This window comes from Nicotiana tomentosiformis, chromosome 2 (assembly GCF_000390325.3).
Source record: "Nicotiana tomentosiformis chromosome 2, ASM39032v3, whole genome shotgun sequence".
NCBI classification, from domain to species: Eukaryota; Viridiplantae; Streptophyta; class Magnoliopsida; order Solanales; family Solanaceae; genus Nicotiana; species Nicotiana tomentosiformis.
Genome location: NC_090813.1, coordinates 54616817 through 54688905, shown reverse-complemented (window position 1 = coordinate 54688905; position 72089 = coordinate 54616817). Strand labels below are relative to the sequence as shown.

At 37.7% G+C, this 72089-nt stretch overlaps 3 protein-coding genes and 1 long non-coding RNA gene across 5 annotated transcripts; all 4 read left to right on the top strand.

The window, feature by feature from the left end:
- The first annotated feature begins 9296 nt into the window (after positions 1-9296).
- Positions 9297-10518, top strand: LOC104094524 (uncharacterized). The gene is made up of 2 exons (XM_009600480.4): positions 9297-9854; positions 10171-10518. Exons 1-2 carry the CDS (start codon positions 9336-9338, stop codon positions 10300-10302), a joined length of 651 nt encoding a protein of 216 aa, XP_009598775.1. The 5' UTR covers positions 9297-9335; the 3' UTR covers positions 10303-10518.
- Positions 10519-25759: 15241 nt separating this feature from the next.
- Positions 25760-32009, top strand: LOC104104884 (cytochrome c6, chloroplastic). 2 transcript variants are annotated; one of them, XM_033658371.2, is made up of 6 exons: positions 25760-25892; positions 26021-26159; positions 30514-30533; positions 30617-30648; positions 31499-31562; positions 31639-32009. In XM_033658371.2, exons 1-6 carry the CDS (start codon positions 25818-25820, stop codon positions 31777-31779), a joined length of 471 nt encoding a protein of 156 aa, XP_033514262.1. In that variant the 5' UTR covers positions 25760-25817; the 3' UTR covers positions 31780-32009. The 2 variants fall into 2 exon arrangements, with proteins under 2 accessions (XP_033514262.1, XP_009611368.1); XM_009613073.4 differs by having other exon boundaries at positions 30436-30533.
- A 6471-nt stretch (positions 32010-38480) lies between these two features.
- Positions 38481-41224, top strand: LOC104104879 (uncharacterized). Its single transcript, XR_688211.4, has 2 exons — positions 38481-40784; positions 40865-41224. It is a non-coding gene; the product is annotated as an uncharacterized lncRNA (long non-coding RNA).
- A 9521-nt stretch (positions 41225-50745) lies between these two features.
- On the top strand, positions 50746-54166 carry LOC138904828 (uncharacterized). Its single transcript, XM_070193330.1, has 3 exons — positions 50746-50840; positions 53294-53698; positions 54061-54166. Exons 1-3 carry the CDS (start codon positions 50746-50748, stop codon positions 54164-54166), a joined length of 606 nt encoding a protein of 201 aa, XP_070049431.1.
- Positions 54167-72089: the final 17923 nt, after the last annotated feature.

Below are 72089 nucleotides of genomic sequence, written 5' to 3'. Positions count from 1 at the left end.
GGGCAATACCTCCTAATGTGGTCAATGTTTCCACACTCATAACACACATCCTGATGTCGTGGCTGCTGAAGCTGAAGCTGACCCAAATGGGCCGGATAACCGATGTAGTAACTTTGGAGTGGTGATGCACTAATAGGAGCTGAATGTGCACTGAATACTGGCTGTCCAGAGTAAGGCATAATAGGACCGTGACTCCCTGAAGCAACGGGAGATACATAAAGTGCTGAATGAAACAGTCTGAGAGGATGACCCCTACCAAAATTACCCATGCCTCCAGACGAGGCACTATTGAAACCACCAAACTGATGAGGCCTCTTATCGGACCTCTGCCCTCTCTCCTATGCAAGAACCATCTCGATCCTCCTTGCGATATTAGCAGCCGCCTGAAAAGAAATCTCACTTCCGGTTTCCTTGGCCATCTGAAAGTCTGATAGGGTGAGTGAGTCCCCCAATAAACCTCCTCACTCACTCTCCCTCCGTAGGTAGTAAAAGAAGAGAATGACGGGCCAAATCCACAAAACGAGACTCATACTGAGTAACAGTCATATTGCCCTGCTGTAGACGCTCAAATTGCTTGCGGAATTCCTCTCTCAGCATGATAGGAATGAATTTCTCCAGGAATAGCTGAGAGAACTGCTCCCAGGTAAGTGCAGGCGATCCAACTAGTCTGGTTAATGTATAGTCTCTCCACCACCTCTTGGAGGAACCCGTCATCTGAAATATAGCAAAATCAACCCCATTAGTCTCAACTATACCCATGTTCCGCAGCACCTCATGGTAGCATTCAAGATAATCATGTAGGTCCTCAGAAGGTGTAATACTGAAGTGAACTGGAAAGAGCTTGGTAAACTTATCCAGTCTCAATAAGGCCTCAAAAGACATGGTGGGCCTATCACTGATCTGTGCCGCAACAACTGGCTGAACTACCCCAACTGGTGAGGCTGTTGGAACCTGATTCTGGGGAGCCATCTGCTCTAGAGCAGGAGTAGTGGAAGTTTGTGCTCCTCCCCCAGCCTATGATACGGCTTGTGCCACTGGAAATGTACCATTCTGGGCCACGCCCTCCATAAGACTTACCAAGCGGACTAGAGCGTCCTGAAGTACTAGAGTGGCTATGAATCCTTCCGGGACCTGAACTGATCCAACTAGTACATTCTAAACCGGAACCTCCTCCTGAAGGTCTACCTGAGGTTCTACAACAGGTGCAGCTGCTCGAGCTCTGGACTGAGCTCTACCTCGGCCTCTGCTTCGGCCTCTAGCACGACCTCGACCTCTACCCCTAGCCATAGTTGCCACCGGGGGTTCTGGTCCCTGTCCATCGGTAGAGGTATTAAGTGTTCTCACCATCTGCGAGAGAATAAGAATAGAATGGTTCAATCATCGATGATAGAATAAAATCGCATGACAGAATAAGAAAGAAGTGATATTGTTCCTAAACTTCATAGCCTCTGAGAGATAAGTACAGACGTCTCTGTACCGATCCTTCAGACTCTACTAAGCTTGCTCGTGACTCGTGAGACCTATGTAACCTAGTGCTCTGATACCAACTGTCACGACCCGAAATTCTCACCTTCGGACCGTGATAGCGCCTAACATTTCACTTGCTAGGAAAGCCAACGTTAGAATAATATTAACCAATTTTTAAACAATCTTTACATTATTCATAATCAAGGAACCAAAAGCGGATTCAAAGTTTGAAATATAGTGAAATAATCCATAAAAATAATAGTGTCTAAATACCATCCCAGAATTGGTGTCACAAGTGCACGAGCTTCTAGAATAATACAAATAAAGGTCTGAATAAAATAAAGCTGTCTGTAAATAAACACACAGCTAAAGTAAAATAGTCGGGGACTTCAGAACTGCGGACGCCATGCAGTTATACCTCAAATCTCCTCTGAGTAGCTGAAATCCGAGCAAGTCTATGGCACGCCACTGGGACAAACTCCGAAATCTGTACAAGAAGTGCATAGTGTAGTATCAGTACAACCGACCACATGTACTATCAAGTGCTGAGCCTAACCTCGACGAAGTAGTGACGAGGCTAAGGCGGGTCACTTACATTACTTGTATGCAATATTAGTAACAACAACAATAATAGAAATAAATCATGTAACTCATTTATAATAATTGAAGCCAACTCAGCAGTCATAACCAATTATCGTTTCCATCAATTCTGTTGCAGCGTGCAACCCGCTCTCATAATATATTCACATTCAATTCTGTTGCAACGTGCAACCCGCTCTCACAATATATTTCTTTAATCAAATCTATTGTATATTTATTTGAATCAAGTATATATATAGACTTATAAATAAGTCTGTTGCGGCGTGCAATCCGATCCCCCAATATTGACTTTTCAATAAGTCTATCGCGGCGTGCAATCCAATCCCCAATATTGACTTTTAATAAGTCTGTTGCGGCGTGCAACCCAATCCTCCAATATGGACTTTTTAATAAGTCTGTTGCGGCGTGCAACCCGATCCTCCAATATTGACTTTTAATAAGTCTGTTTGCGGCGTGCAACCCGATCCTCCAATATAGACTTTTTAACAAGTCTGTTGCAGCGTGCAACCCGATCCTCGAATATTGACTTTTAATAAGTCTGTTGCGGTGTGCAACCCGATCCTCCAATATATCCATTATAATCAATCCTGTTGTGGCGTACAACCCGCTCCTCCAACATATTTATTTACCAATTCTCATATAAGAATTTCTCCAATAAATGCAACAATTAATATAAAATTATAAGAAAACAAGCATACAATAATTATGATTTAATTACGAAACAACAAAGGCAAATAGCAAATTATTATAGAAATCAGAGAGAAAATATGCAGTTTAATATTTAATATGCTAAATGTCAAATAACAAGGCACATAATTCAAATATCATGTAACAATTAATGCCGGAATTCAAGAATTAATATTTGACAAAGAATAGGAAAGAAACAACTATTATAATAATTAATTCATGATTTAAAATAATTTATGATTTTTCAAGTAAGCAGGCAAACAATTAATTTGACGACGTATAGACACTCGTCACCTCGCCTATACGTCGCTCAGATGCAATTCACATAACAATTAATTTTAGGGTTCTAGCCCTTCAAATCAAGGTTAACCACGACACTTACCTCGCTTTACAAATTTCAACCAATTACTCAACCACAGCTTTTCCTTTTAAATTTGACTCTGAAAGCTTCAAATCTATTCGCAAACAATTCGATATATTCAACACTAATCATAGGAATTAATTCCATATGAATTTATAAATTTTCCGGATAAAAATTTAAAATTCATTAAAATATTCGACAGTGGGACCCACGTCTCAAATTCCAGAAAAACTCACGAAATCCAAACACCCGTTCCTATACGAGTTCAACTATATAAAAATTATCCAATTCTGATATCAAATGGACCTTCAAATCTTAATTTTTCATTTTTGGAAGATTTTATAAAAATCTGATTTTTCTTCCATAAATTCACGGATTCATGATATAAATGAGAATGAAATTATGAAACATAATCAATATAGGAGAAGGAACACTTACCCTAATATTTTTCCGTAAAAATCGCCCAAAAATCGCCTTACCCGAGCTCAAAAATTGGAAATGGTTGAAAATGGGTCGAAACCCCATTTCCAGAACTTAAGTCCTATTTTTTAGATTTTTATTCATCGCGGTCGTGGAAATTCGTTCGCGATCGCGTAGAACAACTTTGCCCAGATTCATTTTACTCTTCGCGATCGCGGGAATTGCTTTGCGATCACGAAGAACATTTTTGCACAGGCTGCCACTTTGCTCTACGCGAACGCGACATCACACATGCAAACACGAAGCATAACCTCGCAGACCTACGCGATCGCGTACCATTTCATGCGAACGCGAAGAACAAATTTGAGTACCCCAGCTTCTGCCTCATTTCATCTTCGCGAACGCGAGGACTCAATCGCGAATGCGAAGCTTTACACTTCGACCCTTCGCGAACGCGTGTCTTCGATCGCGAACGCGAAGCACAATTGTGCCAGTCCAACTTTTCTCTTCGCGATCGCAGGAATGGATTCGCGATCGCGAAAAACAAAACACCAGATGACAGCAGAAGCTAAAAACCAGATTTTTTTTCTAAGTTCAAAATTACCCCGTAGCCTATCCGAAACTCACCCGAGCCCTCGGGGTTCCAAACCAAACGTGCACACAAGTCCTAAAACATCATACGAACTTGCTAGCGCGATCAAATCGCCAAAATAACACCTAGAACTACGAATCGGACACCAAATCAAAGAAAATTTTCAAGAAAACTTTAAAACTTATATTTTTACAACCGGACGTCCGAATCACGTCAAATCAACTCCGATTCTTACCAAATTCGGCAAACAAGTCATAAATATTATAATGGACCTATACCGGGCTCCGAAACTAAAATACGGACTCGAGGTCAATAAATCCAACATCAGTAATTTCTTAGAAACCATTAAGCTTTCAAGCTTTTAATTTTTCATCAAAATTTCATATCTCGAGTTAGGGACTTTCGAATTCGATTCCGGGCATATGCCCAGGTCCCAAATCACGATACGGACCTACCGAAATTATCAAAATACCTATCCGGGTCTATTTGTTCAAAATATTGACTAAAGTCAACTTAATTGAGTTTTAAAGCTCTATTTCCCATTTTAATCTATTTTTCACATAAAAACTTTTCAGAAACTTTTACGGACTGCGCACGCAAGTTGAGAAATGATAAATGGTGCTTTTCGAGGTCTTAAAACACAGAATTACTTATTAATTTAAAGATGACATTTTGGATCCTCACAGCTATATTAATATATGCTATATTCATATGTTGTTGTTGCTAAAACTTTATATATATATATATATATATATATATATATATATATATATATATATATATATATATATATAATCGATTAAATCTTACTATAACACATTTAAAAACAAAGTGTATAGTATATATATATAAGCTATATTCGATTAAAACTTACTATAACACATTTAAGAACAAAGTGCATATTATCTATAAGATGTAGTGCTATATTAATACTTAGTGGTCGTTTGGTTGCAGGTATTAAGTGGGATATCCCAGTATAAAAATTGGGATTAAATTTATTCCATGTTTGGTTACTGGTATTAAAAAATACCGGTATAATTTTATACTAAATATTGGTATAAACTTATCCCACATTGGAGGTGGAATAACAATACCAGGATTATAATCCCTTGGATAAACATTTCGTAAAGACAAAATTACCCCTCCAAAAGCCTTTTCACTGCATCAGTACGTTTGTTTTAGCTTTAGTTTCTGCACTTATTTTAGTTTCAATTTCTGCATATTTTAATTTCAGTTTGTAGTTTTTAAGTTTCAGTTTCTGCACCTTTTTTTTTTTTGCACAGTTCTTGTATTTGTTTGCACTGTGTTTGAGTAATTTTTGCATAGTTCCTACACTTTTCTCAGTTTCTGCATAATTTCTGCATTCTTGGTGCACAGTTTCTGCATAATTTCTGTGTTTTTCTGCTATGTTTTTACATTTTTTTCCTACATTTTTCTGCACTCTTTCTGCATAGTTTCTGCAGTTTTCTGCGCAATTTCTGCTTAGTTTTTGCATTTTTCTGCATTGATTCTTACTCTTTTTCATAGCTTCAATATTTTTCTGCATATTTCGACACTATTTTAGCTTCAGTTTGTGCACTTCTTTTGCAACAGTGCAACAAGAATATAATTTTCTTACATCTTGGATGGTATGAAGTGACGTCTTTGATTTTGCCCAATTTTGTTAGTTGGGGTTTGGATTTTGATAAAGCTTTTTAGTGGAGTTGAGTATTTGAGTTTAGTATAATAAGAAAATATTATTGGGTAGAGTTTTTTGTTAAGAAAAACATTGTTTAAGTTTGTATTAGTCATGAAATATCTAAGGTTAAAATAGGAAATAGAATTTTATCAAAGTTTATCCAACTTTAAACCAAACACATGTTTTGGATTATATATATTATATCCCAGTTTTAATCCAATGAATCAAACAAAGTAATAGCACTAAGTAACCCAAGGGATTATTTATCCTAAGATTATAATCCCGGAATAATTCTATCTGCGAACCAAACGACCCCTTAAGTTATAGCAACAACAACATATGTATACATATTAATGCTATATTCATATGTTGTTGTTACTAAAACTTAAATATACTATATATATAGCACTACATCTTATAGAAGTATACACTTTGTTTTTAAATGTGTTATAGTAAGATTTAATCGATCGACTATATATATATATATATATATATACACACACACACATCTTATATATAGTTCTATAAGATGTAGAGCTATATTAATACTTAAGTTCTAGCAACAACAACATATATATGTATATATATTAATGGTATATTAACATATGCTATATTAATATATACTATATTCATATGTTGTTGTTGCTAAAACTTAAATAATATTAATATAGCACTACATCTTATAGAACACTACATCTCATAGAACTATACACTTTATTTTTAAATGTGTTATAGTAAGATTTAATCGAATATAATTGAATTTTCAATTGATCCTCTTATGAAGTATCCGAGAAAAGTACTAATAAGGTGATCGAGAATAAAACATTCAAAATTATGTGTGTGTGCGCGCTCATATGTGTGTGTGTGTGTGTGTAAATACAAAATTAATTAAATATTAAATATTACAATTTAGGATGTTAAATCAATTAAATATTATATATATATATATATATATATATATATATATATATATATATATATATATATACACACACATATATGGATAGGATATAGTGTCTATATAAAAGTAATTTAAAAAAACACATACACACACATCAATTAAGTATTAAATATTATTTATTTAAAAGCTATTTATACAAATTGATGAAAACCGACCGACTTCGGTCGGTAATTTCATAAAATTTATATTTTAATTATTTTAAAATTACATTTCTGACCGAACTCGGTCGGAAATATGTAATTAAAACTTATTTCGGTTGGTAATATATATATATATATATATATATATATATATATATATATATATATATTTGAAAATTTTTAATTAAAAATTATTTTTATAGATAATATGCAAGTATGGCTAGGCCTTGGTCAAATATTGACCAATTTTCGACCGAAATCGGTCGAAATTTGTAACTATTTATATAAATTGACAAAAACCGAACGACTTCGGTTGGAAATTTCATAAAATTTATATTTTAATTATTTTAAAATTGTGTTCCGATCGAACTAGGTCGGAAAAATTTAATCAAAGCTTATTTCGGTTGGCAAATTATATATATATAAATTTTTTAAAGAATAATTTCAAATATACCAACCGAAATCGGTTGGTATATTTGAAAATTTTTAATTAAAAATTATTTTTGTAGATAATATGCAAGTATGACTAGGTTTTGGTCAAATATTGATCAATTTCCACTCGAAATCGGTCGGCATTTTTATATATTTGTTGTGGGACCACTATTTCCGTTGTGAAAAATATTTTCTTTGATTTTTGCGACCAATTTACTTATTTTCTGACCGATTTTGGTCGATTTATTTTCCGACCGATTTCGATCGATATTCTGTGGACGGATTTTGCCAGTTTTCTAGCAGTGAATATGAGATTTGCCTAATGTCTAATTTCTTTCAAAAGCTTGTAAGCTTACAAGCATGTAAATCCTTTTCTTTTGACACGCTCTCATCAACCTGTCATGCACGTTATTTGCTTAACTTAGATAAGAATTAAATTCATACATTTAGAGTTAGACATGTTCGGTCAAATTAGGAATTTGTTATTGCATGCTAATGTAATGATGACATTTAATTTTTTTTATTGCTGCTTCTAATCTTTTCCATTACGCAAGAGAAAAATGTTTTTTCATTCTTCATATTTAAGGGTGTCAATGGATATTTAAAACCTATTAAACCGACGAACCGTATCGTATCGAACCGATTTTTAGGTTTTTTTTAATAAAATCGTAGATTTTTATATAAATCTATAACCCTACCGATAATTAGGGTGGGTTTTTTATTTTATGAAAATAAACCGAAAAAATACCGAACCGTACCAAATAAATTTATAATGTGAAAAATATATTTATATATTAAGTTTAAAATAATAAAGCATTAAATTTTTTCTTGGGCCTTAGAATTATGAAACAGTTACAAGCCAACAAGAAATTAAACTGAAAATCTTAATTCTCAAACCTATTATGCTACTCATATTGAAACTAAATTATTTTCAACATATTCACTAGCAAGACACAATGTATTGTGGCGATTATGAGTAATAAATTACAATGTATTGAATATGTTTCCTTTCGTATGATTTAGATTTATCTTTTTGAATATTTAATTGTTCTATAGACTTTATTCTTGAGTCCCAACTTGATTAATATCTTTACACTCGTGTGATTTATATTTTCATTATATTTGCTTAATTTCTTTTACGTTGTTGTAGAATAGTTGATGGATATATACTCTAACCATCTTTCATATTTTCTTAATTCATCACATTTTAAACTGTAAAAATGTCGAGAGAGTTTTGCTAAGTTTTATAAAAGTACTTATGTTATTGCATTCTACTTCTACTAGTAACTTTTATATGACATTTAAAAAAAATTATCGAAAATTAACCGAACCATACCGATACCGAAAAGAAGCCGACATGATTAGGACGGTTTCGAAAAGTCTAATGTTGATTATACATAATAGAATAACCAAAATATTGTTATTGTATAAATTTAATAAAATAACCGGCCGAATGAACCATTTACACACCTATTCATATTCATAGGATCCATAAAGTAACATATACGTTATAACGCCTCTCACTCATTGCTATCTTTTTTTTTAATCTATACAACAATCCACCGAGCTAGGACCTAGGAGGTTAAGAAAAAATAGAGAGCCCTAATATTGTAAAAATAGAGCTATTATATACTCTCATTTCAAAAAGAAATATTTCAGCTGATGAAACAGGGAACACATCAAGCACAGAAATAAATAGGACTAAATATTTACTCCGTTCCAGTCTGTAATAATTACGAGTGGTTTATAAAACTATTTATTCTTATTATGATTAATAAATGCTCACTACGCCAAACAAAGAAATGAATAAAACAGTCAACAAATCTTCTAATAATACATCCAAGCATCTCAGTAAAAGCTGAGTTGTCTCCAAACCCCAACTCCCCCCTGCCCTAGTAACCTCCCTCTTTTAATACCCCCCCTTTATATACTCCTCAGTGCTTCACTGACCAGCAACACATATCCCTCAAAATTCAGAAGTTATCTCTCTAACAAATATGGAGGCCGGAGGAATTGGAGGTAGTTTGTTTTACCAATGTATTATTTGTTTAAGATACTTTGATTCAAGCCAAGGACTTGCTGGTCATTCAAAGGGTCATATGGGACATGGCTGGAAAAAAGGAACCTCACATAGGAAAGTGTTTTTGCCATATAATCCCATTTATCTGCAGCAGCAGCAACAGCAAAAACAGCAGGGTTGTGGTTCTGTTGCTGTATCAACAGACTCAAGTCCTCTTCCTATTAATGCTGCTCCACAATTACCAATTGTCATGCATCCACAACAAGCTGCTGCTGGTTCTGTAGCATCTACAGAATCAAATGTTGTGGCCAAACCAAAACCAAAAGCTGATCGGCCTCGTCAGAATGTTGAAAGCTCTTCTAGCCGCGCGGGTCCCCCTCGTAAGAAGCATTATTTGAGGTTTCGAGACATGAAGATTCTGGCTAGGCTTACCCCTCGTCTTGCAAAAGAGGAGCAAGAAATCATTTTGCGACTTGTTGATTGTGCTATGGACCAGGTCTAGCTATATAAACACTTTAATTTCTGCTTAAATTTCACTCTAAACCTTTGATCAAAATTTTGATTGATTGCTTTTTTCTTTGATCAAAGGATTTTTCGATCTTCTTTTTTGTATGTCGATATGTTCTACGAATTCATGAATCGTGGCGATACAGAACGTTGGGGTGGGGGTGGGGGGAGGGGACACTTGTCAACCTAGATTTTTACCGAAAGATCTTTTTAAATTACTGTTATACCCCTGCTCCAATTTCCTTCAAGACTTTCTTTGTATACTATACCCTAGCTAATGCAACTTTGATATTTATATTTTGCAGGCAAAACAATCAAAGATGAAGAACATTGACGTCGAGGTGCTTGATTCAGCAGCGGCAGCCGGGATCGGAACTAGTACAAAAAAAGATGTTATTACCGTTGAGGACTCGGGTGATGAGTCCAAAAACATGTAATATGGCTACAGCATATGACATACTAGTTTCTTTATTATTTTAAACGTTGGCAAGTTTGGTTTTCATGAGATATTATCATAGTTTTATGGTTTTAATTTGGAGATTGTTATCAAATAATTAGTACTATATTACTGTTTTACTAAATGTACAATCTCATGTCTTTTTTTTAAGATATCATCCAGGAGTGTTAAACATGTTGCATCCTTTATCCCCTAATACATTATTTGTGATTAATTCTTGCTGAAGCATTTCTTTCAAAAGTTTGTGTATTCACTTCTTGTTTGAAAGGAATTCCCCTTATAAAGAAATTATTATGCAGATTGAGAAGATATTTGTTCTTTTGGGATAACTAAGATGATAAAGTATGAGTTTGATTTCTCCTCCTGAAAAAAAAAAAAAACCACTCCTATTTGCTTCTCTCTAGATAGGTTAGAGGTAAGGGCTTTGATATCTAATTTAATGGTAGACTTTCAGAAAGAAAACATCTTTGCATCCTTCTTATGACGTAGTAGACGGTGCAAATTAAGAGGAATCATCCAATACAAGTACAAGCTGGTTTGCATTGAAAGTAATTCTGTAATCTATATATGGTGCATTTTATGCACAAATTGGGAGATATATACACTGGGGAGTTAAATCTAGGGATCATTGAGAATATCTTCTTTATTATTAGTAAAGTATATGATGGTTGAAGAGGTGCATACATATACAGAAGGATATGAACTTGTTACTTGTGGGACTACTGAGAATATTATCGAGTCGATGATTGTTTACATTTCCTTTTTTTTCTTTCTCTTTGGGCAAATTTGACGGAGTTACATTGACATGCACGATGATTACTGAATATGGGTATATGAGCATATCTTTAAATTCAAGTTTAATCAATCATACTGATTTCATCGTTAATAGGAAACGATGTAAAAGGAAATCTTCCATTTCATATATATAGTTTAAAATTTTATTTATACACCTTACAATGTAAAAGGGGGATCGGAGTACTCCTATTTTGTAGAATGCATATGTATGTCGACAGGACAAGAAATGGTTGTTCAAGTGATAAGCTCTTTCCACCTCCGACGTCCCTAAGATTGTGGGTTCAAATCACTAAGGAAGGGGTAAAATGTATATTATATTCCTAAGTATTCCCCTACTTTTAGTAATTTTATTTCCTAATTAACAAAAAAAATCACCTACAAATTAATCCAAGTGTTAGACCAAGGAGGTCCCAAAAAAAATTAATTAGGGAAAAGATGTTGCAACTAAAGCTAAATAATCAAGTTTTTAGTTTAAGATATTGAACTTTAATTTACTTGAAACTTTATATGGTTTAGTATCTTATCTACCTTTTTTTTTTCTTTCCTAGTGTTAAACAGATGTTTGTATGGTTTTAATTTTTACCGATCTTTACAAGATCTACAGATGCTAATAAATTTTAAGTTAGATAGCAGAAATCTGGTGGTTTTAATTTTTGAAAATTCAAAATAGCCTAGATTTTATGTTGTTTCCTAATTTCATCAAGCAGCAAATCTGTTTCTTGGATCTTTTTTCTCCTGACTCTAATTATTCACTAGAGGATATTTATTTTTTAACACACGCTTGGTTTATAGGTTGATTAATAATTCCCTCCACTTGATTTGCGATATAAAGGTGAGTTTCGGTCGGTTGAACGACATGTTTTGTTGTAAGATAAATAGGAAAACTGAAGTGGCTCAAAAAGTTAAAATATCAAGATAAGAATATTATTAAGAATAAAAGTTTTGAATTCGTCCTACGGGCTACGTCAGGCACTGGTGCTAGCTAGAGGAGTAGCACTACAAATATAAGGGAGGGTATCAAAGAAGAAGCAGAAGAATAGCCTGTTTGCCAAGCTTCTCCCGCCCCAAAAGTATTTTTTTCTCAAAAAAAAAAAAAAAGTTTCTTAACTTTAGTTGTTTGGCCACGCTTTTTTGGGAAAAAAAAATACTTTTGGGGAAAAGCAGAAGCAATTTTAGAGAAGCAGAAAAAAGTAGTTTCTCCTCAGAAGCAGTTTTGACTTTTCTTCTTATCAAGAATGTCCTTAGCAAATTATGGTATATAGTAAAATAACCATTGCTTATTTTAAACATAATACTTGCAATTAGAGATTATATTATTGAACTCTCCTAATATATTAATATTTTTTTTATTTTTAGGATAACTTTCTAATATATGGTGACTTTTGGGATGAATGCTTTTATATTTGTTAAATAATTTTTTTGATATAGTTAAATCATCTTGAAATAATTAAAGTACTTTTTAATTTTATTTTCATGTTATACTTAAATAAAATAAAAAAACTTAATTATTATCTTTAATAATAAATATTTGAGATTATTTATTTATTCATATAATATTAACTATTAAGTAAATCTCTTCATGTCCTTATTCGTAATTTGATACTTAAAAGCACTTTTTGAAAAGATTGGCCAAATTAGGGGCGATACTTACGTTTCATGTTCCACTTCTCAGGGAACGGCATGTACTCGGCCGGGATCAAGTCCGAGGTCCTCACTCGGACGAAACGGCCTAGCCATCCTCAATCCCTATCTTCATCGATACTCGAGAACGCAGCTTTACTAGCCCGACAGACGAGCTTGATCAGTCCTCCTCAGTAGAAGTCGGGGACCGTACAAACGCATAAGGTGGTCGATTGTGAAAGGGTACCCCTCGATCTTGCTCACGAAGAAACGGAGGAGGATTACGATCCTCCAGAAAGAAAGATGAATCTGGCCGAGGGTTACCTCGTATTTCTTGCAGAAGTCGATGATGACCAGGTCCAAGGGACCCAACGTGAAGGGATAAGTGTAAACACTTACAAATTCCTCGACGTGGGTGGTGATGGCCTCGTCAGGTTCGGGAACCACTACATGTTTGCCACCCCAGTTACAATCCCTCTTGACTTCGGAGAGAATGTCCTCAGTGATCGAATAGATGTACCTCGAGACCTCCTCACACCGGCCTGGAACGGATGAGGGCTTTTTGTCATGACCCGAATTTTCACCTTCCCACCGTGATGGCGCCTAACATTTCACTTGCTAGGCAAGCCAACGTTAGAATAATATTAACCAATTTTTAAATAATTTTTACATTATTAATAATTAAGGAAACAAAAGCGGAAGCAAAGTTTAAAATATAGTGAAATAATCTAAAAATGCAACGGTGTCTAAATACCATCCTAAAATTGGTGTCACAAGTGCACGAACTTCTAGAATAAATACAAATAAAGGTCTGAATAAAATAAAGCTGTCTGAAAATAAACACACAGCTAAAGTAAAAATAGACGGGGACTTCAGAACTGCGGACGCCATGCAGTTATATCTCAAGTCTCCTCTGGTAGCTGAAATCCGAGCAAGTCTACGGTACGCCATTGGGACCAACTTCAAAATCTACACAAGAAGTGCAGAGTGTAGTATCAATACAACCGACCACATGTACTGGTAAGTTCTGATCCTAACATCGACGAAGTAGTAACGAGGCGAAGGCGGGTCACTTACATTAATCTGTACGCAATATTAGTAACAACAACAATAATAGAAATAATTCAAGTAACTCATTTATAATAATTGAAGCCAACTCAGCAGTCATAACCAATTATCATTTCCATCAATTCTGTTGCAGCGTGCAACCCGCTCTTACCATATATTCACACTCAATTCTGTTACAGCGTGCAACCTGCTCTCACAATATATTCACATTAATCAAGTCTGTTGCGGCGTGCAACCCGATCCTCCAATATGGACTTTTAATAAGTCTGTTGCGGTGTGCAACCCGATCCTCCAATATGGACTTTTAATAAGTCTATTGTGGCGTCCAACCCGATCCTCCAATATATTCATTATAAACAATCATGTTGCGGCGTGCAACCCGCTCCTCCAACATATTCATTTATCAACTCTTATAGAAGAAATTTTCTCAATAAATGTAACAATTAATATAAAATTATAAGACAACAAGCATTCAATAATTATGATTTAATCATGAAACAAACAATGACAAATAGCAAATTATTATGGGAATAAGGGAGAAAATAAGCAGTTTAATATTTAATATGCTAAATGTCAAATAACAATTAAGGCACATAATTCAAATAGTATGTAACAATTAATGCCGGAATTCAAGAATAATATTTGAGAAAGAATAGGAGAGAAACAATTATTATGATAATTAATTTATGATTTAAAATAATTTATGATTTTTTAAGTAAGCAGGCAAACAATTAATTTGACGATGTATAGACACTCGTCACCTCACCTATACGTCGTTCACATGCAATTCACATAACAAATAATTTAAGGGTTCTATTCCCTCAAGTCAAAGTTAACCACGACACTTACCTCGCTTTGCAAATTCCAATCAATTATTCAACCACAGCTTTTCCTTTTAAATTTATCTCCAAAAGCTTTAAATCTATTCACAAACAATTCGATATATTCAATACGAATATTAGGAATTAATTCCATATGAATTTACTAATTTTCCGGATAAAAATCTGAAATTCATTAAAATATTTGGCAGTGGGACCCACGTCTCAAATATCGGAAAAACTTACGAAATTCGAACACCCATTCCGAGACGAGTCCAACCATACAGAAATTATCCAATTTCGATGTCAAATGGACTTTCAAATCTTAAATTTTCATTTTTGGAAGATTTTAGAAAAATCTTATTTTTCTTCCATAAATCCACGGATTCATGATATAAATAAGTATGGAATCATGAAATATAATCAATATAGGATAAGGAACACTTATCCCAATGTTTTTCCATAAAAATCGCCCAAAAATCGCCTTAACCGAGCTCAAAAATGGGAAGGAGTTAAAAATGGGTCGAAACCCCATTTCCAGAACTTAAGTTTTGTTTTTGGGATTTTTACCCTTCGCGTTCGCGAAGGAATAACACCAAGAACTACGAATCGGACACCAAATCAAAGGAAAGTTTCAAGAAAACTTTAAAACTTATATCTTTACAACCGGGCGTCCGAATCTCGCCAAATCAACTCCGATTCTCACCAAATTTGGCAGATAAGTCATAAATATTATAGTGGACCTATACCGGGCTCTGAAACCAACATACGGACCCAAGGTCAATAAATCCAACATCAGTAATTTCTTAAAAATCATTAAGCTTTCAAGCTTTTAATGTTTCATCAAAATTTCATATCTCAGGCTAGGGACCTCGGAATTCGATTCCGGGCATACGTCCAAGTCCTAAATCACGATACGGACCTACCAGAATTGCCAAAACATTGATCCAGATCCATTTGCTAAAAATATTGACTAAAGTTAACTCGATTGAGTTTTAAAACTCTATTTCAGATTTTAATTCATCTTTCACATGAAAACTTTCTGAAAAATTTTACGGACTGTGAACGCAAGTCGAGGAATGATAAATAGTGCTTTTCGAGGTCTTAAAACACAGAATTTCTTATTAAATTTAAAGATGACATTTTAGGTCATCACATTCTCCACCTCTAAAACAAACGTTCGTCCTCGAACGGAGTTAGAAAAAGTGCCTGAGCTGGAGAAAAGGTGTGGATACATACTCCGCATGTCCGACTCGGACTCCCAGGTAGATGCCTCTATCGGTTGACCTCTCCATTGCACCCGAACTGAAGGATAACTCTTAGACCTCAACTGTTGGACCTGCCGGGCTAGAAAAGCCACCGGCTCTTTCTCGTAAGTCAAATCTTTGTCCAATTGGACTGAGCTGAAATCTAACACATGGGACGGATCACCATGATATTTTCGGAGCATAGACACACGGAACACCGGATGAACTGCTGATAAACTAGGTGGTAATGCAAGCCTGTAGGCTACTTTACCCACCCTTTCAAGAATTTCAAAGGGTCCGATATATCTAGGGCTCAACTTGCCCTTCTTTCCGAACCTTATTACACCTTTCATAGGTGAAACCCGGAGCAATATTCTTTCTCCAACCATGAATGCAATATCACAAAATTTACGGTCGACATAACTCTTTTGCTAGACTGAGCTGTGCGAAGTCGATCCTGAATAATCTTGACCTTATCTAAGGCATCCTATAACCAACAATCGAGCCTCTCCCGGTTCAAACCAACCAACTGGTGATTGGCATCGTCTTCCGTATAATGCCTCATATAGAGCCATCTGAATGCTCGACTGGTAGCTATTATTATAAGCAAACTTCGCAAGTGGCAAGAAATGATCCCAAGAACCTCCCAAGTCCATAACACAAGCGCGGAGCATATCTTCCAATATCTGAATAGTGCGCTCTGACTGTCCGTCTATCTGTGGATGAAATATTATACTCAATTCCACCCGCGTGCCTAACTCACGCTGTACAGCCCTCCAGAAATATGAGGTAAACTGCGTACCTCGATCTGAAATAATAGACACAGGTACCCCGTGAAGGCGGACAATCTCACAAATGTATATTTCAGCTAACCTCTCTGAGGAATAGGTAACTGCCATTGGAATGAAACGTGCTGACTTGGTCAACCTGTCCATAATGACCCAAACTACATCAAATTTTCTCTGAGTCTGTGGGAGCCCAACAACAAAATCCATAGTGATACGCTCCCACTTCCACTCAGGAACTTCTAACTTCTGAAGCAAACCACCAAGTCTATAATGCTCGTACTTAACTTGCTGACAATTCAGACACCGAGCTACATATGCAACTATATCCTTTTTCATCCTCCTCCACCAATAATGTTGCCGCAAATCTTGATATATTTTGGCGATACCTAGATGAATAGAATACCTGGAACTGTGTGCCTCTTCAAGAATTATTCACGAAGCCTATCCACATTAGGCACACAAATATGACCTTGCATTCGCAGAACTCCATCTTCCCCCACAGCAACCTGTTTGGCATCACCGTGCCGTACCGTGTCCTTAAGGACAAGTAAATGAGGATCATCATACTGCTTCTCTCTTATGCACTCATATAAACAAGACTGAGCGACTGTGCAAGCTAGAACCCGACTGGGTTCTGAAATATCTAACCTCACGAACTGATTAGCTAAAGCCTGAACATTTGTAGCTAATGGCCTCTCACCAACCGAAATATACGCAAGACTGCCCATACTCACAGCCTTTCTACTCAAAGCATCTGCCACTACATTGGCATTTACGGGGTGATACAAAATGATGATATCATAGTCTTTTAACAACTCCAACCATCTCCTCTACCTCAAATTAAGATCTTTTTTTTTTAACAGATACTGACGGTTGCGATGATCAGTAAATACCTCATACGAGACACCGTAGATGTAATGCCTCCAAATCTTCAGCGCATGAACAATGGCTGCCAATTCTACGTCATGGACAGGATAATTCTTCTCATAAACTTTCAACTGCCACGACGCATATGCAATTACCTTGCCATCTTGCATTAATACTACACCAAGCCCAATGTGAGATACATCATAATATACCGTATACGATCCTGAACCTGTGGGTAATACCGACACCGACATCGTAGTCAAAGCGGTCTTGAGCTTCTGAAAGCTCAACTCACACTCGTCTGGCCATCTGAATGGGACACCTTTCTCGGTCAATCTGGCCTTAATAGTTGTTCATAATCAATTACAGAATCGTCAATTAACTTCATGTTAACAAAAAAAAAAAGAAAAAAAATCTTGTTTCAAACCTTCACAATACTAATAACGAGATGCGAGGCATGAAGACCTCATAATTATTTACCCGAATTAACGAGTCACATTTAATGCCACCTGGATGGGCACCTACCTCGTAGGTTACAACTCAATATTACAACACGAATTTGGCAAGTATGCACAGAGAATTTTATACGAATATTTTTCAAATAAGCCTAGCAAGCATGACTCCTTATTAGTACTATGGTACAAATTTAATTTTCACTAGGGAGAATTTAAACAGAAGAATTTTTTTATCACAAGGATCTCGTCCTTATATAACTTGCACCACAGCTCATAGCCCGGTTTAAATATATCAATTTATTTTAAAATACGAGGACCTCGGCCTCAGTTCTGAATCACAAGTAATATGCACATCTTGCCAATCGAAACTTTCCATTTTCTCCTTTTAAATAACTTTCGTTAAACAAAATCACAACACATAATGAACCCCACACCGGTAGGCATATAATTCATAATTTGTAATTAACTATCCGAAAATACATCAAAACATACCGAAATAAGTACCAGAAAGGCATCTTTATCCTCACAGAAATTATTAGAGTCCATCATGGAATGATAGGTGTAGTTATCTCCATAAAACCTCCCAACAGAAGTAGACACATAAATAGATTATAGAATTACGAAGCTCACTCATAAGTGGGGCACAATAGGAGGACTCGTCTTGATTCTCATAACCGAATCAAGTTAAGAAAATTATTCATTTATTTTAAATCGAGGTCGTACCTATAACGACACCATCTGAAGTAACGACCTCCGCCATACCATAAAACAAATATAACAACGGCTGGGCCTCTACCTCTAGGACGCCTTCTACCTGCCTGTCCTCCATCCTTAACTGGTTGTATGTGTGGTGTAGTAACTGCAATGGGGCACGTAGCCTGAGTGCTTTGATGAAATATGCCTCCCCCAAGTTTGGGACGATTTTCTCATGATGTGCCTAGTATCGCCGTATTCATAACAACCCCTTTGCGGGTTTGGCTGCTCATATTGAGTCTGTGCCAGATGACTGGAACTACCATCGTAGGAAACTCATGCCGGTGGTGCATTAAAAGAACTTACTGGAGTACCTCGGGCAATCCGATGTGCGGACTGGGCTGGCCGACTGCCTGAGCCCCTGCCATAATGATTTTTTTTCAGTAGAATCCACTGAATCCCCCAGAACTTCGAAGCGTCTTGGTCTCCTTATCTTGTCAATTTCTACCACTAGCAGAAATGAAGTATTAGTCTGTAGCTCCTGAGTCATACAAAATTTTACGATCATAATTAAGTCTTTTAATGAGTCTGTGGACTCACTCTCTGGCTGTAGGAAGTAAAGTAGGAATATGACGGGCTAACTTATTGAACCCGATGGCATAGTATGACACTGTCATGGTGACCTGACGCAATCATTCAAACCCTATGCGCCATGGATTACGGAGAGTCCGGGAAACAAACTCTTTCAAAAGCATTTCTAAGGACCGAGCCAAGTGGGCGGTGTTGTATTGACTGATCTGCCCTCTTCATATGCTTGCCACGGACACCTGTGGAGAATTATCTCTCCCAAGACCAATTTCTTCTTTTGTTATGCTGACTCAACACTGTTGAGCTGACCCATTTCTTAACATACTCTTCGATTCTTCTTAGAGGTAACCCTTACCCTTATTTATACACAACGATCACAAAAGTAGAGCTCCATACAGACAAATCTTGGCACAAACCACATAGTCCAGAATCTCGTCAACCACTGTACTTCCTCCGAAGCACCCCAAAATCTGCAACCGTGATGTCCACGCTGAGTAGACCTTCTATAAATTTAATGTTGTTTCTCTAACTCCTTTGGTACTGAAGTATAAGATTATTACGGAGGCGGACATACCGTAAGTCCCAACCTTATTCTCTACAAGATCTCATGCCTTAAACACATGTAAATTTTGGAAGAACCTTTCAGTACCACATATATACATTTCAGGCCAAAACTGATATAACACATGACTCGCAATCCATTCATTGATAGTGGACTCCCCCACTCGGCGCGAAGTCATAGTTCACCACGTCCGATGGTCCACAATATTAACCTTCACAACTTGTATAAATCAACCAGATGCCAAGGTACGCTACACCCCCCACATTATTCACTGGGTGATCTTTTTATACGTCCGCATCTTCAGTCGGAATCACACGTTGAGGCAATGTTTGAGCATCTCTGGCTCCCTCATAGTTCATATGCGACATCACGAACCATCGACGCACAACTGATACTGAGTGCACAATATCATACATGAGTAGATACAAAGGAATGTGAGATATAGGTTTCAAGCAAAATCAATGTCGCACGAGAAGGAATGAAAGAGGTGATATTGTTCCTAAACTTCATAGCCTCTGAGAGATAAGTACAGACGTCTCTGTACCAATCCTTCAGACTCTACTAAGCTTGCTCGTGACTCGTGAAACCTATGTAACCTAGTGCTCTGATACCAACTGTCACGACCCGAATTTTCCACCTTCGGACCATGATGGCGCCTAACATTTCACTTGCTAGGCAAGCCAACGTTAGAATAATATTAATCAATTTTTAAACAATCTTTACATTATTAATTATCAAGGAAACAAAAGTGGAAGTAAAGTTTGAAATATAGTAAAATAATCCAAAAATGCAACGGTGTCTAAATACCATCCCAGAATTGGTGTCACAAGTATACGAACTTCTAGAATAAATACAAATAAAGGTCTGAATAAAATAAAGTTGTCTGGAAATAAACACACAGCAAAAGTAAAAATAGACGGGGACTTCAGAACTGCGAACGCCATGCAGTTATACCTCAAGTCTCCTCTGGTAGCTGAAATCCGAGCAAGTCTACGGTACGCCGCTGGGACCAACTCCAAAATCTGCACAAAAAGTGCAAAGTATAGTATCAGTACAACCGACCCCATGTACTGGTAAGTGCTAAGCTTAACATCGACGAAGTAGTGACGAGGCTAAGGTGGGTCACTTACATTAACTTGTACGTAATATTAGTAACAACAACAATAATAGAAATAATTCAGGTAACTCATTTATTATAATTGAAGCCAACTCAGCAGTCATAACCAATTATCATTTCCATCAATTCTGTTGCAGCGTGCAACCCGCTCTTACCATATATTCACACTCAATTCTTTTGCAGCGTGCAACCCTCTCTCATAATATATTCACATTAATCAAGTCTGTTGCGGCGTGCAACCCGATCCTCCAGTATGGACTTTTAATAAGTCTGTTGCGGCGTGCAACCCGATCCTCTAATATGGACTTTTAATAAGTCTGTTCTGGCGTACAACCCGATCCTCTAATATATTCAATCATGTTGCGGCGTGCAACCCACTCCTCCAACATATTCATTTATCAACTCTTATAGAAGAAATTTTTCCAATAAATGTAACAATTAATATAAAATTATAAGACAACAAGCATTCAATAATTATGATTTAATCATGAAACAAACAATGACAAATAGCAAATTATTATAGGAATCAGGGAGAAAATAGGCAGTTTAATATTTAATATGCTAAATGTCAAATAACAATTAAACACGTAATTCAAATAACACGTGACGATTAATGCAGGAATTCAAGAATTAATATTTGACAAAGAATAGGAGAGAAACAATTATTATGATAATTAATTTATGATTTAAAATAATTTATAATTTTTCAAGTAAGCAGGCAAACAATTAATTTGACGACGTATAGACACTCGTCACCTCACCTATACGTCGTTCACATGCAATTCACATAACAAATAATTTAAGGGTTCTATTCCCTCAAGTCAAAGTTAACCACGACACTTACCTCGTTTTGCAAATTCCAATTAATTATTCAACCACAGCTTTTCCTTTTAAATTTATCTCCAAAAGCTTCAAATCTATTCACAAACAATTCGATATATTCAATACGAATATTAGGAATTAATTCTATATGAATTTACTAATTTTTCGGATAAAAATCCGAAATTCATTAAAATATTCGGCAGAGGGACCCACGTCTCAAATCTCGGAAAAACTTACGAAATCCGAACACCCATTCCGAGACGAGTCCAACCATACAGAAATTATCCAATTCCAATGTCAAATGGACCTTCAAATCTTAAATTTTCGTTTTTGGAAGATTTTAGAAAAATCTTATTTTTCTTCCATAAATCCACGGATTCATGATATAAACGAGTATGGAATCATGAAATATAATCAATATAGGATAAGGAACACTTACCCCAATGTTTTTCCATGAAAATCGCCCAAAAATCGCCTTAACCGAGCTCAAAAATGGGAAGGAGTTGAAAATGAATCGAAACCCCATTTTCACAACTTAAGTTCTGTTTCTGGGATTTTTACCCTTCGCGTTCGCGAAGGTACTCTCGCGAACGCGAAGTACAACTTTGTGATGTCCAACTTTTACTCTTCGCGAACGTGAGGGCTACTTCGTGAACGCGAAGCTTGCCTGGCTTGGCCTTCGCGAACGCGAGATGCCCTTCGCGAACGCGAAGGCAATTGACCTGGCCAGTCTCTTTCCCTTCGCGAACGCGAGGCTTCGATCGCGAACGCGAAGCTTTGCATCCCAAGACTTCGCGAACGCGTTTTCTCTGTCGCGAACACGAAGCACAAAATGTGACAGCCCCAATTTGCTCTTCGCGAACGCGAGACTCCCCTCGCGAACGCGAAGAAGGAAACCAGAAGCAGGTTTCTGCATTTTCCTCATGTCCAAAAATGATCTGTTAACAACCCTAAACCAACCCGAGCCCTCGGGGCTCCAAACCAAACATGCACCCAAGTCCTAAAATATCATACGAACTTGCTCTTGCGATCGAATCGCTAAAATAATACCAAGAACTACGAATCAGACACCAAATCAAAGGAAATTTTTAAGAAAATTTTAAAACTTATATCTTTACAACTGGGCATCCGAAACTCGTCAAATTAACTCCGATTCTCACCAAAATCGGCACACAAGTCATAAATATTATAGTGGACCTATACCGAGCTTTGAAACTAATATACGGACCCGAGGTTAATAAATCCAACATCAGCAGTTTCTTAAAAATTATTAAGCTTTCAAGCTTTTAATTTTTCATCAAAATTCCATATCTCGGGCTAGGGACCTCGGAATTTGATTCCGGGCATATGCCCAAGTCCCAAATCACGATATGGACCTACCGGAATTACCAAAATACTGATCCAGGTCCGTTTGCTAAAAATATTGACTAAAGTCAACTCAATTGAGTTTTAAAGCTCTATTTCACATTTTAATTCATCTTTCATATGAAAACTTTCCGAAAAATTTTACGAACTACGCACGCAAGTCGAGGAATGATAAATTGTACTTTTCGAGGCCTTAGAACATAGAATTTCTTATTAAATTTAAAGATGACATTTTGGGTCATCACACTTTTCGATTTTAAAATCAGCATTGACCGGGCATCCCCCGGGATGAACATTTAGAGGAGGTTCCGGTGCTGGTTCATCGACAGTTGTACGTGAAGTGGTCTCTTCGGTAGCTGGTCGCGAGGTGGAAGGATTCTCTTTTTGAGGAACAAATTTTGAAGTCTTCGCCATTTCTTTGGAAAATGAAGGAAAAAGAGGAAGTTGTGAGAGTAAGCTTGATGGTTTGGGATAAAGAGCAGAAGTTCTTATAAAAGGATTTCAGAGTAATCAGAAAATTAACGCTTGGAAGTATTGAAATTTCTAAGATACGAGGGCAGAAGGTTTGAAAGTAAAGTTTGAATGAACTAATAAGGGGTATTTATAGTTTCTCAATGATTGTTCACATCTGGGAGTGGCCGACCGATAACTGACATATATTTAATGCCATTAAGACTTGACTGACGAGACGTTACTGTTTTGTCATTTCTGTCATAAAATATTGAAGTCAGGTTCGGAAGTTCATGTCGTTTCTCGCTGTCTACTCTTCGAAAAATGAGGGGACTATATGTATACGATCGAAGTTGAGCTGGACTACAACTTGGTAGATTGGGCTTGGAACATGGCGACCAAGGACTGAAGATTGACCTTGAGTCCCACCGAGCTAGAACCCAAAGTCGAAAAGACTGCCTTCGAGGAACATTAAGTCCTGTGTCGACCTTAACCTCGAACGATCTCGGAAAAACATTGTTAAGGTAACTAACAGAATTCCGAAATATCCGTGACTAGTCGGATATTACAGCGGGAATCTCGATACGAATCAATACGGAACCGGCAATCAGTGAATCAAGAGATCTTTTACCTTTTATATAATTGTACCTAAAGTAGGATTCCTCTACTATATAAAGGGGGGTTTGATTATTCATTGGATAGATTAACACGCATCCCAAAGCAATATATTATTATTCTCTTTAAGTTCTTATTATTCTCTTGTTGTTCTAATATCGATTAAAGCACTTCTGGCTCGAGAGTAGCTAACATTCCAAGGCTAAGACTGTTCAACTTGTGTGGTTTGCATTTACTTTTCCATTGCTTATTTCAATTACAATCAGATTTACCATTTTGTATCAAGTTAGATCACGTATCCTTAAAATTACTTACAAATTTAATTGTTATCCGATTTTACGGGTAAACAATAATCTATTGAGAATTGAGTCTTGTGTGGTGATTTTTCTCGAGAAGTAAATATTAACATATCAAATATATTGTGCATTCAACTGTTTGTATATTGTGTTTTGTACGTATATCGTGTTGAGAAGTTGAATCTTTTTGTGATAATTTCTCTAGATATACACGTAGTTAAGACAATGCTTTTTATGTTCAATAAGAAAAAGTATAAAGAAATAGAAGATCTAAAAATTAAACATAACTAAAAAAAAGTAAAAGAAAAGAAATATGATAGGCAACGTAGCTAAAAATGGGACTAGTTAACAAAGCACTTACTAGTTGTACTTAGGGGTGTCAATGGTTCGGTTCGAATGGTTATTTTCTAAAATTTGTACCATATCAATTTTCGGTTATTCTATTATGCATAACCAAAATTAGACTTTTCGAAGCCGTCTCAATCATGTCAGTTTCTCTTCGGTATCGGTACGGTTCGGTTAATTTTCGGTATTTTTTTTAAAATAGCATGTAAAAATCACTAATAGAAGTAGAATGCAATAGCATACGTACTTTTATAGGACTTAGCAAACTCTCTAGATATTTTTACTCTTTAAAGGGTGATGAATTAAGAAAATATTAAAGATGGTCAGAGTATAGATCCATCAACTATTCTACAACAGCGTAAAAGAAACTAAACAAAGATATTAACCGAATGAAAATATATTAATCAAGTTGGAACTCAAGAGTAAAGTCTATAAAAGATTAAATATTCAAAAAGTTAAATATAAATCATATGAACGGAAACATATTCAATATATTGTAGTTTGCTACTAATCGCTAGAATAACTTGTGTCTTGCTAGTGAATATGTTAGAAATAATTTAGTTTCAATAGGAGTAGCATTATAGGTTTGGGAATTAAGATTTTGAGTTTAATTACTTGTTTGTTTGTAACCGTTTTCACAATTCCAAGGCACAAGGTATTTTTTCGGTTTATTTTTATAAAATAAAAAATATACCCTAGTTATCGGTACGGTTTTATTAAAAAAATCTAAAAATCAGTTCGGTATGGTTCGATTGGTTTAGTCGATTTTTTAATATCCATTGACACCCCTACTTGTAATTCTTTTTTCTTCAATTCAGAACACTAAGGACGGAATTAAAATAAATAAAACATTTAAGGAGCAAATTAAACTTTCCCAAAACATTATGTACCAAATATGCAGTTTACTCAATCCAAAATGACACTGCTAAAAATCCAAGTGTCAACAGAAGAAGAAGCCTCCTCCCTCACAAAGCCCAAGAAAAAATGTCAGTCTTCTCTATGACGCCCACTTGCGTTGGCAAGAGCTGTTCCATAAAATTCTTGGCAACACCAACTAAGGTACAACTCCGCAATCCCTAATAAAACTGCCAAAAAGAAAAATGCAGTGTGTTTCTTTATATTTCTTCAATTCTTCTTCTTTGTTTCTTTGGGTATATAAGCAGCGTTTTATTACTAATTATTTACAGAAGAGAAATGTGTATGAAGGAGACAACCAAATTGGCGAAAAGAAGAACAAATACTCATATGAGGTGAAGTTGCTGAAGAACTTAGCTCCACCTCTAATGACTGCCCTTATAGCATTCTCTCCCATTGTCAATCCCCCAGGTAATTGTGCTTACTGTTTTTTTCCGCTTAGCACTTTGTATTTCTATCTTAAAAGTTGATCTAGTAAGATACAAAAATATTGCTACTCAAATATTTGATATTCTCATTATTATGATTCTTGATTCTGTTTCAAGATATTGCACAATTGTGTGCTGTTTATCAATTGTTTATATTTTAGTTTATTCACAAACTCTGCTTTATTTTTTTCTTTTTTGAGTGACCTTTCTTTTTAGTTCCTGTCTACCAGCACAGCTAAAAGGTAAAAGGAAAGCTTTAAGAAAACAAACAATTAATAACTAAGGGAAAAGGGATAAAGCTATAGGACCTGGAATTTAATTTTGGAGGAGAAGTAATAAGAAAGATGGAATTGGAAATACTTTATTTGCTTCATGATTAGACAGTATCTAAGTTTTTTATGCTGTAATTAGGAGAGTTAATGGAGGATCTAATTAGAACTTGTCAGAAGAAAACAAATTTTAGGGTCAGATGTACAATTAGTTCTGTTGTTTTCCATTTCAGCCGAGGAGTTGAATAACCTTAACTTCTTTTGCGAAATTCACTTATTGGATCAAAGAGACGAATTGATCATTCTACCAATTACTTTTCATTACCTTGAAAGGAAATCTTTTCTTCTCCTGATTGCATGCGATATAATGCTAAATCTTCTGAAATTGAGAGTCTTCATTATTCTATTAAATGCTAGCATGAAAATGCATGTTACTGCAATTAATCTATGGATATCCATTAGTGATAAAAATGTATGCTTAGCTTTCATCCTGGATCCACGACTAGTATTATATTTTTGTGCAGTATCTCACTTCTCCTTCAGTAGGATGCTCATTTGGCTTATAGTGTTCTCATATAGAATAGTGTTCGGTAGAGTATTTTCAATTGGTACTTGTCTCTTCCTAGCAAAAAGGAAACTTGTCTTTGTCATATATATATACTCTTGTTGATAGAAGTATTCATCTGTCTTTCTTGAGAACCTAGTTTTCTCGTTATTTTGCTATCCATCTTGCATGTATTACTATTTTGAGACAACTAGCCATATAGCTGGAAACAGAATCATTTCTTGTAACACTGTCCTATTGTTTTACCAGTCAATCTTGAAGTAGGGGTTACCATTAGGGGCCAAAGACAACACGTCTACGTGGAGTATTATTTACTTCAAGGGATGACACCAACAGTATTGTCGAAGGCGAAAAGCGATAAAAAATGCTCTACTGCTCCAGGTCTATTGGGCTTTAAGCGCAAAGCGCAATGAAGAAAATAATAAAAATACATATGTAATAAGAGAAAAAGTTAACTACTTCATACATAATGATTTCCTTAATAATTAACATATCTTTTTGCCAATCTTATTTATTGTTTAGTACTGCAGAACGAGCCTATTTGAGTTGCAGAAAACCCTTCATATTTACCACTCTTACGGCACCAATCGATTCACGTTTTCCGATTAAGCAAGGTTTTACAGATAGTTTGTGCGCTACTAGGTTATGATAAGAGACAGAGGTCATTTAGGTGTGGATAATCAGTGGTGACGGACTACCTAATGAATAGAAGTATATGTGAGAACCTTTTATTAAACCAGATATAAGGCACTCTAGGTGCAATCTTATAGGCTGTTTGGCTAAGCTTCGTTTTGGCCACAAGTCAATTTTTTTGGGCCAAAAGTACTTTTTTCCAAAGTTAAGGTGTTTGGCCAAGCTTTTAGAAGGAAAAAAGAGTGCTTTTGAAGAGAAGCAGAAGAAAATAGCTTCTTCTCAAAAGTACTTTTGAGAAAAATACACCTAGAAGCACTTGTTAAAAGCTTGGCTAAACGCTAATTTCTGCTCAAAAGTGTTTTTCACATTAAATAGCCAAACACAAGTTGCTTCTCACCAGAAGTACTTTTCTGAAAAGCACTTCTCAAAATAAGTTGGTTTTAGAAGCTTGGCCAAGCAGGCTATTAGTTTGCACAAGCAGACGTAATCACATAAAATCATCCCTACTTACTGAACATTGATGGAATTAGAACAATCATTATTAGGGTATAATAACAGCTGCACTGCCTTGATTTCGAGAGCTTTCTTTTAGAAGGATTTGAGCCTTAACAATGGCACCTCTCCTGATTCTTCTTGACTTCTGTACAATCCTCGTCTAACCTTTTGACATCCTGTCTCTGCAAAAGTATTTACACAGTCGATGTGATTAAACCATTCATTTTGCATGTTTATCCGAAAGCTTTTTTTTACTATCAACTTTAAGTAGCGGTACACAGTCACTTGGGAAGTTACCGTTAGATCTAGCATGATAACGTCATGGGGATTGTTTTACTGCTTGACCGAACTAAGATAGCATAAAGTTGAGAATCTACCTATTTCCCTGCATGGTGGACCTTTCGGCAAAGAAATGTCAAAGCATGTTTATTTTGTCCTTCATTTCTGTTGTCACACAACCGAAATCTGTTTCGGTTGATGCACTCGCAACTCTTAACTCTGCTGATAAAGCGGCTTACAACAATGAAACTTACACATTAGACTTATCCAGTTTGGAAATTATGTTAATTGATGCAATCCATTCTAATATGTGATTTGTGTGAGATTCGTGCAACCTGTCTGACTAAGGGACTTGGCAAGGTGACGCAACCCAACCAATTAAGGGATTCGCGTGATTTTATTACTTCACACGCTATGCTGCAATAAGAAGATGATTGGCATGATGGGAAAGCCTTTGCAAAGAACCTCAACTCTCACATCAAGTGCATGGAGGAGATGAAATTTGATATGACAGGCATGATGCATGGAGGAGATGAAATCTTGATTCAACGCCTGTGGTATATGGATGATATGATAGCTTAAGTTGACGTGTGTTGTGCGCATAAAAGATGATGTCTCGACTTGATGTACTTGGTGCGCCTCACATATTGCATGGATTTTGCCAATGAGAGTCCACGGCCTTATCTCTCTTGAGTTGTGTTTGATGAAAATATTATTTCCAAACATAGTCTATGGATTAGCGAGATCTTAATGAGATTGTAACTTGCCTTATAACTCTTAACATATTTTTATTGCGACAACATCAACTTGTGGTCTTAAAGCATAGGTTTTGAAGGAGAATGAACTGGAACGTTGGCTACGGTTTGTCTGAAGAGTAGCCTGGTTTACCCTTTACTCCATTGCGAAAAACTCATATCTGATATAATCGTTCTTTTATGTGATCTTTTCGGTTATTTAGTTATTTCTCATTTGGCTGAACCTCATCTTGTCTACTTGGTGAAGCTACTGATTGCTTCTTATCTCTGGCCATAACATATGCTAAAAAGCCCTAATGAATTAGGTTTTTGATCTCCTTCCTCAACTGCTCGCATACTTCAATGTCATATCTGTGCCAGCAGTGCTGTTGAGAAAAATGAGCTTTAGGTCTAACTTAATTCCATAAGGTAACTCAAGTGGTGAGGCTTGGTCAAGATCATATAAAGGATACTATAACTTATACGCCAGTGTTATCAAAGGCAAAATCTTACAAAAAGCATTTAGATCTGTTGATGGTTTAGCACAAAGCGCAAGTAAAGCGCGGGCTAGTTAGTGGATGAGATAGCAAAGAGAGGAAAATAAATAGTTCCAAACAGGGGAATCCACGTAGCTAGCATGCTCGTAATTTTCAGTTGATGAATGTTCTTACAACACTTGAAATGTTCTTACTTATGCTATTTGTGGTAAAAATATTTCAGTAAACACTTGCCTATTATATAACCTATACAAGACACAGATTGCAAGTGTTGATCATCCCCACCCCTTGCCTAAAACTTGAACCAAGAAAAAAATCCACATGAAAATTCTCACAAAAGTTTGACCATGTTAGCCATGTCAAGAATAAATGAAATATTTATTCAATATTAGAAATGATCACATCCAATGGACGATGCAGGAAGCTCTCACGTAGAGGACAAAATGAGAAGGTCGCCTAAGATGGTCTGATTATGTTTTACATAAATTACAGGCACTGGACAGTAAATACAATATTATTTATGGCGACTATAGTCTCTACTTTCTGGAGGTCCCTTTTGAAAGTGACTTGATTATATTTCCTTATTTCATATTAGTATGCTGGAAACATAGATCCAGGGCTGATTCCACATCTGATATCGGTCGCAAGAAGTAATTCCTTGATATCAATATGTTTGCAGTCGATATTCAGTACTGGGCCTTTTAATCTTAAAACATAATCCATCTTTTACCTGTTTCTTCGGCTCTCTTCTCCCCTTTATTTTATTTTATTGTATTTTTATTTGCAGTCTCAGTTGGACAAACAATAGATGTACAAAAGGGAGCTGCTTTGTTTAATAAAGCTTGCATTGGGTGTCATTATGCAGGTGGAAATATAATCCAGCCTGTGAGTATTACCTGCCTCGTGATTCCAATAGGCGTCAAAAATTTTGCAGCTCACCTTAGTTATTTTTCCTTTTTCATTGTTAGGGTGCGACACTCTTCTTAAAGGATCTAGAAAGGTAAAAGACAAAAGTCCATCCATAAGATTTTAGTTTTGGTTGTAACTTCTTCTAGCATGTCGCGGCTCCTTAGAATTTTACATATCTAAATTGAAACCAGAAGTTCAAGGAAAAGATGCTTTAATTTTAAACTGTAGTAAAAGTATTACCACACTTTACTGTTACCCATTTCAACGGAAAAAAAAGTATTACCATACTTATGAATTTACCTGTCAGCTGTTTGGTCTAATTTTCTGTACCCGGTGCCAGAACAAGAGATGGCAAGTAAGCTTATAAGATATTCACAGCAACTGGAAGTTCAGAATGTGAAGAGTTCATATGCTACTTCCTCTATTTTCACGAAATGTGCGCATGTACACCATTAACCTTTTAATTTAAAATGGCTCTAAATGAAAGGCTCTTTGTTGGCTGAAGATAATTTCTCTCCCTTCCCCTTTCCCTTCCCATTCTAAAGCTTAGCAGGTCAAACGTTTGTGAGCATAAGATTTCATTGAACATGTCAATTCTTGTGAGGAAACATATGATAAAAGGTAAACTGAATATTAAGATATTTGTATAAGCAGAACTTATGTGCAAACTAATTATCCTGTTACATATGTTAGCTAAGATTGAAACTACTAATGTTATTTTGTTGTGTTAAATTTTTGAATCTGCATTCACATAGTTTATCCAAAACCAAATTTGTATAGATAATAGGTTATTTCATCTTAACTTTTGAGATCTCATTGTCGCACTGTGTATATTATTCGGTTCATTGTCAGTTGTTTTTATGCATAGTTTAGGTGCAATTTGTCATATCATTTTGGAAAAACAACATGGCCATCCTTGAACTAGCTATTTTTCTGTTTAGAAATGGAGTTGACACGGAAGAGGAGATCTATCGCCTCACTTACTATGGCAAAGGGAGAATGCCAGTAAGTTCACTGTTCAGAACCATGTTATCTTTATGCTGCTATGTGGTGGACCATAATGTGCCATCTGGCTTTGCAGGGATTTGGTCAGAATTGTACACCGAGGGGTCAATGCACGTTTGGCCCTCGTTTGCAAGATGATGAAATTAAACTTTTAGCAGAGTTTGTGAAGTCTCAAGCCGATCAAGGTTGGCCTAAAATAGAAAATAGTGGAGATTGAAAATAATTCATGCTTCATTAAGTTTAATTCAAGAAATAGAAGAAATTAGCACAATTGTATAGGTCTGTGTAGACTTCACCCTCCCCAGACCCCACTAGTGGTATCACACGAGGTAGGAGTACGGTCTACGTACACCTCATCCTCTCTCCAGATCCCACTAGTGGGATCACACTGGGTAATGTTGTTGTACAAAATGTGCATTTCATGTTTCTCAATTCTCTGTCTTTTCATCTCTCCGTCCCATTCGGCGTTCCTGCTCACACATCCCTACCACTAAAGGGGATGCAGATAGAAGTAGTCAGTCATCTCAAGCAGACCAATCCCAAAGTTTATGTTGGAGTCTAAACCATGCACGTTTATTTTCCTTTTTTGAGGTACCTGTTGATGGCATGAAGGGTAGCCTCATTTGCCTGTGTAAAGTTGACTATGTTTCTTTCAATCCCTAGCTGTATAGTTTTAGTTGCCACATGCTGGACCTGCTAGAGCACATGCCCATATGCATGTGTTATTCTGAACTGGATATAAAAACTTGAGTTTGACTATATTCCTACTCCCCGGGCAAAAAGTGTTAACAGAAACTCTACACTTTGCATTTAAAATATCCAGGCCTTGTGCTGGATTTTGAATTCAAAAATTCTTGGTAATTAGATGATTTGAAGCGTCCAGAGGGGTCTATTAATAATTTATTTTCTTGTACTACTTTTGGTCCCTCTTCCCCAACAAAAAGGCTGGAAAAAGGTTATGTGGTTGTTAGGAAAGCATGTTACATGGGTGCTTAGACTTGTTTAAGCTTTTTCATCTGTTATTTGGTATTATCCTTAATTGATAACACATGTTTTAATGTATATACTAATTTCAAGATAATGAAATGGCTTTTAGAATGGTTGAATGATGAGGATGCTGGTCTCCTTTGGATTTAGTAGGGGATTGAGTACAAATGGTCTATCTTACTTTTGGATTTGTGGTACATAACCTCCTTGATATACTATGTAAATATGAGCAAGATCTCCTCTCTTTTTTTCCTGAGATTTCATACAAATGATCAACCTTTTCGCGAAGAAATATGGCACAGTTGAAGAAAAAAAATCCATAAGGTAATTCTAATTAATTGGAGTTACGTTTTGAGTCATGTTGGTAAGTCTACTTTAATGTATTAGTTTTGTTATAGATTTTATAACTTTAGGAGCTAGAAAACCTAAAATTTTAAATATTGAGATTGGTTACACAAAGCTGCCATGGATAGAGAGGAATTATATTGTTAACTATCTTGGAATTGAGGCATAGTAGTTGTTGCGCCAGGAATTATATTGTTGATCCTAACTAGCTTGGAATTGAGGCACAATAATTGTTGCGTCGCAAGGAATGAGTCTTTAAGATTGTCGGTGCATATAACTTGAATCCCTAATTACTACCTCTCTTCCATTAACTAGAGACATATTGTCACGGGCCGACTTTCTTACGCTCGTCAGCGGCACTGAATAGCCCGTGCGGCGCCAGCAGTTCCCCTCGCTGCAGGTCAGCCTTTCCTTTTCTCAGGTTTTTCAAGCACGATCTTGTGCCCGTGGTGAAGCTTGCCTAGAAGGCCTGCTCCAATTGTGCCGCCCGCATGATGTCTAGGCTCTTGGCCTCGACTAACTGTGACGCTTCTCATCTTAGGATCGTAATCCATGCGCGCCCTGGGGTAGGCTAAGGACATGTCTTGACCTTCGCCTAGAATTGAGCATCGCTCTCGCGTGCACAACCTAATCCTCAAGCTTGACACTCGCCTCGTGCATCCGCACCCAGCTTGCGCCTCGCCCGAGTAAGGTAACCTTTAGTCCTTGGCCATTGTTATGTGCGTCTTTCGTGGCATGCCCATACATAGCTCTCGCGACACACTTCCATCCCGAATAGTGCAGTGTTGCCCCACAACTGCACGTTTAGACCAACGGACCCTTGCTCGCATAGTTGAACCCAAGCTATGCTTATAAGTCGACACATGAGGCCCCTAAGATAGGTGCATCAAGTATCCAATCGGCACGGAGGTATCAATCCATCATTCGGCAGCCCACGGGGCATACCTGTTGCACATATCTAGCCTTCAGCGCCCGTTTGGTGCCCAACGCTAACCCTGAGGCGTCGCGCCGCCCCATAGAGTTCCCTAACTCATATGGATACCTATGACACTCCTTTGAGTCGCCCAGGCAGGCCCTTGAGGTTCCCCCTCAAGATCGCTCATTTGATACGGCTTGGTGGCAACACGCATGGGGAAGGCAGGTTGAGCTTTCAACACCTATACCCCCTTATATATGCTTAAAATTAAAAAACTCAAGTTTTCTGAGTAGACAGGTCTACGTCAGAGAATCAAAAGGACCTTTTCTCACCGGTTCCGAATGAAGTCACAACCCAAAATGCGGGTTGTGACACATATCCCTCTTTGTGATTAAAGAAGCATTTGTCTAATTGGAAGTAGTAATCATGTCATTAGTCATTCTTGTCCATAATTATAACTTCATTAATGGAAATCAGAGAAACATGTTTGCCATGACCATAGCACATTAAAAGGCAAATTACTTTGTGTGAATATTATTAAGTGCATAATAGAATACACATATCATAGAAACATAATTAGACATTATCACACAAAAGAGACCCCACTATTGCTTAGATGAAAAGCATTTGAAATTTTTTAGTATTCAAATTAGATAAGCTTGTAATTAGTGGCTACACAAATTAGAGATAATGAAAATCTAACGAATGAATTTGAACCACCCTTTGCTAACCAAAAACAAATTAAAACGTACTGTTGGACAAATTAACAGAAGAAACCTAAAAAATCCTATCTATAAATAATTTTCAAGACTAGTGTGACCCATAAACATAGGGAATATAGAAAGAAAGAAACCCTAATTTATTATGTTTTGTTTCTTTGTGAAGGCAAAAAAGAGAAGAAAAGGAGAAGCCTTATAATAAACACGGACAGCTTTATTCACAACCACCTAACTCCCCAACCTTAATCAAATGAAGATTTAACTCAATTCAGCTAAATTACAAGGCAAAACCATGTGACTCTCTATATATTAATCAAATAATTGGGAGAACAATAAAGCAAAGAAAAAAAATGACATTATATAGCCGCTGTAAAAATAATAGCAGAAAAAATGTATAAAATTTGTATATATATATTCTGTATGTTATATACAAAAATTATACAAGTTTTATACACTTTTTCGACTATCAGATATAAATAATTTCTGACGCGGGCTAAAAATAATAATACCCCTAAAAAAAATATAAGATTAGGCATTAAAGGTTTTTGTGGTCCTTCCCTTCCATTAGGGCCTGTCTACATGCATGTCAATGTTTATCAATCAAAGACAGAAGGAACCTCCAAAGCTAAAGACAAAAGGACGCCCTCACTTGATTCCACCAACCTGACCAATACATACATACATACATACATATATGTAATAGTATGTAATTTACATAAAGCAAATGCAATTTTTGAATTTTAAATTATGTGATACTACTATCACTATGTCTACCGTCTGATGTACGTTTGGAATTCATAGCCAAACTAATTTATATTCGTGCTCAGGGGTAAAATGCTTAGTAGCAAGAAATCCTCTACTTTCAAGATAATTATTTTATTATGGAGGGAGGTATCTCAATCACCCACTACATCCTTTACTATTATCACTATGTTGGGTGGCAAACGGTCGGATCTGATAATGGTGTGTAAAAATGGATAAAATATTCGATCCGATCCATATTTATTACAGATAAAAAATAAGTTAACTGACGGATAATTAATATGGATATTCATAATCCATATTATCCATGACTTTTTCAATACGATCACTTTTGGGAGAATTTCTAATCTCTGAAACTTAAGGAACCTCCAATTTGAGGTTTTACAAATGTAAAGTTAAATTCATTAGTTATCCATTGATTATCTATTTTCTAAGTGGATAATATAATTTTTATCTATATTTAATCCGTTTTTTAAAAGTTAACTAACTTGCAGCTAGATCAAAATTAAACAAGACAGTCTCCTTGTATAGGTAACGTGAAAATGTGGGAAGACTTGCAACACTTTGTAATTAACAAACAATATTACCACCTCATCTCGAAATTTTCTGAATTATAAAAGGGGGCCACAAAAGAGAAACCTATCAGAGAGGAAATCATTTTAAAATTTTGTCTTTCTTAAAAGTTGCCACATTGTTGAAAACAACAAGTGAAGAAGGGGCATTATATTGAAGGTTTGAGTTTGTCTAGGTAAAAGACATTGCCCCCATGTGCCCACCAGCAACGCATGCGCCCGTTTATATTCTCTCTTTCCCAACCTCCCCCTTTGATCATTAATTAATATAGTAGGAGTATAAAACTACCTTTGGTCCACTTTCTCGTTTACTATTTGTAGTAGCGGTCCCTATTATTTGCTATAGTCGCCCAACAAAAATATAACTGTTTCTAGTTAGGTCCAACGAAATAATTCATTGGTAAATGACTAGTGTCTAATAGTAATGTTTCATATAGCTAGTATCAACGTCAAATTACGATTGGACAATGAACATACTACCTAACCGCCACCCCTAAAAGATAAACGAGTATTCTCCAAGGAATTTTAGACGGTTGACATTTATATAGACCAAAAGCCGTAAGCAAAATATAAACTTTTTGCGATATTAGTATTTCATGATTTTTCGCGACCAAGCCATAAAAAACGGTGGCGAAGCTATGTAGGGTGAAGAGGCTTTGATTGGGTATCCTTTATTAGAAATTACATTGCATAAATAGGTTAAAAATTATATGTATATAGATAACTTAGCTTGTTGAATCCCTTATTATATAAAAAAAATTAAAGTAGACCGTAGTGTTTTTTGAATTTTTTTGTTAAAATTTCTGGTTCCACCAATTGTCAAATTAGATAACTTATTCGTGCTCATTAGGCCATTGGAAACTATAACCTTGATGATGCAACCTTCTTTGTGATAGAACAACAAAGCAAATAACGCAAAGCATATAGTAAACACACAATACTAGTTCTTAAACCGTTGAAAAAACGTCCAGGTTAAAAAAATTTTTTCTATCACACTCCCCCCAACCAAGAGGTTGTGAGTTCGAGTCACCCCAAGAGCAAGGTGGGAAGTTCTTGGAGGGAGGGAGCAGCATCTCTACCTCAGGGTAGGGGTACCCTTCAGACCCCACTAGTGAAATTATACTGGGTTGTTGTTATTGTTTGATGTTATCACACTCCCACCAACATTATTTTCGATGAATTTTTTACAATCTTTCTACTCGAACAATGTTTGACCGTTTTTCTTCCCCATTGAAAAATAACAATTTTAACACTAACATGATATTCACGGGTTGTTGTTGGTTGACAAATCCATCAACTATTTCAGATTTCCAACGGACTGAGCCGTAATTGTTTCTTTCTTCAGTGAATTCATTTTAAGGGATAATTCTTTAATGAATCTGGTTTTCCTCTTTTTAGGTTTGATAATCATGTCACCAGTACAACTAGATGAAAGGACGAACAATGTTTTTCAGTACATGTACCATCTAGAGTAAAGATCTTATATTAACTTATGGGAAACAATCGGCGTAGAATAATTAATACATGCTATAGCCAAAATCACCTAGAGTTAATTATTAATCGTACTTGTTAAGACAATATTATATTTTAATCGTCTGATTTTTAGATATTTCACGATTGCTATTAAATGTTTTGACTTCAGCACATGCATTATGTTGGCTTGTCTTGCATTTGACCCTACTTGTATATTAACTCATTACTATATAATTTGGAGAATAGTTTTGATCAATCATTAAAATCTAGCTAGAGTTTCCTATATTGTGTGAAATTTCTTTGTGAACAGGAATTAGTGCATTAGATTCTTTTACTTTTCCGATGAAAGTATATACATTTGCAATAAACGCAAAAATGAGAGTCGTTTGTGCACACGTTGTTTGATTCACGCAACAAATTATACATGAATCCTAGCTATTAACGGATGGAACAAAATTCTGAAATAGCAACTAAACAATGTAATAATGAAGAATTTGATAGAGAAATTATTTCTCTAATAATAACCAAATACCCCTAATTGTTAAGGGACTAAACCAGAAAACCCCATAAACTTAGTGGTCCAAATTTGCAATTCACTCAGATCTACTATAGCACAGTTACCTTTCAGTTTTAATAATAGAAGAATTAACCCAAATAATAATCAAACATGGACCACTAAACCTAATTTGTCTATATAAGGAAGCTCGTTGGTACATAGGACGGGTAGTTTTCTACAACACATACAAGTTTAATTTGTGGTCCCCTCTCCCATTTCCTTTAAATTAAATTACGTAATTAGTCTTGAAAAAAGAATTACTCAATTAGAAGCTAGAGAAGGAAGAAGAAGACAAGAAAAAAGGAGAGAAAATAATAGAAAAATAAACATTCAGGCAAGGAGGCAATAAGTCAATATCAACAGCTGTAAGAAATTAGCAAAAACCAATTAATAGATGGATCCAACAATGAGTTCGGTACTACATTCACTCCGACCCACAGTAACGAACCATTTTATTTTTTTATTTTAATCTAAAATAAGTATTCATTTATATAATCAAAAAGAAATTAATTTTATTTTTTTAATATTTATACTTATTTACATACTCAAATGTGTCAAGGTAATAATTAATTAAGACTAATTAGTGAATATATCTTTTTTCCTCTAGCAGTTTCATATTTTCTTTAACGGACGTGTCAAATATAAAATTGTGACCCGAGGGAGTAGAATTTAGTATTATGAGAGCAAATCATACTTTCAAACTCAAAACTCACAACGTTTAGAAGTTAAATCCGCCACTGAAATTAATCATTAAAAGCCTCTAGTGACAAGAATGCAGAAGGGGAGGAAAAGGAAAAAGTAAAGAGAGGGGTATATATATATATATATAGGAGTAGTAGATGGAAGGGAGATTCACGAGGGACATCCATCCATTTTCTGCAAAACCCAAAGCATGCATGCTTCTTGTGTGTGTGTGTGTTAATTTTGTGTTGCATCAGCCATAGGGCATCAATAACACACACACACACACCAAAAGTCCCACTTCCTTCTTATACCTTAAAATGCTTCCTCAAATAGACTATTACCCTTTCTTCATTATTTGCTCTTTCTTGAATCCATTCTTGTTATATAGTACTATAAGTATATATTTGTATGTTGGTTTTTGAGAGGTTGAAGCTGCCAGCATGATCTGGTAAGAACAAAGTCCATTTCTTTCTATATATAAATATTTTCTTGCAAAGAAGAAAAGAAAAGAAAGTCCATTTTTTCTTAAAATTTTGAGGTCTTTTAATTTCCTGTTTTGGGTTTGAAATTGAAGTGATATTTTCGAAAAGAAAATGGAATTTTTCGAAGTTTTCTTGAAAGAAAATATAGGTATCGTCTTTCATAGGTTTGGTTCCATCAGGTCATCTAGCAGCTTCAATCACTCACCAACAATACAGAAACAAATTAAATTAAAAGGCTTCATTTGAGCTTGACTTCTCAAGGATATATTAGTCAAGACATTGATTTATCTCAGGTAATTCTGTATCTTTATTTTTACTTTAGATTATCTTCTTAATTCCTTTTTTAACTCCTAGTCTAGTACTAAAACACAATGATGGTTCTAATGACATATGATAATTGAACTTTAGGCGTGTCAAATTGCAAATAAGGCAACAAAATTCTATCCCATTAATGGAAGCCAAATTTCTGTGAACTACTACTATATATTGTTCCTTATTAAACTTCTTTTTCCTTTTCTTCAATTTATTCTTTTATGTTATGTTCATAAGTTTTTGTGGAAATTCCCCTTAGGATTTTTTTCAGGAAATCAAACTCAAGAATCCCCCCAAAAAAAAAAAATTCTTCTTAATTTGTTTTTAGGAAAACCCCAAAAATAATGAACTTGAGCTGACGGAGTAAATGAGACTAGACCTCAGTATTTCTGATTTTAAGGACAGATTTTCGACAAGGTTTTACTTTTCATAGACAAATGTAGTTCTTGTGTGCGTGTATGTGTGTGCTTGTTTGTTTGTCATGTCTAGTTTTCTATGCAGATAATATCAAGATTGAGCAAGTAAAACAAATTCCCAGGACACGAGAAAGATCGACATGCTTGTTAATAAATTTACAAGCTTGCATTTTATCTTATGGTATCAAATTAATTAATCACGATGACACGTACTGTACTTTTGTTAGTGGAAATAATACTTAATAACCTAACATTATATGTTTAACTAGTGGTGCACCATTTAATTATTACAAGTTCATTTTGGTAGGTAAAAGATTGTCGGATTTTCATTACTTGGTGCCCTTCTATTGTTTATAAATATATCTGATCCAATTACAACAACTATTTGAAGAATATGACCTCGTAAATTTGACATTCTTGTGTTTGCTGAAGTGTTTTATTCATCTGCCAATTGGAGCTTTGCTGAAGTGTTTTATTCACTGCCTATTGGAGCTTAATTTATGCACCAATTGGTATGTATGCATGTATGAATGTCAAGCAATCCTGTACCATTTTGACATTTCAGAATTTAAACTTTATAGTCAGAATACATAGACAGACACTTTAACTATCACAGAAATTTTACTTGAGCGCGTGAACAGTAAAAATATGTTGACAAAAACTATTTCAATGGTACAATGCAAACAGTAAAATACACCATTTTCCCATTATATAATTAAACCCTCATCCCCTTTTACCTGCCCTAGTTCTTCACCCTTTCCTAAAAAGTCCAGCCCTATTTCTTCACCCTTTTCTTGATTTTTTGGTTTAAAAATTCTATTATTCTCACCAAATTGAAAGTTGTCTCGCCGTTTGTGTTCGAATCTTGACTTAAGCTCTCAATTATGTCTCTCACACCAAAAGTCGATTCATGCCGTTGTGGTCATGAATGTCAATTAAAAACTTCATGGTCTCCATCTAATCCTGGAAGGAGGTTCTATGGATGCAGAATTGAAAAGGTAAGTGATAATTAACTACAATTAATTATTTTTGCTATGTTGTTCCCGATTTTAGTTTGAATGAATTTGTTTTTTTGAAGGACAAAGGTGGATGTAATTATTTTAGGTGGGTTGACGACGAGTTTCCTAGCCAAGCGAATAGGGTTATTTGGGGTTTACTAAACAGGGTCAAAACTTTTGAAGAAGAAAGGGCTCGAGTAATAACATGGAGGAAGAAATTGGCTTATATTATAGTAATAATGCTAATTATTTGGGTTTGCTACTGTGTCGTCGATCGTTGTAGTTGTTGTGGTCTGGTGGTTGGAGTAGTTGTTGTATTTTGTGTCTTAGGTGCTGTATTTTGTATTTGTAATGGTGGTTGATATATTTTGGGTGTATCTAGTTTGTTTGAATGTAATTTTGGCCAGTGGCCTTATTTCAATGAAACAATTTTTCTGCAATTGCTTTTTATATATTGGTTCTCTGTTTCAAATATGGAATTCAAAGTACTAAAATGTTGAAGTTGTAAAATGAATTCAACTGATAAGTCATAACAAACAACTATCGCAGTCTACCATCCTCCATATTTACCAAGCACATACAATCCAACTTATGCAGAAAAAGCACTGCAATTGCATTCATAAATGATGCAAAAGGCTGTTGATGCTACTATGAATGCTTTGGATTGAATGCTTCATAAAAGCACATACACGAATGCTTTAAACTGAAGCTATCAATAGCATTTAAATTGCATTCACAACTAAAGTATTTACAACACCAGTCACAGTTCCAAACAACTAAAGTGTTTACATCTTAAAGTAGTGCCAACTAATGACCCAAAAAAGACACAATAATCAATCCAAGTCTGGATACTTAGGAAAAGTCACGAACTCAAACTCAAAATAGCACATTCCTAACACAACTATGGCGCTGGAGGGGCTGGACTTACAACTGAAGATATAGTTGATGAAGATCCAATATGGTTTCTCCTGTTTGCACTTTGTTGTTGTAGCTGGGAAGTAATTATTGTATTTCTGCCTTTAAACTTAAGCCCAGGAGGTTTAAAACCAAGATCAATATTGACTGCATTGGTATCCTTCACAACCTTAGTCCCATATGATACAACTCTTTCACCTGAACTACCAGGTTGAAATTGACATAAAAGTATATAGATTAGTCATCAAAAATGGTAGTAATAACAAATTGAAGTTATGAATAGAAAGTCCTTACATTAATGACAGTCATTCCAGTTGTAGGGTTGGTGTAACATCCAAAACCAATATTTCTTGGCCTCTTCTGTCCATCAGATGGTGGTATAGATTCAACACCTCACCCCCTTGTTCTTTTAACCCCAACAGTAAGTTTTTAAGGAGCAGTTGTTGGAGGTGCATTTGGAAATGCACCCCTGCCAAATCTAGTGTTATTTCTCCTTCCTATGCCGCTGCTTGTATTAATTGCTACAGATTCTTGAGTTGCTGGACTTCCTTGGCTTTGTTGAGTTGCTTGAGTTGATTGTCCACTTGTAGACTCTACCATTCTACCCTAAAAAAATTTCAATTATAACACATATATAAGTTAGCATTAGAAGTGAACAAAAAGGTGAAAAATATTACAACTTACCCTTGATTGGCATGTAGACTTGTTATGGCCTGCTTGATGACATTTTGAATATTTTATCTTAACTCCTTGATTAGAGAGCTTGCCATACTTCTTTTTCTTAGGCTCATTCTTGGACTTTCTTATTTTCTTTTGGGGCTGCCTGGCATTGGCTTTGGTGGAGGAGGTTCAATTACCATGTTATTAGTGTCAGACCACATCTTCATGTTGGGGATTGGTTCAAAAAAGTATTGATATGCCTTGAGAAATATCTCCTTTCTATATCGGTGATCCACATAATTGTATGGTTCTTCTTCTTGGTAGATCCCTCTTAACTGCCAGGATATACAAGTGCATGTTCTTCTCCTCAAGTTCACTATATATCTGTATTCATACTCATCAACCTTAAACCCATGAGTTCCAAACCACAAAACTTTGCATTTCCTAGAAAACTCCTTATTTTCTTCTAGAATCACCCTTGCCATAGGAGAAATGTCTATAATCCAAGTCTCTGCAAACTTTATCATATCAACATGTCTCCTAACTACTTTATGTCTAATGTCCTCTATCATGCTAACAATAGACTTGTGCCTAGGTGACAATATCCAAGAATTAAATGTCCCACACATATTATTTTCTACAATATCATATTTGGAGTCTTCTAGGAAAAAAGCTCTGCACCAATACTCTTTGTTATAATTCAATAAGCTTTCACATATACCTTTTCCAAGCTTTTCCAAAGCAGCCAGTTCTTCTTTCAACTTCACCTCAAAACTAGCCTTAGAACACCTCCAAAATTGCTTTCTCATCTTCTCACCTTTCCAAGTTTTTGACCAGTTAGACCATATGTGCCTAACACACATTTGATACTCACAATTTGGTAGTAACTCTTGAATGCTTGGTATCAATCCCTACAAAATAATAATGAATCAAACAGAACCCCCAAAAAGTTGAGATGAAGTAGAAATTTAAAACAGAAAGTAGAGATGACTAAGAAAGTTAAAACAGAAAGTTGATATGAAGTAGTAAATTAAAACATAATGTAGAGATGAAGTAAATTACCTTTTGCATATCATACATAACTGTTAATCGAGCTCCATCTCCTAACTCCAAATCATATATTAAGTTATTTATAAACCAACTCCAAGATGCTTTTGACCCATTGTCTATCACAGCCCATGCAATGGGATATACTAACTCAGGGTCTAGAACAATATGCTGAATATACAAATGTATCCCATCTCCATTTTCTAGGTTACACACAATATTAAATAATTGTGTATCACTATGCACATAGACAAAATTCTTATTTTTCGGGTCTTGGTAATAGAAGCCACCCACTGTAGCATATCCCATTTTTTTAGTGTAATATAATATATCTGGAATTGAAAAATGGTCTTTGTCAATATTAGCTATTAACACCTCCTGTTCCCCCACATATTTCGAGTTATGGTCAAGGGTAAAGTTACCACCATGGTAAAAATTAACAGCAATAAAGTCTGACATCATTGTTTTTAATATTCCCACATTCCTTTACAAAAAACTAATTATGGTCCCAAATCGGTCTCAACTCGCACAGAAGCCCACCACTAAAATGATTACAATACAAAACACTAAAAAAACATACCCTTTCAGCACTTCAATGATGAGTATCAAGTGGCACTTCAATATTTTAGCACTTCGATTGATGATGGTTCTTCAAGCACAAAAGGTAAATCAAACAAATATCAACCTATAACACCGATTACCACTGAATATCGAATAAAAACGAAGCAGAATCAATGGAAGCATCGCTTTGGACGGATTTTACTGGAATCGAATTTGGGACTTAGGGTTTTTTTGGCCGTTTGTCTTTAGGAATGTGTAAAAATGAGAGGGTTATTAGGAAGAGGGTAGTTATATTTTAATGTGTAAAAATGAGAGGGTTATTAGGAAGAGGGTAGTTATATTTTATTTTACCCGGCAAAGAAGTCTATGTGGTATTGTAAAAAAATATGAAAATTTTTCATTGGCTACATTATCCATGTTGGCAGTGCGTAATAACACGCGTGAATTTTTTTTATAAGCTCAGGTCGGACGTGTTAAAATGGTGCGGTAAAGGTATAGTAAAAGTGTTCCGGTGAAAAATGGCTTAGATGAGGTGTTCAAGTGGAATTTCTGTGATAGTTAAAGTGTCTATCTATGTATTCTGCCAATTTTATAAACTGAAAGCGTAAAAAATATTTACACAACAGATTACTTATAAGATAATTATAGGTAACTCTTTACAATGAGCATTATTGGTAACTAGGTGAATATAATAATAACATACCTAACCTGGTGTATAATAGGTTAAATTATACTACTAGCATAAATAATCGTTATATTTCGGATGTATATAACTTAAATCGTATTCTTTCTTACATTACATAGACAGAAAAGTAAAAGAAACTAAAGAGTTTATCTAATACATTAGCATCAAATATATGCAAAAGTGTCCTGTAGATATTAGTTTTGAGATTGATCAAGAAAACAAATTATCATTTGGGATCCATAACTTGCTGAGCTCAAATGATTAAGTTAGTGAACTGTGAAAGGCTATAAACAAATCATCAATGGGAAGTTTGGTCCTGTCCTTTCAAGTTTCAACATAAGTGGTTCTGGGGTGGGAGGATATTGTAGAGATGTGATTTTTCGTTATTTGGACAAATTAAATGTTATTACTGTTATATTCTATTGCATGATACCACCCTTGACAAAACTGTTGGAAACAAAAAACTATTTGTCGATTTCCTGTGGTCCCCTTTAAGTGGAATTCGTCCATTTATCATTGGCTATTTTTTACGTTTTTAAAAGGAAAATTACATTGTATAATCGATCTCAGAATAATAGTCAATATATATATATATATATATATATATATATATATATATATATATATATATATATATATATATATTTGTATATATACACATTTTTGTATGTTATATACAAAAAATTTATAAATTTTATAACACTTCGCGACTATAAAATATATTCCCTCTGGTCCACAATAAGTGACTATTTTACTGTTGGCACACCCATTAAGAAAATACGAACTCCTAGAGAAAAAAAGATAGTATTAACTAAATTATTCTCAATTAGTTGTTACCTTGACACATTTGAATATGTAAACAATGACAAATTTTAGAAAAATAAAATTAATTCCTTCTTGATTATGTAAATGGACACTTATTTGGACCAAAATGATAAGGTAAAATGGTTAATTACCGTGAATATATAATCTCGACTGCCTAGGCTATAAGTGATCTTTGCCTTTTTTTTAAAGACAACAACCTAACAGGGTAGAAAGAAAAGTAAGGTCATATCGAAGACAAAGCTTCAAGCATTGATATCTTTTCTTGTGGCTCATGCAATTAACTTGGATTATTTGGGAATATATATAAGTCATCTCTAGGATCAAGGAAACAATGCAACTGATCCTGTACTAACCTTTATAAATATATTTGTCCTACATAGGCAGTTCATTTATTTTGACTCTTGGGACTAATCATCAATTATTTCTAAAACAATTTACTTGGAGAAAAAAGTGTCAAAATAAAAAGTCCGTAGTGGTTGCATTTTGTTCTTGATAGTCTTATCTACTAAGTTTGATTTTTGAAACCTGATAGGAAATTAGAATCTTGTTGTCCACTGATAGAAATCTTAACCACTGAAAATTGTATGTCATTTCTTCATTTGTCAATGTTATGGCTTAATTATGTTTATACTTGTCTTGGGATATATAGATTTCTGATTTTCTATATTTCAAAAACGTTTCTCTTTCACAATTTGTGGCCAGAATAATGAATAGTACTGAAATAGAATTTCTACATTTTAGACTTATGGATTGCATTTTCTCTCATTTCCGTTCGTCACTTTTCCCATCTTACAAGTTCAATTTGTCTACTTTGAGTGCGTGGCAAGCTTGTCATGCAAATAAATGAGAGCTATGAAACTCAATTATATTATGTAATCTGTAAAATCACTCATTACCTCTCCTTTCAAATATAATATCTCGATCATGACTTCATCTAATTAGCTTAAGTGATCTTTTTAACCAGTAATTAAACAAGATACAAGCATAAGACACAAACATCACAATGTTCTAATCAAGAAAATACTTTCCCGCACTTAAAGCTCGTTTTGTTTGCCGTATAAGAATCCTAATAATATAAAAAACTTATATTAGCAATAGGATGTTTATATTCTAGAAATGAACTTTACACTACTATTACAACTCTGCAATCCTACTACAATGGTCGCTTTTATGGGATTCATTTCTGTATAACATTGTGGGATAGAATTTGCAATAAAAGTATACGTATGAATGATAGAAAAATAAAGTTAATTTGCATTTCTGTATAACATTGTGGGCTAGAATTTGCAATAAAAGTATCCGTATGAATGATAGAAAAATAAAGTTAATTTGCATTTTTGTATAACATTTTTATGTCTTATTATTCATCGGGTAATTAATAATCCATGAATTATAACATATCTTATGACAATCGTTATAATATATAACCTGCATAACATAACTAAAAGCCAACAAAATATAACTAAGGAGCAACATAAATAAAGGAAACTACGTTACATTTTCTCAGTTTGTGAGTTAAAGATTGCCTTAGTTTCATTGATTTCAAGCAGTTTACATTCCCGATAAAAGCATCTAATTAATCGAGTGGTCCAATAGATAAAACATGAGCTATACTAAAAGAGATAATCTTTTATATTATTGCACAAATCCAAATAGGCATGTGTGTGTTCCCCCATTTTGTGGCAGCTCAGGATTTCAATGAAGATTTTTCTGTTAAACAATGTGGTTAATCTTGTCGCAATCTTACTTAGTTCAGACTTTAGTAATAATAACCCATTTTTACTAATTACTTTATCGTTAACTCAAATTTAGGATAAATAGTAAAATAGTGACACGTCTTTTAATGTTCTAGGACAAACTAATTTTGTTTAAAGAAGCTCATTATAGGAACAGAAAAAGGATCTTTCTAGTAGCAGACAAACACAACGAAACCAATAGCTTGACAAATTTTGGCCCTAAAAAACCAAGTGGTCTTAATTGATTTGTCTTCTTTTAATCAAATCAAGATCTACTCGAAACTATATTTTATTCTTATAGATTATGTGGTCCGACCCTTCCCTATATCCCGCACATAGCGGGAGCTTAGTACACCGAGCTGCCCTACATTATATATAATGGAAATTTTTAACCATTAATGTTCTTAGTTATTGCATTGACAACCCTCAAGTTTGGACCGTTACAGTACTCCTTATCAATGTGAATGTCATAGTTGTATAAGGTAAAATATGATATGACACGTGGTCGTCTAAAGAAAAGACACGTGGAGTCCAAGACGGGGATGGCCGAAGACCGAACGCAGACATTCCACTTGTCACCGAAAGGGATAACGTTCATAAAGGTGTATTAAATGCTCTGCGCCCGGTAGCATTTAATAAGAAATATTCTGCAGCATTAAGAGCGACGGTCTGTTACAGAGAATTTGGCATTTATTTTTACCGTTACATCTTCATCAATGACCCTCGTAATTGACATTAAAGGAGGGCACGATCCTAGGTCCTCCTTCCCTAGACATAGCTATAAATAGTGAGCTCAGTTATCATTGTAAAATACACGAACTTTCTGGCTAAACTTATACTACATTCTATACAAAACTTAATACAATCTTACTTTCTTGCTTTTTTATCTCATCATTGTTGTGCCCGAAAATCTTGTTCCCGGAATTGTCGTCTCTGTTATTTTATCTACATTTCAAGGCTAAGTATTGTATATTTCTTTAATTATTGTATTATTTCAGGATCAAATTAGTTCACTTGTCTATAAACCACGTATAAATTCAACTGTACCGTTTTACGGGTAAACATGCGCCCATTGTGGGGCCTAGACAGCCGTGCAATTAAATTGATCCTTATCTTTTTTACTAATTCGATTTGATTATTTTTGTCTTAGAAAAAATCACAAAAAATGGCAGATAACACTGTTAACAACACGTACAACCTAGAAATTCGAGGGGATCAACCTCATTTTGAGGATTCAATCAGTGATGCCCACAATGAAGGAAATGACGTCACGCCGGTGCATGACAGGCAGAACCCTCGACAGGTTCGAGAGACAACTCCCGATGATGCTGATGAGGAGCATGTCGTGGATGCGGTGAGGATCCTGCGGGAGCAACAGGTAATCATTCTAGGCCATCTCACGTGGCAGGATCAGGTTATGACAGAACTGAAGCAGGGACTATCGGGGACTTCAAATAATACAAACAGACGAGATCCAATTCCTCCCGGTGTTCCCGCAAACCAAACGACGCAGAGAGTCAACAACAACACTCCTAGGGGCCAAGTTGGCTCCGACGGGGCTGGAGGGAGCAAATCCAGTCTCAACAACGAGAATGACTCATTCAAGAATGAACTTTTACGGTTTATGAGGGAAGTAAATACTAGCATGGACTAAATTCCAGGCGCGCCACCAATATTGAAAGGCCCGGACTCGAAGAAGTATACTCAATTGCCATATAAGCCGAGTGCGGCACCAGAACCAATCCCAAAGTGGTTCAAAATGCCTGAAGTGCGAAAGTATGATGGGACTTCAGACCAACATGAGCATATTACCACCTACACAACGGGGGTAAAAGGAAATGATTTAGCTCCTCACGAAATTGAATATGTGTTGCTAAAGAAATTTGGAGAAACTCTCACGACGGGAGCTCTAACGTGGTATTCATTATTACCCGAACATTTCATAGATTCCTTTGAGATGCTCGCGAATTCTTTCATCAAGGCTCATGTCGGGGCCAAATAAGTACAAGCCCGGAAGGTCGACATATTCATGATCGCACACGAAGAATCTGAATTACTATGAGAGTTCATTACCCGATTCCAGAAAGAGAGAATGTTGCTCCTGGCTGTCTCGGATGAATGGGCAGCTGAAGCATTCACCAAAGGATTGAATCCGAGAAGTTCAAACGCTTCCTGGAAGCTGAAGAAGAGCTTGCTTGAGTTTCAAGCAACAACTTGGGCAGATGTCCACAACTGGTACGAGTCAAAGATAAGGATCGAAGATGACCTGGTCGGTTCCACATCATCGACCAAAGGACGGTAAAAGAGCAGAGAAAAATCAAAGGATGACTAAGACGCGGACAGACGGACTTCGAGGGGTCAGTTTTTGCCCTACGAACGGATCGAAGGCCTTGGCAGAAACTTCTGGGTAGCAAACAAGTTCATCGCTGATAGAGGGACTGATCGTGGTCGAAACAATAGATCACTCCAGGATAAGGAGATGTCGGGGTCTCGGGATCCTTCTTACCCTAAGTTATCGGAATATAACTTCAACGTCAGTATAATGGAGTTGGTGTCATACATGAGAAACATTAAAGAGGCACGATTCCTGGGACCTATGAGATCCGATTCTAACCAGAGGGATCCCAACTTATGGTGTGAATAACATGGGACGAATAGCCACTGAACAGGGGACTGCCGACACCTCCGGGAGAAGGTGGCAACACTATTAAAGAATGGTCACCTCAGAAAATTCTTGAGTGACCGAGCTAAGAACAATTATGGTCGTAGCAGAGAGAACACTGAACTTTCTAAAGCAGGAGAAGAACCTTCACGCCAAATGATCTATATGATCTTCGGGGGGAATGAGATTAATGGGGTCACCTTTTCGGCAGCGAAGAAGACGAAATTATCAATAACTCATAATAAAAGACTCCGAGAAGATGATATCACTTTCACGGAGGAGGACGCAAATAGATTGTTGTTACTACACAATGACGCACTGGTAATTTCCTTAAATATGTTAGATTTTAAGATTAAACGTGTTCTAGTGGATCCAGGAAGTTCGGGTACTATCATACAATGGAGAGTATTGGAGCAAGCTAAACTTGCCGGAAGCATTATTCTGACAACAAAGCTCCTCGTTGGATTCAATTTTGCAAGCGTGACGACCCGGGAAGATATTTTGCTGCTCACGGACACTGAATGAGTAATGAAAACAACTATCTTCGAAGTAGTTGATTGTGATATGGGATACAACATCATCCTGGAAAGGTCATGTTTACACGAGATGAAAGATGTACCCTCAACATATCACCAGTTGCTGAAGTTTCCAATGTCTAAAGGAATCAAACAGATAAGAGGTGATCAATCGGTAGCAAGGGAGATGAATGCAATCTTAGTTTCCAGTAGCAAAGGGAAGGAACGCACGACGTAGCAATTACAGGAACCGGCACCTGCTCCCGAGCTAGAAGGAGTTAGCCAGGAAGCAGAGTCATCAGAACAATATCAGGTGCCGCGATATTTCCAAGTTCCAGAAGAGACGGACGCAACGATGTCCACGGCGGAGGAACTGGAGAAAGTTGCATTGTTCAAGGAATTCCTAGAAAGAAAATTCTATTTGGGGACAGGACTGCACCCGGAGCTCAGGTATGGTTTTATAGAATTCCTTAAATTTAATGTTGATTGTTTTGCATAGTCGCACGAGGATATGACAGGTATCCCGACAGAAATAGCCGTGCACAAGCTGAATCTGGATCCTAACGTACATCCGGTAAGGCAGAAGAAACGCCATGTTGTCGAGGTCAGGAATAAATTTTTCAAAGAAGAGGTAACCCGTTTGCTTAAAATCGGTTCGGTACGAGAGGTAAGATATTCGAACTGGCTAGCCAATGTAGTAGTAGTTCCTAAGAATAACAATAAATTTTCCATGTGTGTAGACTATAAAGACCTTAATAAGGTGTGCCTGAAAGACTCATTCCCACTGTCAAATATCGATCAAATGATTGATGCCACGGCCGGGCATGAGTTGATGAGTTTCCTCGATGCTTATTCCAGGTACAACCAAATCAAGATGAACACGGAAGATCGGGAAAAAACTTCGTTTATAACAAATTTTGGTACATATTGTTACAATGTAATGTCCTTCGGGTTGAAAAACGCTGAAGCCACTTATCAACGGCTCGTAAATAAGATGTTCGAAAAGCAAATAGGAAAGGCTATCAACGGCTCGTTAAGTCTTTAAATGTAGGTGACCATCTTAAGCATTTGCAAGAAACATTCGATATCCTGAGGAAGCATAACATGAAACTTAATCCCGAAAAGTGCGCGTTCGGGGTCAGTTTTGGTAAGTTTTTGGAATTTCTGGCCTCGCAAAGGGGAATTAAGATAAAACCCGACAAAATCAAGGCCATAGAAGATATCCCGGATCAATTATCGAACGTAAAGGAAGTACAAAAGCTCACATGAAGATTAGCAGCTTTGAGTAGGTTCATTTTTCGGTCATCGGAAAAATGCCATCGCTTCTTCACACTGCTCAAAAAGAAGAAAAATTTCGAATGGACACCGGAGTGCTAGCAGGCTCTAAGGGTTCTGAAGAAGTACTTATCGAACCCTTCATTTCTATCAAAACCAAAAGAAGGTGAAATATTTCTAGTCTACCTCGCGGTTTCAGAAGTTGCGGTAAGTGCGATTTTAGTCCGGGAGGACGAAGGTACGCAATTTCCCATTTATTACGTTAGCAAAATTTTAACGGGAGCAGAAACTCGCTACCCGCATTTGGAAAAATTGGTCTTAGCTCTCATAGTCACCTCTCGGAAGCTGAAGCCCTACTTCCAATGTCACCCAATAGTTGTGGTGACTACTTTCCCTTTACGGAACATCCTCCAAAAACCCGAAGTCTCGGGCAGAGTGGCCAAATGGGCCGTCGAAATGAGTGAGTTTGACATAGAATATAAATCAAGTACTGCAATTAAGTTGCAAGTCTTGGCTGACTTCGTGTCCGATTTTAGTCCGGGACTACTGCCTCTAGCAACCAAGGAGGCAGTAATGGTGTCGGAATCGACATCAGGGTCTCTACCTTATTTACGGACTGAGCTTCCAACGTAAAGGGGTATGGACTCGGAATAGTCTTAATCACGCCTTCGGGGGAAACCCTAAGGCAAGCCATCAGAACGATCTCTTTAACTAACAATGAAGTAGAGTATGAAGCTTTGATTGTAGGGCTCGAATTGGCCCAAGGACTTGATTCTGAGGTTATCGAAATTAAATATGACTCACAGCTGGTGGTAAATCAGGTCTACAGGATCTTTGATACCAAAGAAGAACGTATGCAACAATACATGGTAAAGGTCCAAGCTCTTTTGGAGTGATTCTGAGAGTGGTCAATTACTCACATCCCGAGGGAGGATAATGCAGAAGCGGATGCATTAGAAAACTTTGGATCATCGACGGAAATAAAGGAATCAGAATCCAGGACGATAGTACAACTGATGAGCTCAGTCCTGGATACGGATGGTTATTATAAGGTAAATTCGACTAGTCTGGCTTGGGACTGTAGAAATGAAATAATAAACTATCTCGAGCATGAGAAGTTGCCCGAAGACCCTAAAGCATCACGGGCGTTACGCGCTAAAGCTGCACGTTATAGCTTCAAGAGAGGCCAATTGTATAGAAAATCCTTCCAAGGCCTGCTGGCCCGATGCTTAGGAGCGTTAGAAGCTAATTATGTCATGAGAGAAGTCCATGAAGGGATATGAGGCAATCACTCGGGCGCAAATTCTTTGGTGCTGAAGTTGGTACGAGCAGGATATTACTACCTCGCATAGAACAAGACGCTAAAGAGTTCGTATGAAATGTGATAAGTGCCAACGCTACGCACCACTAGTACATCAACCGTCAGACCCCTTACATTCAGTTTTGTCCCCATGGTCGTTCATGAAATGGGGGTGGACATCGTCGGACCGCTGCCACCGGCTCCTGGAAAGGTAAGGTTTCTTTTAATTTTGACTGACTATTTTTCTAAATGGGTAGAGGCAGGTCCTTATCAAGAAGATCGGAGAATGTGAAGTGGTCGATTTCCTATGGGAAAATATAATTTGCAGGTTCGGAATACCAAAAGATATAGCATGCGACAATGGGACACAGTTTATCGATGCAAAAGTTACAAAATTCCTCGAAGATTTGAAGATAAAGAGGATCACATCTTCTCCTTATCATACAAGTACAAACAGTCAAGCAGAGTCAACAAACAAAGTGATTATTCAAAAACCTCAAGAAAAGGTTGGAAGCAGCAAAAGGCAAATGGCCCGAAGAATTGCTCGGAGTTCTATGGGCCTACCGAACAACGGCCAAATCGAGTACAGGAGAAACTCCCTTTCCCTTGTGTACGGTGTTGTAGCCCTAATCTCGGTGGAAGTAGGTGAACCAACTTTGAGACATTTTTGGGCAGATGAAGAATCGAACAACGAAGCGATGTTAATCAACTTGGAACTGCTCGAGGAACACAGGTACTTGGCGCATGTAAGAATGATAGCTCAAAAGCAGAGAATGGAGCGATATGTTAATTGAAGAGACAACTTCCGTTATTTCAAAGTAGGAGACTTGGTTATGAGGAAAGTAACCCAAAATACCCAATAGCTCAACGCGGGAAACCTAGGTCCAACGTGGGAAGGTCCCTACCGAATTTCAGCTATCACTGGGAAAGGTTCATACGAGTTGGAGAACTAGAATGGAGACAGTTTCCTAGCAACTAGGACGTGGCACACCTCAAAAGATATTATTGTTGATGAACATTATTCAAGCGAAAAGTATGTGCTGCACTCTTTTTCCCTTCGTTCAGTTCTTGTACCAATTGGATTTTTATGGCAAGGTGTTTAATGAGGCAGCAACAGAAAGCATACTACGAAGACAACAGCAATAAGACCTTTGATAGCAAGGCAAACAAGCAGGTTTACACTCAGGGGACTGTTAGATAATCTTTGGTTCAATAGCAAATTCCCATTGGGAAGTTAAGTTTGCTACCGAACAAAGGTTACCCAACCGTTCACGAGCACAAACCACTAGAGGGTTGTTAGATGTTCCTTCGCTCGATAGCATAAATTCCTGAGGGGAACTAAAGTTGTGTTACCAAGTTGAGGATTATCTAGCAATTCATTAGTGGAATCTTCAAAGATACAAAACTTCCAGTTTTCCAATTCGCACTCTTCGCATTCGAATACTGGGGGGGGGGGGGGGAATGATATGAGGATACGGCAACAACGACTGCCACGTCAACCAGGGAACGAAAATCCAAAAACTAAATGCATCATCGGGATCGGGGACTGCGCAGCCAACCCCGTAGAAACAAGTTGTACAAGATAGCCACAAGTAATGGCAATTTCTTTTCAGCATAGCAAATGCTTATGTAATTTTTGAAAATAGAAGGAATGAAATGAAATCCTTTTGTTTTTATGTTGTTTCTTGTCTGAACGATGAATAAACTATATCATTTGAAAATTAAACAAGTACTTCAAATATTAGTGCCGTAATAAATAGGAAACGTCCTCTTCAAGAGCACCATAAACATAAGAGGGCCCTCTCTTATAAAAACCCTCACGTTCAAGGGTTGGTTCCGGAAGAATCTATACCCGGAATCAAAAATGCCTTCGGGAAAAAAAATACACCTGAAGCTATATTTGAAAAGGACAGTAAACTTGCACAAATACTTATAAAAACCCTCACGTTAAAGGGTTGGTTCTGGAAGAATCTATGCCCGGAATCAAAAATGCCTTCGGGAAAAAATACACCCGAAGCCACATATGTAAAATACGCAAAAAGTAAACTTGCGCAAATACTTATAAAAACCCTCACGTTAAAGGGTTGGTTCCGGAAGAATCTATGCCCAGAATCAAAAATACCTTCGGGGAAAAATACACCCGAAGCCACATATGAAAAGGACGCAAAACGTAAACTTGCGCAAATACTTATAGAAACCTTCACGAAATAGGTATAATGCTCGGAACTAAAGTGCTTCGAGGAAAACACATTTGAGACTACACATAGTAAAGCACGAACAGGAAGACGTGCGCAGAACTCTTGAGCAAATGCAAAGATTAAAGACTTGCATGGATATTCAAACGAAAGTAAGACTCAAACGATACTTGAGAAAAATATGTCATTATTTACAAGAACGTGCTAAAACGGCAAAAGTTCAAAATGGGAAAAAGAAAAGAAAAGCTAAACTGCAGCGCCTTCGGAACCAGGAGAAAGAGAACTGCATTCCCGAGAGAAGTAGGTGTGTGCACCGATGGCTCGATATTTTCCCCAGTTTGGTCTTCAGCATCGTCACCTTCCGATCCCTCTTCAGTTCTCAAAAACTCGGAACCGGAGCCAGAAGAACCAGGAGCATCAGACTGCACCGGGAGTCCATTCTTAGCAGCTAACTCAAGCTCTCGGCCCCTAGCAATTTCGGCACCAAAGTTGATGATACTAGTCTTTGCCCACTTATTATTTTTCTCGGCCGCTAATCTAGTCCAATTTCACTCCTCTATTGTAGGTTATGAAAACGATCGATGCAATAATAATGCCCAACAAGAGTCGGGGTTGAATTCTGCAGGGAGCTATATGTATGGGAGTTAGTAGTATATATCTTAGCGTGCGAGTTTGTATATCTTAATTTGCACTTCCGCAAAAATTGGTTGTTTTAAAGTTTAATCTAAACTACAATTGCAATTTAAGAAATAAAACTAGAAGATTGTTTTTATTATTTTTCAAATGTTGTAAAAGGCCTAGGGCTATGACCTTTGCCTAGGTATTTGCCTAATAGGTTGTAAATTTTAAAGCTTGTTTTATTGGTCGGGGTGTATTATAGCTATCAACACTCGGTTACTCACTCAATACCTCTCGGACAGAGAGTGATTTTGCCCAATTTGGCTTTCTCAAGTCCAAATGGGTATTGAACAAAACGGTTGATAAAAAGCTCAAGTCGGGTTTTACTATCTCTAGGTTCAGCCCTTTAATTGCGCTTATCAATCTTTCGATTGACCCAATTTATTGCTAGCCAAGTTTTCCTAGACTAAATCTCTCTTTCTCAAGTAGAGACCAAGTGAAATAGGCATGAACTAATGTTTGCAACCATTAATTCTTCAAATCAAAGCAAGAACAAGGCTAAATAATAAACGCCCAACCATAAACAAGCAATAAATCAAACACCCATTAAGTTTACACACTAGGGTTGGGTCACAACTAGTGAAAATCTAGCTACTCATACTTAAAATGGAAGAAATAGGAGAAGAAATGATGATTAAACCCATATTGCTAATTAAATTGATAAACTCTAAATTCAAAAAGCTCAAAATAGCAAAAACTACTAAAAAGAGTAAAAGCAGTTGATGTCAAAAGTTAACCTAAAAAAGTGAAACTCTTCTATTTATACAAGGCTGGAAATTTCGAACAAAAATGCCTTTTCGGAGGTTCTGCGGCCGCACAATTCCATGTGCGGTCCGCACTTTTCTTCAGCTTGACAGGATAGGAAGTCTGCAGCTGTATAATTTTGAATTGCGGCCGCACTGCATTCTTTCTGCGGTCCGCAGAATAGTAACTGCGGCCGCACCTTGCTATTCTTCGGTCCGCACAATTGTAACTGCGGTCGCACAATAATTGTGCGGTTCGCACTTTTGGTAGACTTGAAAAGTGGGTTCTCTGAACTTTGCTCTGACCCAGCTTCTGCGGCCGCACAATTCATGTGTGGACCGCACTTTGCACCAATCTCTGATGGGTTTTTCTTCACAACCCGTGGCCGTAGATGATATTCTGCGGTCCGCACTTCTGAGCTTTTGTGCCTTTTTTGTCCTTGAGTTCAGATTACTCCTTCTTGAGTTGGATTTCATCTTGGGGGATCATCTTCCAATATTTCTACAATGAAGCACATTTCATCAGTTTTCGAGAACATAATTAAACGCTTTTGGACTAAAACAAAAGCTAAAGGGCGCTAATAAATAGTCAAAATCACTACTTATAAACTCCCCCAAACTTAAGCTTTTTCTTGTCCTCGAGCAAATAAAGAAATTCCCACCTCCAAAGATTTGTGAAAGGTTTGCTCATCTCTCTCAAAATAATGTCGCAAGCACGCCTTTAAGTACCATAGGCTTGCCCCTCAAGTAAATCACCACTAACGTAAGCTCACTCGGCTTGAAATCACGTAGGGTTTTTTCGGAATGTAATGAAGGCTTTTGGACTAAGGTTGGATATGCTATGATAGAACGTGTTCATCTTTCTTTAAGCACTCCATTTACTTTTCTCGGCTCATGCTTTGCCAATTCTTTGAGATATTTTCGTTTCTTTAGGGGAAATAGATAGACTTAACATCACTCTTTCTTGGTTCTGATATTCATTTTTCTCCTTCTTTGATTTCTCCATGCTTTGCATCATTACTTTTCTTTGAATTCCTTTCAACTCTTCAACTTATTCACTTTCCTTTTGCATTTTTCTTTTTGTTCTTTCTTTTTCTTGCCTTTCCTTCTCTTAATTTTTTTTCTCTTTTGTGCCTTGATACCTTTTTAAAACTCCCCGTATCTCCCCCCAAACTTACCTTTTTAGCCAATTATTTCACAAGAGTGTTAAAAAAAACTCGGTGCCAATAGAGGGTCACGACAAAACGGGTAAAGGCTTGTAACAGGATTATCAAATAAGAAAGGTTTTAGGCTCAAATGGGTTGACTAGGGATAACAACATTGGTGGGCAATGGAAAACTTCAGGCGGGTTAAGGAGAGCCTACAATCACTTCTCAAGCCAAGCAAAACTTAAAATTTTGCCTAGAAACACATTCGGGGCAAGTTCTAGACCATTAGCACGGGTACTTGGACTTGCAACAACAACATCTTGCCTCTCACTCAGCTGGATTGTTAAAGAGGATAGAGTCGAGGGCTCACACCGACCATATTCAAGATTGAAAATCACTATGGTTCGATTGAACCACTTGATGATTATCTAAGTCAACACGAGAGTCACAGGGTCACTAACTAGAGTTATTTCTTTCCAAAAACCTTTTTTTAAACCATAAGTACGTGGTTAAGTGTGTTGGTACCAAGTGATACATGTTTGACTCTTCAAGTATGCCTCAATTAAGTCTTTTTTATTCATTACTACTACTATTATTACCTAAACACCAAAAACGGACTCAATCCCTTAAGAAGGTTGTCACGCCATCTATCGTTGGGAAGAGCCACCCGGTTCACACAAAAATCACCTTTGGAAAGAACCGTGGCATTAAGAAAACCAAAGGCTTATTATCCACTAAGACATAAAAAGAAGTTATTAAATCAACAAGAAGCTACTAATTCAAAAAGAAGACAAACATAAAGATAAAGAAGCTATAAAACAAAAGAACTACTGAAAGCTAAACGAATATACATAATGGGAGATAAGAGGGAATATATACATAATGAGAAAGAAGGAGTAAATAGTAATAAGTTAATTACAGTCCAAATGTCTGATAGTTATTAAAATACATACTCATCAAGATGTGTCAAAGAAACTCCACCACCCCCCTCCCGAATAAAACTAAGCATTGTCCCCAATGCTTAACAACATGAGAGTAAAAAAGGGTGAGAGTGAAGAAAACTCTGTATGGCTCTGTGGCCATCTCTGTGTCCCCAGCAGTGGCACCGACCTCAGCCTCATCCAATTGGATCTCATCATCCTCAAGTCCGGAGTGGCTGAGTTGGTGAATATATGACGTACTACCTCGACAGTGTCAGCAGTAGTGTATGGCTCCTCAGACTGGCCAGCTGGTGTTGTAGGTGCTATAAGATCTGGGCCTGGGTGGTGCGGGTCTATCAACATATAAAATGGAATGTCTCCGGCTGCTGCAATCTTGGTAACCTGTCGCCGGAGCTTGTCCATTGACTTCTTGGAGGCCTGTGACTTCTGCATCTTCTTCACTTCTTTTCCCAACTCCTCTATGACTGACCCATGTTGTATTAGAGTGGCCATAATTGTATTCTGGTTGTCCAAGATCTTCTTCAAGGATTCTTCAACTGTGGGGGAAATCTGGGATGACGGAGAGGTTGTCCAGTTGTTGAGGCTCGCTAGTGTCTAGGAGACTCGCAGCGCAGAGAGTGGAGAAAATGGCATAGGTACTGGCTTCAAAGCCGAGGTGGGAGTCACTGAGGATGAAGGCAGAGGCATGGCAGCTGTACTGGTAGAAAGCTTTGCTAAAGTGGATGGCATATCAGTTGTCTCTGTACCCACCATTGATGGCTCATCAGACTGGCCTACGGTGGTAGTCGGCTGACCCTTTCTCTTTGGGTTGTGTGCATCCATCAGAGAATACCAAGAGAAGGGCTTCTTCACCTGAACCTTCGTGTCATAATCTCTAGGCTCTACTCGTGCATCTGTAAGGTACTCAGTAATGGTGTTGGGATACGGGTAGGAGGTATCATCTTGCCTGGCGACCACTAACATGTTGGCCGACATCACAACACCCACGTTGATTGGGTACCCGGCCATAATAGATGCGACTAGAACTGCCCGTGGAATAGGTAGGTTGGTTTCATTCTGGCACGGGTCTAGTCTGCTGCGTACGAAGGTCTGCCATCCCTTCGCCTCGAAATTTAGGGTGTTTCGCTGAATAGGAACCCCTGCAGTGATCCATGGTGGTGGTGGCCCTGGGGCTGCAAGAAGCTCATCTAGCCATGGGCGAGCTGCATCACCCATCGCCAACTTCTCTAAATATTGTGCCAGCTCAACGTCCTCAAACCCCAAGTAGGAGTTTAGTGTGTGCTGGTCGAACCGCACCTTCAGATTTCTCACTTTTGTAACTTTGGTCCCTTTCTTTATGCGTGCTACATTGGCATAGAACTCCCGGACCAAATACTCCTTGGCGTCCACAACTAACTGGGTGAACCACATCCACCCCTTCCTCTCTCGGAACTGTCTCAACACAGCTGGATTATACTTGTCAAGATCTTTAAGCTGGAACTGTCACTCAAGAGTGAGTGATCTCACCGGCCACCACCCACGAAAGTTGGTTAAGGCATTTAGACTCACAAAACAATCCTCCAAGACCTCTTTCTTTTCCGACCTCTCAATGCCGGCAATTGTAGTATCACTCGCTCGGCCATCATCCGGAATATCATCAACTGTAACTGTTGGTACCTCAGGGACAGATGTAGAAGAGGGCTCTGAAGCGTGACTGGCACTCTCCGAACCCTCGTAAGTGCTATGTGAGGAGGAAGGCTCGTCCCGGAGTTGATATCTTCCCTATGGCTACTGTGGCTGTGATTAGACAGTAGACTGCTCTTGCACTGAGTCGCCCTCCGATGCTTCCCGATATGGGACTTATGAACTATATTCGGAGGGCTCGGGCTGTCTTCCTCGGCCTGTTGTAGCTTTCTTGGTGATTATCTTCTGGAGGGTGAGGGGTAAAGTGCTTTTGCCTCGACCTCTGGAAGGTTTACCCCTCTCCTTTGAAGTGTCACCGCGACCACGAGATCTAACCATTTTCTGTAACAAGCAATAGCAGCAGTTAGTTGTGGTTCAATTTCAAACAGACAATATAACACAGTTTAGAACATGAGTGCGGGTGGGGAAGTGTGGTCCGCATAGTTACAAGTGCAGCCGCAGATTGGGTTGTGCAGACCGCACAATTTGAACTTGCGGTCGTAGAAATGGAACTGTAGTCCGCATAATTTTTAGTGCGACCGCGGGATTGAAGTGCGGTCCGCACAATTATGTGTGCGGCCGCATATTAGATTTCCCAAAAGTGCCAACTCTCTGATGACATAGATTGGTCTGTTCTGCGGCCGCACACAGTTTTCCGCAGCCGCGGTGGAATTTCTGCGGTCTGCACATTTTCAAGTGCGGCCGCAGAATCATGCTTTAACAAAGAACCATATTCTCTACTTCTGCGGACCGCACAATTTCTTGTGCGGCCAGAGATTTCAAAACCAAATCGATTAGAGCTCTAGGGTTTTAAAGTTTTGCACAGATTAAATCTGGTATTAACAATTAATCATGCCAATCAATTTATCCAGTCCCCATAAAGCAATTAGCAATTGACCCATTATAGATTAAACCCACATGGTAGTAAAATTGAAATCTATTGACAAATGGCCTAAACTACCTGAAAAAATTGCAAATTAAACTAAAAAAATGGAAAAATTCTAGGTGTAATTGAAGCATACCAGATATGAAGGAGTACATCTAAATGATCACAGATGTGGATGGAGTGTGGCAGATAATTGAACAGATGATTTCCAAGTTTTAGAATTTAGAGTGCTCAGAGAGGGAAAAACTTAATATAGTAGCCTTAGGCTACTATTTATAGTTGCGGGCAGACTTGGGGAACAAAGGAGGAGTGTGACAGCAGAATTCCTTCTTCGTTCCGCACTCTGTTATCTGGAGGCTCAATAACCTATGTTGATCTACGATCCGCACAATTTGTGGTGTGACCGCAAATTTTAGCTGCGGACCGCGGAATTTGATGTGCGGCTACAGATTGGCCATTTCTCTGACAGACCAAACTTAAGAGAGTTTGCATTTTACCTTTTCAAGTTGTGCGGCCGCAGTTCCTTCTGCTGTAGCATTCATAATTGTGTGGTCCGCACAATACATGTGCGGTCCGCACTTTTTCCATACTTAGCTAATTTTCTGAGCATAGTTCCTGTAAAAGCACACTCATTCCTGCAACACACTTCAAATCCAATTAGCACAAAACAAAACCTATCTACAAAAGAAGAAAAGAAAAAGAAAAAGAAAACATGGGTTGCCTCCCAAGAAGTGCGTGATTTAACGTCGCGGCACGACGCAGATTACCATCACTTCAAATGAATAACTGCCACCGCGTGGCCATCATCAACTTGTCCCAAATAATGCTTCACCCAGTGACTATTGACTTGGAATACCTCATCATTTTTGTTCTTCAAGTCCAATTCACCAAAAGGTGTCACTCCCATAATTTCTAAGGGACCACTCCATTTGGATTTCAGCTTTCCTAGAAATATCTTCAATCGTGAGTTGAACAACAAAAAAAGATCGCCCACCTTGAACTCCTTGTTTTGGATGTATTTGTCATAAAGGTACTTCATTCTCTCTTTGTACAAGGACGAACTTGCATATGCATGGTACCGGAACTCATCCAATTCATTCAAATATGCAACCTGCAAGTTAGCGGTTGCATCTCAATCAAGATTCAACTTCTTTAAAGCCCGCATGGCTTTGTGCTCAAGTTCCACCGGAATATGACAAGCTTTTCCAAACACCAACCGGTATGGAGACACCCCGATAGGAGTTTTGAAAGCAGTCCGATAAGCCCATAGTGCATCATCAAGCTTCTTTGACCAATCCTTCCGGAGAGTATTCACTGTTTAGGACAAAATACTCTTTATCTCCCAGTTAGAGACTTCCACTTGACCGCTAGCTTGAGGATGATAGGGAGTCATAACTTTATGAGTGACACCATACTTGCTAAGCAAAGTGTCAAAAGCCTTGTTGCAAAAATGCGAACCCCCATCGCTTATGATAGCCCGCGGAGTACCAAATCTTGTGAAAATATTATTCTTCAAGAACGCCACCACACTCCTCGCTTCAATGTTGGGTAGAGCAACAACCTCAACTCATTTAGTCACATAATCAACCGCGACCAAGATGTAGGTGTTTCCACAAGAACTCACAAAAGGACCCATGAAGTCAATACCGTACACATCAAAGATATCGATCTCCAAAATGATAGTGAGAAGCATTTCATTCTTTTTCGAGATTCCATAGGCCCGTTGGCATTCATCACATCTTTTCAATATATCACTTGCATCTTTGTAGAGAGTGGGCCAATAGAAACCACAACTTAACACTTTAGTTGTCGTTCTTGCTCCACCATGGTGACCACCATAAGGCGAAGAATGGAAAGCCTCAAGAATAACATTTTGCTCTTCATCCGGTACACATCTTCTAATTACCCCATCCGTGAAAATATGGAAGAGGTAAGGCTCGTCCCAATAATAATATTGACAATTCCGTTTGAGTTTCTTCCTTTGATTTGAAGAGAACTCATCCAGGATGATTCCACACACAAGGATGTTTGCTATATCGGTGAACCATGGCACCTCCTTCATTGAAATGGCCAAGAGTTTCTCATCGGGGAAGGAATCATTGATTTCAAGGCCATCATGTGGCCTCCCTCCTCCTTCAAACGAGATAAGTGGTCCGCCACTTGATTTTCACTCCCTTTCCGATCTTGAATGTCAATATCAAACTCTTGCAACAATAGCACACATCTCATCAACCTAGCTTTTGAATCTTTCTTTCTCATAATATAACAAAGTGATGCATGATCCTATGAACAATAACCTTTGCACTCATCAAGTACAGGCAAAATTTCTCAATAGCAAATACAATGACAATGAGATCTTTCTCTGTAACGGTGTAATTGACTTGGGCATCATTCATGGTCTTACTAGAATAGTAGACCTGATGAAAAATCTTATTGATACATTGCCCCAAAACTGCTCCAACCGCTACATACTAGCATCGCACATGAGCTCAAAAGGAATACTCCAATTAGAAGCGGTGATAATGGGAGTAGTAGTCAACTTGAACTTTAGTAATTCAAAGGCTCTCATGCAATCATCATTAAAGTGAAATTTATCATCTTTCTCTAAAAGATTGGACAAGGGGCTCACCACTTTGGAAAAATCCTTTATGAAGCGCCGGTAGAACCCCGCGTGACCCAAGAAACTTCTCGTGCCTTTCACTGATGTTAGAGGTGGAAGTTTAGAAATCACCTCTATCTTTGCCTTGTCGACCTCAATGACCTTCTTTGAAATTTTATGGCCTAGGACAATGCCCTCCTCGACCATGAAATGACATTTCTCCCAATTCAACACCAAGTTCGTTTCTTCACACCTTGCCAATACTTATCCAAATTTGCCAAGCAATCATCAAAGGAATCCCCGACTACCGAAAAGTCATCCATGAAGACTTCAAGGTAGTCCTCTACCATATCCGTAAAGATTGCCATGATACACCGTTGAAAAGTTGTCGGTGCATTGCATAAGCTAAATGGCATCCGCTTGAAAGCGAAAGTGCCATAGGGACAAGTGAAAGTTGTTTTCTCTTGATCTTCCGGAGCAATAAGGATTTGGTTGTAGCCCGAATATCTATCTAGAATGCAATAGAAAGCACGGCCGACCAACAGACTTTGTTTAGCTTCCGATAGTCCATACACGCTCTCCATCCAGTCACCATTCTTGTTGGAATCAACTCATTCTTATCATTGGTGACCACAGTTATTCCCCCCTTCTTCGGAACACATTGCACTGGAGAAGTCCACGAACTGTCAGAAATGGGGTAGACAACCCCGCCATCTAACCACTTGATGATATCCTTTTTGACCACATCTTGCATGGCTTCATTGAGTCTCCTTTGATGTTCAATGGAGAGTTTGGAATCTTCCTCCAAGTTAATCTTGTGCATGCAAAATGCAGGGCTTATTCCCCGAATATCCGCCAAAGTCCACCCAATAGCTTTCTTCCTCTTGTGAAGCACCACCAATGTAGAGTCAACTTGCACGCTAGTCAAACAAGAGGAAAGAATAACTGGTAAAGTATAACAAGGGCCAAGGAATTCATACCTGAGATGTGGAGGCAATGGCTTCAACTCCAAGATCGGAGGCTCTTCAATTGAAGGCTTTGTAGGAGGAGTTTTCCTATTCTCAAGATCCGAGGAAAGTTTCCGGGGTGCATAGTTGTATGACCCCATTCCTTGTAATGAATTAACATATTTCATGAAGCCAACCATCTCGTCATCATCAAAATTGAGCAAGACGGGCTCCAACATATCACCCACATTAATCGTGGAATTGTATCATCAGTAATCACATCGGTCACCAAGTCCACGAATGAACACATTTCATTGCTATTCGGTTGCCTCATAGATTTACACATATGGAACACCGCCTTTTCATCACCTACACGGAAAGTGAGTTCTCCGACTTCCACATCAATAAGAACCTTCCATGTAGCAAGGAAAGCTCTTCCAAGAATAATTGGCACCTCATAGTTCACTTCACAATCAAGAATAACAAAGTCTTCCGGGAGAATGAACTTATTAACACGAACCAATACATCTTCAATCACCCCCAACGGTCTCTTCATTATACGATCAGCCATTTGTAATCTCATAGATGTGGGTCTTGGTTGCCAAATTCCCAAGGTCTTGAAAATCAAATAGGGCATCAAATTGATACTCGCCCCAAGATCACAAAGAGCTTTGGCAAACTCGGCACTTCCAATGGTGCAAGGGATTGTGAAAGCACCGGGATCTTCCAACTTAGGAGCCATCGAATGCACAATTTCACTCACTTGGTAAGTGACTTTGATAGTTTCAAAATTCATCGACCACTTCTTTGTCACCAAGTCCTTCATAAACTTTACATATCCGGGCATTTGCTCCAAGGATTCAATTAATGGCACATTTATTGAGAGAATCTTCATCATATCAATGAACTTTTTAAATTGATTCTCGCCATTTTTCTTGGCGAGCCTTTGAGGATATGGAGGAGGTGGCTTAGGCAATGGTGCCTTAGCCTTTTGCATTACCGGTTTCAGTATGTCAATCACATGCTCCCTAAACGGGTTCACTTACTCTTGAGTCTCGTCCGTCGTGTCATCAATATCAATCCGCACTTCATCATTAGCTTGCACTACATTGGTTGGGATCTCCTCTTCTTCTACCACTTGCTCTTCATCCACAAGTTGCCTTTGACTTGAGGTGGGTACATTCCCACCTCTTTCACTTCTTGTAGTAACGGTCATAGCATGCCCCGTATTGTTCCCACCCTTCGGGTTCACTACCGTGTCACTTGGTAGTGCCCCCTTAGGACAGGAATTTAAAGCTTGAGAGATTTGACCCATTTTCACCTCTAGATGTGTTGTGTGAAGCAAGTTGGGCATCAGAATCGGCATTCTTCTCCATCATTTGTTTGAACATGTTCTCAATACGGCCTATTTCATTGTTGGAAGAACTAGGACCATGGGAAGGATAAGGGGATGGTTTTCTCGGTTGTTGATACATCAGGGGCCTTTGAAAACCCGACCCCCGATTTCCTTGATTCTTATTCCACCCGCCTTGATTATTGCCTTCCACATTGCCTTGGTTATTGTTGTTATGCCAATTTCCTTGATTATTACTTCCACTCCAATTGCCTTGATTGTTGTTGTTATTCCAATTGCTTTGATTATTTCCACCACTCCAATTACCTTGGTTGTGAGAATTTCAATTGCCTTGATTATTTTGAGGTCTCCATTATTGTTGGCTAGGGCCTTGGTAGTTGTTTCTTTGCCCTTGAAAGTTGTTCACATATTGGACCTCCTATTCTTGGTCATTGTAAGATTATCTTGATCAAATCCACTATCATCTTGCACAAAATTATCCACTCTTTGTTGCACTTGTTCACTTTTTTTTCTTCGCTTGTTCACCATCATATTTACTCCCTCCATTGCATTGACTTGACTCGGGTTTTGCACTTGTTGAAGTTGAGCCCTTGCCAATTGGTTCATGGTGGTAGTCAACTCGGCTATGGCTTGTCCATGATCATGCAACTCTTTGTGAAGGTGAATCACATTGGGGTCACCTTGTGGAACATTAGCTCGAGATTTCCACGCCGAAGAAGTATCCGCCATCTCATCCAATATATCGCATGCCTCCGCATAAGGCGTAGTCATGAAGTTCCCACTGGCAAGTTGGTTCACTCCACATTAGTTGGTGGTATTGATCCCCCGATAGAAAGTTTGTTGAATCATGTTCTCCGTCATATCGTTGTTAGGGCACTCTTTCACCATTGTTATATACCTTTCCCATATCTCGTGTAGTGGCTCATTAGGCTCTTGCTTGAATGCTAGAATTTCATCCCGAAGAATAGCCATGTGCCTGAGAGAGAAGTACTTAGGGATAAATTTCTCCGCTAGTTCATCCCAAGGATGAATGGAATGATTTAGCAAACATTCCAACCAATCTAAAGCTTTCCCCCGTATATAGAAGGGAAAAAGCCTTAGCCTCAAAGCATCCTCGGAGATATTTGTTTGTTTGCTCCCCCAACACGTATCGACGAACCCCTTCAAGTGTTTATATGCATTTTGACCTGGTGTACCAGAAAAGAACCCTCGTTGATCGAGCAAAGTGAGTATCACGTTGGTTATTTGGAAGTTGCCCGCCCTAATTAGGGGAGGGACTATAGCACTTGCATACCCTTCATTCGGCAACACCCGGTGTGAAGACGCTCGTGGTGGAGGTGGGGTGGAACGGAAACATTATCTTGAGGCGCTCGGCCTCGTCTGTTGGCTTGAGGTTCAAGAGGGACCTCATCCATTTGATCACCCTCCACGTGCACATCCCCCAAATCTACATTTCCGAGCTCGTTGTTAGCCATGATTGCACCTACAATACTCACACGTTAGTAACAAGGAAGAAAAAAAAGATATCCCAAAAACACACCTAAATATATAGCTAACGCCGTTTTTAGCTCCCTAACAACGACCCCAAAAATTGATCTCGTCCAATTTCACTCCTCTATTCGAGGTTATGAAAACGGTCGATGCAATAGTAATACCCAACAAGAGTCGGGGTCGAATTCCGTACGGAGCTATATGTATGGGAGTTAGTAGTATATATCTTAGCGTGTGAGTTTGTATATCTAAATTTGCACTTCCGCAAAAATTGATTGTTTTAAAGTTTAATCTAAACTACAATTACAATATAAGAAATACAACTAAAAAATTGTTTTTGTTGTTTTTCAAATGTTATAAAAGGCTTAGGGCTATGACCTTCGCCTAGGTGTTTGCCTAACGGGTTATAAACTTTAAAACTTATTTTATTGGTCGGGGTGTATTATAGCCATCAACACTCGGTTACCTACTTAATACCTCTCGGTCACAGAATGATTTTCCCAATTTAACTTTCTCAAGTCCAAATAGGTATTGAACAAAACGATTGATAAAAAGCTCAAGTCGGGTTTTATTATCTCTAGGTTCAACCTTTAATTGGGTTTATCAATCTCTCGATTGACCCAATTTCTTGCTTGCCAAGTTTTCCTAGACTAAGTTTCTCTTTCTCAAGTAGAGACCAAGTCAGGCATTAACTAATGTTTGCAACCATTAATTCTTCAAATCAAAGCAAGAACAAGGCTAAATAATAAACACCCAACCATAAACAAGCAATAAATCAAATACCCATTAAGTTTACATATTAGGGTTGGGTCACAACCCTAGTGAAAATCTAGCTACTCATACTTAAAATGGAAGAAATATAAGAAGAAATGATAATTAAACCCATATTGCTAATTAAATTGATAAAGTCTATGTTCAAAAGCTCAAAATAGCAAAAACTACTAAAAAGAGTAAAAAGAATCGTCTACTGTAGCAGCTGATGTCAAAAGTTAACCTAAAAAAGTAAAACTCTTCTATTTATACAAGGCTGGAAATTTCGAACAAAAATGCCCTTTCGGAGGTTCTGCGGCCGCACAATTCCATGTGCGGTCCGCACTTTTCTTCAGCTTGACAGGATAGGAAGTCTGCGGCCGCATAATTCTGAATTGCGGCAGCACTGTATTCTTTCTGCGGTCCGCAGAATAGTAACTGCGGCCGCACCTTGCTCTTCTGTGGTCCGCACAATTGTAACTGCGGCCGCACAACTCTTCTTTTGCGGCCGCACAATAATTGTGCGGTCCGTACTTTTAGTAGACTTGAAATACAGGTTCTCTAAACTTTGCTCTGACCCAGCTTTTGCGGACGCACAATTAATGTAAGGACCGCACTATGCACCAATTTATGATGGGTTTTTTCTTCACAACATGCGGCCGCAAATGATATTCTGCGGTCCGCACTTCTGAGATTTTGTGCCTTTTTTGTCCTTGAGTTTAGATTACTCCTTCTTGAGTTAGATTTCATCTTAGGAGATCATCTTCCAATATTTCTACAATGAAGCACATTTCATCAGTTTTCGGGAACATAATTAAACGCTTTTGGACTAAAACGAAAGCTAAATGACTCTAATATATAGTCAAAATCCCTACTTATCAGCCGCGGAGGAACGTCTTCTATTTAGTTGCTTATCCTACGGCCAGGGACTCCATAAAGAATTGTTTGCGCCTGAAACAGGCTCGGATATACCTGTTCGAGTAAGTGCTTTCTGAAGCAGCCTCGCTATATCAGCAGGATAAGCCAAAACGTCCTCTTCGGGGATAGCAACAGAGCCCACAGGTAGCCTAATTTTGTGAACAAGTTAGAAAGGTTCAACCAAGTTCTCCATATACAAAAAAAAAATGGAAGCGGGGTAAATTAAAATTATCATGGTTTTTGGCCTTCCACCCATATTTAAGGGCCAGTTCTTTCCACAAACGAGTTTCAGGTGTCGTGACATCCAAGATCTTCTGAACCCACTGGTCCAAACCTTCCACCACATGTGGGATCCATCGACTTGCTGAAACATGCAAAGGGTGAAGAGTTGATATGGCCATAAAGGAATATCTAGTAAAAAGAAATACTAAACAAAGAGCTTGCGAGTGCGGTTCCAAACGGCCGAAAAGGATGAAGCAGTTATCGGAATGATGCCGTTGGTGGCGACTGCAATGAACCGTTCCATCCACCCATGGTCGTTGTCATCATCCATGCTAGACAGCAAAGCATAGTGGCCATGCTTGCAGAGGTTTATCATTCCCCCGCGGAAGATTTTGGGAAAATAGAGATTCATTATATGAGCTAAGGTTAGCTCTTCTGCAGTCTCCTGGCACAAACGTTGAAGACAGGTGACCATCCTCCACACTGAAGGACTTACCTGTGCCAAACACACTTGGTAGCGAAGGCAAAACTCCACAATCATGGAATCAAGCTCTCCACTCTAAGAAAACGCACCCAAAGTAAAGGGAGATGTGTAAAAGTATGCAAAACCTTCCTTGGGAAGGGTCACTCGCTCCGATAGATCAGGAGCAATGACATCTAACTCATGGCAGCGGTAGTCTTCCTTCACAACAGGAATACTGGAAGGACGAATAGAAGAAGGGTACCTACTAACATCCCAAGTACGAGGGTTAGCAGTAGGGAATTTCTCTTCAAGGTCTTCTGTGGTTGTAATGACTCGGCCGGTCATTTTGAGTATTACAACCCCGTTCCCCCATTTACAGCTCAATTTATGCTTTACAGTTGTTATATAACTGGTCGGAGTAATTGATTCGGGTCCGATGAGGTTTTGAAATGAATTGAGACACTTAGTCTCCGAGTTGAAAGCTTAAGTTGAAATAGTTGACCGGATGTTGACTTTTGTGTAAATGACCCCGGAATGGAGTTTTGATGATTCCAATAGTTTTGTATGGTAATTTTGTACTTAGGAGCGTGTCCGAAAAATTATTTGAAAGTCTGTAGTTAAATTAGGCATGAAATGGCTAAAACAGAAATTTAAGCTTGGAAGTTTTACCGGAGAGTTGACTTTTTGATATCGGGGTCGTAATCCGATTCTAGAAATTGGAATAGGTCCGTTATGTCATTTATGACATGTGTGCAAAATTTGAGGTCAATCACGCTTAAATTGATAGGTTTCGGCATTAAATGTAGAAATTGAAATTTCTTAGTTTCATTAAGCTTGATTTGGGGTATGATTCATGTTTTAGCATTGTTTGATGTGATTTGAGGAGTCTACTAAGTTCATATGATGTTTTAGGACTTGTTGGTATATTTGGTTGAGGTCCTGAGAGTCTCAGATGAGTTTTGGATGGTTAACGGATCAAATTTGGACTTAGAAGAAATCTGGAAATTTCTGCTTTCTCGTGCAATCGCACCTACGAAAATTGGCTCGCAGGTGCGAGCTCGCAGAAGCAGGATGGGCATCGCAGATGCATGAGCTCCGCAGAAGCGGACAAAAACTCGCATCAAAGACCGGGCGGATTACTTCAGAGACTTGAAATTTCGGAGTGGAAGTGGGAGCGTATTACCATGGACTTCGTAGTTGGAATCCCACGAACTTTGAGGAAGTTTGATGTTGTTTGGGTGATTGTAGATCGATTGACCAAGTCCGCACATTTTATTCCAATTGGTACTACTTATACTTCGGAGTGGTTGGCTGAGATTTACATCCGCGAGATTGTTTGCCTGCACGGTGTGCCAGTGTACATCATTTTGAATCGGGGCACGCAGTTTACATCACAGTTTAGGAGAGCAGTGCAACGAGAATTAGGTATACAGGTTCCGTTGAGTACAACATTTTACCCTCACACGGACGGACAGTCAGAGCGCACTATTCAGATATTAGAGGATATGCTACGCGCTTGTGTCATTGATTTTGGAGGTTTTGGGATCAGTTTCTGCCACTCGCGGAGTTTGCCTACAACAACAGTTACCAGTCGAGCATTCAGATGGCTCCGTATGAGGCTTTATATGTGAGATGGTATCGGTCTCCGGTGGGTTGGTTTGAGCCGAGTGAGGCTAGGCTATTGGGTACTGATTTTGTTTAGGATGCTTTGGAGAAGGTTAAATTGATTCAGGAGCGGCTTCGCACGGCGCAGTCTAGACAGAAGAGTTGTGCCGACAGGAAGGTTCGCGATGTTGCTTACATGGTTGGGGAGAAGGTTCTGCTCAAGATTTCACCCATGAAGGGTGTGTTGAGGTTCGGGAAGAAGGGCAAGTTGAGCCTTCGGTATATTGGGCCTTTTGAAATACTTAAGAAGATTGGAAATAAGGCTTATGAACTTGCTTTGCCACATAGTCTATCGGTGTTCATCCAGTATTTCATGTATCTATGCTCCAGATGTATGTCGGGGATCCGTCTCATGTTTTGGATTTCAACACTCAGTTGGATGGTAATTTGACTTATGATGTGGAGCTGGTGGCTATATTAGACCGACAAGTTCGAAAGTTGAGATCGAAAAACATAGCTTTA

Excerpts from the sequence above, each read along its gene's own strand:
- LOC138904828 (XM_070193330.1), top strand. The coding sequence starts at position 50,746 with ATGTCCACGGCGGAGGAACTGGAGAAAGTTGCATTGTTCAAGGAATTC. Across the intron at positions 50,841-53,293 it reads GGACTGCACCCGGAGCTCAG|GTTCGGAATACCAAAAGATA; the intron begins GTATGGTTTTAT and ends TATAATTTGCAG. Across the intron at positions 53,699-54,060 it reads GAACTGCTCGAGGAACACAG|GTGTTTAATGAGGCAGCAAC; the intron begins GTACTTGGCGCA and ends TTTTATGGCAAG.
- LOC104094524 (XM_009600480.4), top strand. The coding sequence starts at position 9,336 with ATGGAGGCCGGAGGAATTGGAGGTAGTTTGTTTTACCAATGTATTATT. Across the intron at positions 9,855-10,170 it reads TTGATTGTGCTATGGACCAG|GCAAAACAATCAAAGATGAA; the intron begins GTCTAGCTATAT and ends TATATTTTGCAG.
- LOC104104884 (XM_009613073.4), top strand. The coding sequence starts at position 25,818 with ATGTCAGTCTTCTCTATGACGCCCACTTGCGTTGGCAAGAGCTGTTCC. Across the intron at positions 25,893-26,020 it reads TCTTGGCAACACCAACTAAG|AAGAGAAATGTGTATGAAGG; the intron begins GTACAACTCCGC and ends AATTATTTACAG. Across the intron at positions 26,160-30,435 it reads TCCCATTGTCAATCCCCCAG|TCTCAGTTGGACAAACAATA; the intron begins GTAATTGTGCTT and ends TTTTATTTGCAG.